Below are 70794 nucleotides of genomic sequence, written 5' to 3' on the forward strand. Positions count from 1 at the left end.
ACCGCTACTAGTTACAGTGGGAGAGAGAGAAGAGAGAGAGAGAGACCCGCCGTGGAAGTATTCGTGGCTGAACACCAACTCGAACACCGAGTCCTTAGTCATGTTTTGATCTATGAAGCCTTGACCCTGTCCAAAAACCCATGCATTTCAATATATAATTATACAAGCATGGAGAGAGAGAGAGAGAGAGAGAGAGAGAGAGAGAGAGAGAGAGAGAGAGAGAGAGAGAGAGAGAGAGAGAGAGATTCAACAAAGTGGTGCAACCTTCGTGACCATGCATATATGCATGCATGAATTCAAGCATTGATACGTACAAACATGCATGTAACTAACACATCTCACATTGCTGATAGGTCAGGTTTGGGCCTAACACCAGTGCAGTATCCGGTATATCCAGACCCAACTAAAGAAATCTGTTTGGTCCATGCTCTCTCAATTGGATATATATCGACCTCCAAAAACATCTTAAATCGATTTTGAGACATGACAACTAATATGTCATTCTATACTATTTTTAATTTTTCCAATTAAAATATTACCTTCTATCCTTTCTTCAATATTCCATCCTCTTTTATCTCTCCCTCACATAGATTATTTTATTTTATTTTTTATTTTTTTCTATATCTCCTCTTTTATCACTCCTTTCTCTTCCCATCTTTTGACTTTTGTACATTTGTTTCCTTTGTTGGGAGGCAATGCAGATTTATATGTGGGCCCATGTTTGTGGACATTACTTCCATCCAACCCTTCATCAGGTGCACCTCACTAAGATGAAGGCCCTCTCATTCTCTTCACATTTATTTTCTCTTATCTAACTCATAACAATTCATCAAGTGTGTGGCCACCATGGGGCCTATCTTCCATCCAACCCATTCATCAGGCCCACCTCACTAGAATGAAGGGATAGTAACTATATAAGCAAATCCAAAACTTAAGTGGGCCACAGTATGTGAAACTTATTTTTTTAGTACTCTTATGTTGTGGCCAACCTGAGTTTGGGATGGATTTTGGTTTTTATTTTTATTTTTCCAGTGGCGAACATGATTGATGGAGTGGATTTTGGACCCACATCATTGTGGACCCCACAAATAAAGAATGGGAGTGGTACGAAAGGACTTGTGCATGCATGGATCACACGGTTCCCCTACTTGTTTACTAGTTTGCTAGCGATCTTGAATGTCCATCAGATAGGCCCTAGTATATGGTGGCCCCCCCATCCGTCGTTCTCCCTCTCCCTTTCAAATGAAGACCATTTCTCTATAAAGGAAATGCACCATCATTAAGGGACCACATTATATATATATATATATATATATATATATATATATATATATATATATATATATATATATATATATATATAAACTCATAGATAAATGACAAGTGAACTCTAGCTAGGGCGCAATTTGTAAGTGTACTCGCCTCATACGTATAAATGAGGCATACGTGTGTGAGATCAGAGCTGCTTATCCAGATGCCATCACTGAAAAGTTAGATGGATATCCGATCTCCATTTGGAGCCAAATGTTCAAAGAAGATTATAAAAAAAAAAATGAAATAAGAGAAACTAACCAAGGGTCCATATTCTATTTCAGCGTTTGGCCCGACTGATGACCGCATCAGCTTGATGGTTGAGAGATTGCATTTAGATATCAAGAATCGGCTGAGGAACGGTTCAAATCCCAAACATGCGTACGCCGCTTCACGTATTAGAGAGTACACTTACAAAGTGCACTCGAGGTGTTCCAGACTCCTTAGAGCAAAGTGGTACTTTCCGAAATTTCTGTGGCCACACGAATGTTTCAACGGGGAGATCCACATTGTTTCCGGTTGTGTGGTCCACTTGAGCTTTGGATCTATCTCATTTTTCATTTAACAGCCTAACATGATCTGAAAAAATGGATGGACGGAGTGGATTTCTCACAAAGATCAAGGTGGGCTCCATCTAGCTTCGCAGCCAATCCTCGTCCATCCAATCGTGAAACTCCTTCTAAGACTAAACTTAAAATGTGCGTTTACCACAACTAACCAAATCGAGGCAACTAATCTCCGATGTCCGTGAAGTACATGCACGCCAATCCAAACTGCTCAGATCGTGGGCCCATTTGTAGATGAGCATCTTCCAGGATTCAATTGATTTGACGATCCCAACAAATTCAATTGGTGGCCAGTGAATGGGCAGTTAATAAAATGTCAGTGGTCCAAATTCAATAGATAAAATCAGGCGGCTAAATCGACTGATTGGTGTGATTTTCTGGAAATGTCCCATCAATAACAAGGCCCACAATTTGAGTGGTTCGGATCGGCATGCATCTTATACCAGGTATGTTGAGTGGCCACTTGCTACAATTTACAGAGTTGTGGCAAAAACGAATTGTAATGCGACTCCGAATCCAGACGACCAAAGAGCCACGTGGAAAGCTAGACGGTTGATCGGGACCGTCAATCCAATGGCCTCTGTCTTCGGTGGCACACAGTTAAAAAAGATCACTCTAAAGAGACAATCCTAGCCATCCCTCTCTCACCACACGAACTAACCGTCCATTTGAGGGCAACAATTGAATCTCTAGGACCATCCATTTTGGCTGACTTTTTAACTCTGGCCGTCCATGTAGGGCCACTAAAGGTATTGCCTTGTCCCGTTGAAAGTGTAACCTGCCACGTGGACGATGAAAAGGATGGCCATTTGATATCATCTGTCCTATTTTTCTAATCCAAGCTTCCTATTCAAGAAAGATCCTAATGATTTTTCTTAAATAGAAGGTTTCTTTTGTAATTTTTAAAATCCATGAATTTCCACGATGTCCACGTGAACATGCTCATCATGGGAAAGTGTCATGATGGGATTTTTGCTTGAAAAGTCCTCTGAATTCAGAAGTTTTACAAAAAAGACCCCGATTATATGTATTTTCTAATTCAAACTTTAACTATAGGACATGAACTCCGTTCATCATTCACGCCAGCTAATGTTAATACATGAACCACACAATCAACTAAATTGAAAACTCAAGTGAACTGCATTCAGGAGACCAACCGAATTGAAACTCTCTGGTTAGAACCTTTTTGACTATTGGATGTTTATATGTCATTCATCCTGTCCATGAGGCAAGTCAATGTCAAATACTAGCCCTTTTTTATTCTTTTTTCTTTTTCTTTTTAATTTTAAAAAAGAAACTGAAATACATAAATTCAATTATTCAAGTGGCTACCTAAAGACTTATATAAATTCTAAATGGCTACCCAAAGACTTATACAAATTCTAAATATTAGCCATCTGAAACTTCGATGAGCCACATTTCAATGGGGCGTGGCCTGCTTGAGTTATGAATTGGGATTATTTTTGGGTCATGTCCTAACATGAAGAGGCACAAATGATGGGCCACATTTGTATGGTGTATCCCACTTGAGTTATGGATTGAGATTATTTTTTTTTGGGATAATATCCTAACATGAACCGACATAAATGACTAACAGACTGGATGCTACGTCTACCGTACCTCCATAAAGCTTTCTCTTGTATAGACTCTCCCAACTTTTTGTATCACATGGACAAGGAGACAAATGATCATTTCACCGTGCCCTAAGAATCAAGGGAGCAGATTAGGTGTTACCAGTAACACATCTTATTGTGTTTTACTCTTAGCATGTGGGGCCTACCTTGATTAATCTTTTATATATTCAACCTTCGGAATTAGATTTAGGCTCAACAATGGAACGAAGACAAAATGGCATGAATTATAAGAAGAGTAAAATCTCAAAACTTCAATCATAAAATAAAGTAGACTTAAACCATGTTAAAAATCCAGAGAATGAAGAAAATGATCAATGCATTCATTCAATACAAATCTTTTGATCTAGAGTATTTAGCATAGGACTTTTTGCTTACTCGTTTAGCTGCGAGTCGATTAGTCACCACCATTAGCAACATAGGTGAATAAACATTAAAAGCCTATTGTGGGCCAAAAAAGTTATTTTATCAAGCTTATGTTTTTAATTTCCCTTCATCCAAGTCTAGGTTACCATATCAATAGGTTGGCTTGAAAAGAAACGTTACGATGGCATTATTACGGGTCCTTGAAAGTTTTTAATGGTAGTCATTTAATTGCCACTCTCTTGCAGTATGGTTCACCTGGGATTCAGATCTGCTTAATTTTTGGAACCACATCCTAAAATGGGCTGAAAAAAAATGGATAGATGGCATGGATACACAACACATCATTAAGGTCCCAATAATCAAAAAATAAATAAATAAATAAAAATAAATATAAAAATAATCATAAAATTGAAAGATTCTCCCAGTTAAAAACCCTTCTATGAACTCTCAAATAGACCATGCATTGATGACTCAATGACTCGGATGCAACTTGTCCGGGTTGACTCAGACTCGGTTGGAACCGATCTGGTTCACCACCACAACTCACCCATTCATTCTCCACCAACTCAGCCGAGTCGGGTCGATTCTACCACACCCAACTCAGTCGAGTCACGACTCAACTTGAATAAAATAAAATAAATCAACTTCATTGCAAGCAAAAGAGAGAGAAATACCGTGATAGACATATGGTTGCCGAGTAGAATCTGAGTCGGAAACGTCCGGTCCATGCTCGTAGCACCCACACAAGTACCCCATGGTGATACATTTTCCACTAGAGATGGCTCCGGACCGGAATTCCCTGCAGAAAACACAACAGAAACTCCCAACTGCGACGCATGGAACGAACCGATATCCGTTGCCGACGAGAAGAACGACGGCAAAGGGGCCGTCAGCCCAAGTGAGGATGAGATCACATTGACCCCATCATGCAATGCAGCGTCATAAGCCGCCAGTATATCAGCCTCAGTACACCTCCCTTCAAAGTTCAAGTTCCAGCATATCTTGTACACTGCCAACCTTGCCCTAGGTGCACCACCTCTAGCTGTGCCACATCCAAACCCAGAGAAACATGCATTTTCCACTACTGATCCAACGGCTGTCGATGCAATGTGGGTCCCATGGCCCAGTGGATCTCGAGGGGAGCGATAATCCATGTTGGCTGTTTTGTTTAGTGGGCCATTAAGCGCTTCGAAGCCTTTCACGTAGTAACGTGCACCGATCAGCTTACGGTTGCACACCTTTCTCTTGAAATCCTCGCCTTTGACACACTTACCCTTCCATGATCGAGGGATGGGTCCCGTATTTAAATCCTCCTTGAAACTTTTAGATTCTGGCCAGATACCTTCATCATAAATAAGTAAATATTAGTGGCATTGTGCAGTATGCAGAGCTTATGGATGAATTTCTAACAACATATTATCTAGGTGAAATGGATAACCAGTTATAATTCAAGTGGTCGCCAGAAGCTAAAATACTCGCTAGACCATTGGATTGAACTTTTTGGCCTTTGTTTTTCTAATCCCAGCCGTGCATGTTAATTATATTGAAGAATGGACGACAGTAGGAACATAAATTGAAGAGATACATACCCTATGGCAAATTAATGTACCGACGTAAAATACATGTGGTATTAGAGAGAATCCCATATAGCTTTCTTTGATTCTCTTTAGAATTTCAAACTAGTTGTTACAACGGTAAATCTATTTATCGTGATAGTATCATAAAAGGAACTTCTCATTCTAATTAAGGAGAGAATTACCACTATATAACTCCTTTTATACGCTAATAATCCAACATGATTCTCTTTGGTTCTCTTTTGAATTTCAAATGCAATTATTATAGCTGTAAATCCACTTGTTGCAGCTGTGTAAAGACTCCACAGAGATTTATAAAAGAAAGGGACACACACAAAAAAAAAAAAAAACTACAAATTACATTTGATACCTTTTCAAAAAGATTTTAAAAAAGCTATAGTTTGTTATAATTACCATTTCAGGCCATGCAAGTAAATGGGTAGATGGCTCACATGGGCCCATCATGATGTTTGTGTAAAATTCAATCTAATCACTATGTGAGCCATCTCATGTTCCATTAAAAATCTAAAAATCAGCCTCATTTGTGAGTTAGGTAGTGTTAGGCTAAAGGCCCAAAAATCACCTTAACCTTAGAGCGCGAGAGTTGGTGGGGGTGATTTTTGGGCCCTTTGCCTAATCTAAGGTGATGCACCTTATGGTCTTTGTGAATTTTCATAAACATCACAGTGGTCCAACCCAAGCAGCTGACTCAGCTAGCCATTAAACAAATGTAATGGAATGGTAATTATACGAATGAATGAGGTATCATTTTGGAATTTTAAAAAAGTACAGGAACGTAAATTCCATATTTAATCAAGTAGTTTTTTTATTATAATATAAAATTCCCTAAAAGGAAAGCAACTCTATCTCTTATTCTGATGAGAGATTTACCACACCAAAACTCTTATTATGGCAGGATTTCAGTACGTCGTTGTCAATGGAGTTGCATGAACGAAAGCCTCCTTAAGCTGAACAGTGTGCTGCAGGAGCACAAATTGTAGAGGTGATCTTGTGGCACATGTGCTGACATAGCACACATGCGAGGGATCTGAGCCCGTGATAGTCAAAGGTGCTTAAAATATCAACATGCTTTCTCTTGAATCAAGGCCATGTAACGTTGGGTTACATCTGCTGCTGTAGACAGCATTTAACAAGGCAGGCTGCGCCTGTATTGGATGTGAAATGATACCGTACAACCAGACGAACCGAAATATAGTAGAGCCATGTTGTGTGGGATTACACGTGTCAGGGTTATCTTTCCATCAGGATTGTTTATCTAGTGGGGCCCGATCTGGATGGAAATTAATTCAAGATACGCATGGATCTGATGATCCTAGCCATATAAAAATTGTCCTTCAAATTGAAGGTGGGAGAAAAAAAGTTAATGGACAACATTAAGAGCTGGAAAGTAAGAGTGATGGATATGGTCTTCTGATAACTATAGTTCTTGAAAAATCCTCCATCCATAACGAGGCCCACTAATTGGACGGTTCAGATTGATGGGATAACTAGGCCACGTGTAATACAATGGCTCCTGGTTATTCTGGTTTTAATGTATCATCTGCAATGTTGGGTAGCTGAAACCAATTAATGGACGGCTGTGGATCTAACCCAACATACAGGTTTGGCCCCACATGATAAGTGGACCGTCCTGATTGTCAGACCCCTTATATAGAGCAACTTTGCTCACATGCAAAGATCCGTGCAGTTAGGACCATGGCTTGATGATCTAAACCACCGAGATGAGGGACCCACCGTGGATGGATTGTCCTAAAAAATGAGCCTAAATATGGGCAGTTAAAAGGAGAAAAGGCACCAATGGCTCACATTCAAAAGAAAAAAATCAATTGATCAAAGGTTCTGATCTCGTAATTTATCAACGTTGAGGCACATCAGATTAACGGTTTGGATCATCAAACCATCGTCACAAACCTACGGAATCCAGCCTCAGTAAAAACTGTATGGTTCCTGGAGAGCAGGACCCTCCGGCAGAAGGTTGAGCTTTGTTGTAAGAAACACTACGTGGATGTCCTGATAGTCATAATATGAAAACGGAAGGTCATTTTTGTAATTATGAAGCTGACCGTTGGAAAGACGTTGACGGCCGCGGGAACGGCTGCTTGACAAAACTGATTTTAATTTTTCTATGTCGCGACATAGGATCGTCAACATGTGTCGCCAATATGAGTCCATATAAATAGATAGTCCCGTAAATAGAACCGTCTATTTTATTTTTTCTTATAAGATAGATAATATAAAATAAAATATTCCTTCAAGGATAATGAATACCATTGATTTCAGTAATTGAGTGTGGGCGATTGAAAAAACTCTGGATGATAAATACCATGTCAGAAACTTACATTCATCCTCCTCTTACGCTGACACATAAGTCATACCAGAAAATGGAAATCATAAGAATGTCATAGAATGTGGGCCCAACTGGGGCAACAGATGGTTGTGACAGTGTGTCGCGATACATGTTCAACAATTCTTACCAATGTCCACGTGCATGATTTGTTTTCATGCAACTTCACAGCGTGCTGGATCAGTACGACGGTTTTATCATCCGGTACCAGATATGTGATAGGTGGGGTGGCGGATCCAGAACGTCCATCTATTCACCTTATCTAAAGATGGACGGAATAACACCAACTGAACAATCCCAAACAAAAGAATGGTGGATAAAAAATGGACGGTTGAAGTGAAAATAATTGTGGGCCAATATTTAATATGAAAAACTACTGGCTTGAAATGACCCCCTGATATGATCTTCAAGTGTGAATCATCCACAGAAAGGGAAGACAAGATGGACGGTCTGGATCCATTACGTCACCTACCACATGCCTGATGTCAGGTGACAAAAGATCACTCCGATCCAGCAGCCTAATCAGTTGAACTTATCAATCAGACAGAAGGTACGTTGTTTTGAGGACGTGCTTGGTTCCGTCGATTCAACACGCATGATATGGAGTTCGTTTTGCTGCTGTCGCGACATAGGTTTATTCGTACGTAGCCAACCACTGGGGCCCACATGCCGATCTTTTTCCCTGATCTGAACCGTCCAAATGATTTCAATAACATAAATAATCTAATTCCTTATGATCACACTTTAAATATGATCATAACCTTTGATTTTTAGAGCTGAATGCAAGCCATTGAAAATCTTCTTTCCATTAGATTCATCTATATATAGTGATGGTCACAGTCATTCATTTTAGCATGAGTTTTTGATGGCGTATCTTATAGAATATAGTCCACAATATGGATGGTTCCGATCACCAGACCACTCAGCATGTGTGGGTCCCTGTAGGCAGCAACACACCCTAGATACGAAGTGGCGATGAAGGCAAAATGATCTCCTTAATATGATAGATCCCACCTCCATCATATTCTTGGCAAGGATTCTACGGTGGATGGCCCCCAGTGGCCAACCATATGAATGGGTTGATCATTCCCTACTCATGCAATTTGCTGGAATTGCAAATAGTTAGATCGGACATTGTATATTATATCTCAAGTCATTTTACAAAGCTCAACTCAAAACTATTTACATTATACCGTTTGCAAGGGTTTGAACTTCTACAAATTGGGGCCCATGATTCAGTGGTTCACATTGTCGATATGATTGGATTCTTCTGCGCCATAGATCTCTGGATCCTTGAATCAATGGTCATTTTTAATTGAACATGGGATGTTAATAGTGTATTTTACAACTATAATGATTTTCTCATCTAGGAGATTTTCGGTGCATGGACAATGATCCAAGATGAGACTTTCATATCAACAATCTGGATCATTGAACAATGGGCCACCCCTTCACAAACTGAAAACCTGAGTTGAGCATTGTATAATACCTCCCAAGTGTCACATAGGCCAAAATACTAGTTCTTCATTCACTGATAATGGATTCTTCATTCCATTTATAGGAAGGTTAGTCTACTGTCATAAAAAAGTTGTATTTTGAGCATGCGGTGTAGGAGTTAGAACCACAAACTAAATAGAAATTCATACATTTAAGAGATGGTTTTTATTAAGCTATTTAAAAAAAAATGTGTTTATGAGAGAGAGAGAGAGAGAGAGAGAGAGTAGGGAAGGTCTCAAGCCCGACTGGTTGGATTCGCCATGCACCCATCTAGTCAATAACCTACATTATATCATGTGCATACCACATCCACTCGTCAGGTGGGGCATACAATTTTAAACAATTTCTAGCCATTGATAAATAACAAAATGCAAATGTGATCCACTCGATGAGTGGACATGGCTGATTTCTTAGTGTAAGGCGATCCTCATGATGGGGAAAAACTGTTGGACGGTTCGATGTTGCACACATGAAAGATTGGAAGTTATTCACCAGGGTGACGGTTACTTATGGTCCAACTGGTTGGACTTGAGACCTCCTTATTAGGGTAAGTGAACTAAATAACAAGAGGGTTAAGATAGTACACCTGTATCAAAGACGCCGACGACTATATCATCACCATAAGCGAGCTGCAACGGTGTGGATTTACCATGGTTCAAGGTGAGGCCCATGAAGTCCCAGCTTCTTGTAGTGTGCAGCTGCAAGGTTTTGCTCTCGAAAACTGATATCACCCCTTCCATGCCTGCAAATTTTTTGTTTTTGTTTTTCATCTCACTAGGGAAAGAACTTGATTTTAAGCAAAAAATGTAAGTAATAAGCTCTAAAAATTCATGGGCAGTTGGAATTAGGTTTAGCTTTTCTCACTAGCTAAGGTGGTAGCTTGCGTGGAGTTGAGCCTAGCTGCAAAGCCAGAGAAGCTATGCTTGTAGCTATATAGCATGGCTTCTTTGGCATCATCTTCACTGTGAGAAAACAAAGAAATATAGTATTATTGAGATATGAAGAAACTAATGCAAGGCTTCAATGAACGAGAAGAAAGGGAGATGAATACCTAGCAAAGACATTAGAGAGGAGTTGGACATGTGATTTTGTAGTGAGGATGGGATCATGGGCATGGGAGAGCCCTAGATAGACTATGTGGACCTGAAAGAAAAGAAAAGAAAAGAAAAGAATATCAAAGGAAAGAATGATGTGAGACTGCGAATAGAGGGGAAAAAAGGTGAAGGACTTGGTAAAATAAAGTTACATGGGATGTGGATGCTGAGTGAATATAATAAAGAGAAAGTGAGAGGGAGAGGCCCCAAAACCATTGGAAAAAAGTAGACATTGTCTCCTGTGGGAATACCACAGATGAATGTGGGGTTTATATAGGAACCAATGGGGTGGAATTTATGATTTCATGGGGTAGAGCATGGGTAGCAAGGGGTATTGATGCGTGCACTAGAAGGCTTGCAAAGCTGCACAAATCCCTGACAAGGCCCATTGTACCATATGATGATTTTCTCTTTTTATCTTTGCCTGCCCTCTCTCTCTCTCTCTATGTATTTTAGACCATAATAAAAAATAAAAAAAAGTAATCCTCTCTCTCTCTCTCTGGATTTTAGATCATAGGAAAAAGTAATCTACTCTCTCTCTATGAATTTTAGATCATAAGAAAAAGTAATAGACTGTTTCTATTACTTAGAGTATGTACTGTTTATAGCTATCTACCTATATAGGTAGAATTAAACCCTAAATGTATGTTCATGATGGTTGTCAGAATCCTTAAAAGGATGTATTTGAGGTTCAGAATTTCATTGGTAATAATTCCATTGGCAAATATTGTAAAGAAACACACAAGAAATTATCAGTGCACTCCGTCATTCTTAATAATCAAATGTTTATAAAGAAAACTGCAATTTGTGTAATAGGATACTTATGTAGTTTCTTTTAAACTAGAGTAGCTTTTAATTTGTTGAAAGTACCTTCAAATACTTCTCTAATTCTAGGGTTCTTTGTTTCCTAAACACAGTCAATAGCCTCACTCTTAAAATAGAATCATTTCTTTATTGTCATCACTATAGATAAAGTCATGAAATTAGAAATAGAACAATCTTAACTTGTATGATTTCTTAACAACAAACCTTTTTCTAAATCGAAGTAAATGTATATAAGCTCTATCATGAATTCAATCATTTTGACCGCCCAAAAATAAGTATGAATTATGAATGTAATAATAGTCTTCTTATTGTATAAACTTAAGAGTAGATGGCCCATCTCGCAAGATTGATAAAAAGAGAAAAATCTCAGATATTTCGAGCTTAATCCTAGAAACACATAACAATGAAATGATAGTCTTTCTTACACTCTCATTGATAAATAAATACAATACCTCCGCACGTCCTCTAGACCTTTACAACCTCTTTTGCACTTATGAATATATTGAACATAATTAAGCTTAAATAGAAAATTATTGTTGATAAGTAATGAACCATATTTATTCTATAATATACTTCATGCTAGCTAAATTTGTTAGATTTTTGTGGACAAATAATAAAAGAGTTACTAAAAACAATATTTGCTTTTGTGAAGAATTTGTTTATCTTATTTTTTTTAATAACTTCTTTTATAAATAATTCTTCCATTTAATGTTGATTTCTTTAGAAGTGAATTTATGTAAGAGGGACAATCCTTAATCTCAAGGAGCTAAATTAGTTGGGTACAAGAGAACTTTTAAATAAGATACTTATTAAAGTTACAAGAATTTACTAAAATATGTATGATGCAAAGTTTTATCAAACCATATGTAAATAAAAGATGTGATTTAAGTTTAAATATGTCGCGTAAACACAAATTGATAATCAAGGGCCTATGAGACTTAAGAAACACTCGTTGCCATCCAAGCATCACTTTCACATCATTATATTTTTCTCCTCTATGTACACCACCCACATGCTTTGGCGTCGGGCATCCGATTTGGTCATGGAAATCAATTACATCTAAATTCATCATAAAACCATTGAGTAAAGTATTTGGTTGCTTGAATTACAAACTTTTCAAGTGCCATTGTTATTTTTATATAAATCATAATCATCTTAGCTCAATTGAGCAATATTTGTCATCTTTTTGTATAATTGTTAAAATTTATATTGTCTCATACTTCTAAGATTCATAATTAACATCATCTATTCATCATTAGCCAAAGACCAATTATCATTTATGTATACAATTATAGTAGTTAACATTTATTTTGTCCAATACTTCTATGTCTCATAATTAACATCATCTATTCATCATTAACTAAAGACCAATTATCATATATGTATACAATTATAGTATTTAGCCTTTACTTTGTCCCATACTTACATGTCTCATAATTATCATCATCTATATATTCATCATTAGCTAAAGATTGATTATCATATATGTATATAATTATATAGTATTTAACATTTATTTTGTCTCATACTTCTATGTCCCATAATTAACATCATCTATTCACCATTAGCTAAAGACCAAATACCATTTGCTAATAGAATTATAGTAGTTAAATTTTATTTTGTCCCATACTTCTATAAATGTCTCATAATTAACATCACATCTATTCATCATTAGCTAAAGATCAATTACCATTTACGTATAGAATTATAGTAGTCAAAATTTATTTTGCCCATACTTCTGTGTCTCATAATTAACATCATCTATTCATCATTAGCTAAAGACCAATTACCATTTACGTATAGAATTATAGTAGTTAAAATTTATTTTGTCTCATGCTTCTATTTTTCATAATTAACATCATCTATTCATCATTATAAGCTAAAGATAAATATCATTTATGTATATGATTAGTAAATTGATCCCAATCTCAAACCAACTCTTTCATTACAATGTAACTAATTTAAATATGTTTTATTGAGTGAAAAAATATACAAATGAATTTGCTTCAAAGAAAACGGAAGGAAAGTTTAAATCACTAGTGTAAAATTAAACAAACTATTAGATTTCTATGACACAATAATAAAAATATTATTAAAAAAATCTCTAAGTTTAAATTATAAGAAAAGAATAAATTATATTTAAACCAAGAATTAAATATGCATAAGAAAAGGAGAACCATCACAAGGTATGAAATAGGGAAAAGAAGATGTGAAAATTTTATTTAAAAAAAAAAAAAAAAACAAAAACAAAAAATGGCCGAAAAAAGTAATCAACAAAATTATATATGCACGCAAGATCTAGCCATCTTATGTAAGAACTTCAATTGATCTATTTCTTTATGGATTATTTATTCCTTGTTGTAGTTATCTTATGAAACTATCGTAGATATATCCAATCGTTTTGTGCCACAATATTCTTTACTTGTGATAGCTAAATTATTAGGAATGACTATTGAATGATTCTAGCATTCAATCATACCATATGGAACTTAAATTTTGGGCCAGATGGTGATTTTATGTTGTTGTTCAAGTCATATTTTGCCTGATTTTAAGGGATGATCTTATGCATGTTGCCTCCTTTCATAAATTTATGGTTTATTGGTTTATGAAGGAAAAAAAAAAAAGAATCAATCATATATAACATTACTAATATCATGTTAAATTGCTTTTTCGCAATCAGTACGTAAACAATATAAAACAAAATGTTTTATTACATCTCTAAAAAAAAAAAAAAAGCTACATAGTATTTTCAAAATGTATATTATGTACTTAGTTTCAAGGATCTTAAAAATAAAAGAACATATTTAATGAATTTTATGGTACAAAATACTTTAGAATAAATAAATATTCATTTAGGGAAGTTACTATAAAAACAATATTGAGCAGTGGGTAATATAACTTTATTCAAGTGATATACGTGAATAAAACAAAAATATTTGTGAAGAGATTAAGTTAATGAAGCCTTTTATAAATAAGATTTTTTTAAAAGAAAAAAAAATACTGTAGTAGAGTTGATGAATTAAAAGTCATTGTTTACTATAGAAATAACATAAGATGTTTCAATTCCATCCTCTCTAGAATTTATTTTTATGCATCTTATCTTTTACACAAGTATTCAAGAATCAAGTAAGCATTACTATTTACAAGTTATAGTGCTCTTAGTTGCATTGGGACACAAAGTGCAATCCAATATTGATCTAGACTATTCAATCGTTCCAACACATATTTCATGGACTACCATGCAAACTTCACACTGATATAGCAAATATTAACCATTTTATCAATGGCATTTAATGTGGACGGATGATACCGTTTACACAAAGATAGGTCTAATCAACAATATGATCCATCTATTTGTTCAGAACCATCATGCATTGCTCAGGATTCTAAACAATACTTTTGTTGGGCAATCATGACCATCCCATCCATGGCATGGAAAAAGGATACCAATGAAAAAATAAAGCCATATTGAGGATGTATTGGGTCATCTGATTAGTACAAGCTTCATATGGTAGCCCATAAAATATGTTCTGGACTTAATGGACAGTTCAGATCGATTGATTGGACTGTCCAAGTGAACAGATTCAACTAAGAGAACCATAACTTATAGAGCTCTAGCACTTTTATAAACAAAATTTCTTATAATATTGTTCAACCTTCTCAAAGGCTTGTGAGAAAGTAAAATGTACATGTGGAGATGGTAAGTAAAAGATGAGAAATTAAACTCATTCAATTAATACACACACACACACACACACTCTCTCTCTCTCTCTCTCTCTCTCTCTCTCTCTCTCTCTCAATAGTAACAGTGCAAAAAAGAAACTAAGTACCAAATCCCTAGAGTTGATCACGTTATATATTGAAGAGATACAAGAATGCAAGATCGATTGATGAGATATACTAGCTGTAGTAGGTCACACCAAATTAACTAATGCTTGCTAAGAAAGAACTTCAAAAGAAAGCATGTACGCGTAAGTATCACTTTTAAACTTTCTAGCATTTTGATTTGGACTTATGATTTTTTTTTTTATTTTTATTTTTTTTAGTTTCTTTCGTGTCACTACATTCCATGGGGATGCTTTGCATATGAAGGGGAAGTTATTGGTCACCTTTTGTTTGGAAAAAAGATACACTCTTATACTTCAGCAGAGACGTTCCAGTGTACTCAGAGCACTATAAGTGCTCCTAGTTGCATCCGTTAACTTGGACTCCAATGAATCGCTATGGACTGTCCATTAATCCCAGAACACACTTCATGGGCCACCATGCAAAAATAGCACTGATCTTATGATCCAATCCATCATTGATTTGCCCTTATTTTCTACAACCATCCTTTTCCAAGCTATGGATGGGATGGCTGTGATTGCCTGACAAAAGTGATTCTTTTGAATTATGAGTCATCCATGATAGACCTTAACGAATAGATGGATCAAATTGTTGATTGGACATATTTTTGTGTGAATATATAATCTTGAACGTCCATATTAAAGGACATGGATGGCTTGGATATTTCACCTGTGTGCCCTGTTCATGACATATGTGGTGGTGTGTGCTACTTTTTTTTTTTTTTAAACACACGCACACACACCCCACACACTCACGCTAGTGGAATTTCACCACTTATGGGTACTTGAACCCTTGACCGGGTGTTGAAACTCCTAAGAGTCTACCACCCGAGCAAGAGTAAGGACCCGTGGTGTTTGCTACTTGTGCACCATGGCAAGTTCATATAGATATATAAATTGGCAAAAATGATCATATTGGTGAAAGAGGAACTTTTATTTCAATTCCAGGATAGTTATTGTCTAGGTTTTCAATATTATAATGGCCTACTTATCAAAAAGGGAAAAAAAAGAAGAAGAAGAAGAAGAAGATATATATATATATATAGTACATGCTTAAACTGATACGAAAATGAAATGTAGTTCAGAAAGGGTGGTGCCTCTCATTAAGGAACCTAAAGCAAAATCTGCATAGATTATAACTTCTTCTTTGTCTCTAAAAGTCCATAGTGGCTAGTAGTATTAAACGCATTAACAAAACCTAAAGTTAATAAGTAAGGAGGATTATCTATTTATAAACGGCAACTAAAAAAAAAATCTATACTTCGTGATTCTTGATTTTGGTGTATAAATAAACAAAATAACAAAATGCTCAAATTAAGTTTTAATGGGTTAGGTTTAATCCTTGTTATATTTAAAAATGGGATTACAATAATCCCCTTTGTTGTTTTTACATATGGCCACTTAGCTTGGATTTGTATAAATTAGATCACAAGCAGTCAACATGCGCGCTCTCTTCACTAGTCCCAAGCTCGGGTAAAGGAGGAGAGTGATTGCAGCGTTGGGTCCCCATGAAGTACATAAATGCTTAAATTAGGTCTTAATTAGTCATGTTGGGTCCTTAGTTATATTTAGAAACATGTGACCATATATGGCCACAACTTAGCTTGGATATATATATTAATTAGATAACATACATTTAATGTAACCCATTAAAAGAGTTATGCGCTCTCATTGCCAGTCCGAAGCTTGGGTAAAAGGGTAGTTGTAGCCCTATTATATTTAGAAGTAATAAAGGGGATTATATTAATCCACATTATTGTTATATTAATCACTACTTAGTTACATTTAGAAGCATGTGACTATATACACCACAACTGGGCTTGGATATATATAAATTAGATAGCATGCATTTAATGTAACCCATTTAAAAAGTCATGCATTCTTATTGCTAGGCCCAAGCCTGCATAAAAGAGGAGGGTAATTGTATAAGTCGGCTATCATGTACCAAAATGCTTAAATTAGAAGTTGATGAGTTATGTTGAATCCCTGCTATATTTAGAAAAATAATGAAGGGGATTATATTAAACCACATTATATTTATATTAATCCTTGTTAAATTAATCCCCTTTATCATTTCTACATATGGCCATGACTTAGCTTGGACTTGTATAAATTAGATAACAAGCATTCAATAACTCATCAAGGAAGTTTTGCATTTTCATTACTGGTCTCAAACCCAAATACAGGAGGGTAGTTGTGTTAGGTTGGCAGCCAACATCAAGCTATGGCAACAAATATTTCTATGAGTTCCAATACCCAAATTGGCTAGGATAAAGGTTAAATGATGACGATGACGGTGAAAAAGGTTTATTTCTTCCATCATAAGGTGTAATGGAGCCAATAAGTTAGAATTTCTTCCTTGAGTCCCTGTCCGCGAGGTTCTTGAGGGGTTTTTTTTTTTCATATGGAAACCACTAGCACACCATCTTTTCATTTAGTTATCTTATGGGACATCAAAAAACTTTCCTAATCTATACAAAATGGAAAAAAAATTAAAATTAAAATTAAAAAAAAAAAAAAAAAAAAAAAAAAACTAGACTTCAGTGCATCAGATAGGGGAGTTTTTCATAGCACGTTTAACATTTCTTCTATTTATAAAAGGGCATAACAAACCTAAAGGTAAACTAATAGAGTTCTAATCCTCAGTAAATACACCAATAAGAAAATAAATTTCAATGCTTCAAAGTTGGGTAATCCCAATTACTGTTTGGAGGTATTATATGTATGTACATAGCTGTATTTTGGGTTCCTTTGTGCCTAAGAGATAGGTGGTGGGCTGATGGAGTTGCAAGAATATCTCATTCACATGACAGGAAGTTGCCTATGTGTTATGTACCTGTACACATAGGGGAATTGGTAGATATTTTGAGATAATACATTCTATATTCCATATAATTACATTCGTGCGATTGGTTTTAATTTTTGTATGTTACACATCTTGCATGTGTGATATGGGTTTTGTGAACAAATCGGTTATCATTAGGGTGACTACATAAAATTATTATTGAAGTGGGACCCTGTGTACTTTGGTTGGTCTTACGAACTACCGTATATATTTTTTTTATTAATTTATTAATATAAATAAGAGAGAGGAGTGTAATGGAAACCTCATCTCAATTAACTCTAATTACCAAAATTAAGCTTATATATCAGAAATTTTTTATATCTGTTTTCCCAAACAATAACCAGGGTTTTCCATGTTTGGTGAAAAACCACCCTGCTGTTAATTTTTTTGGATGAAAAACTAACCATGGTAAGGTTAGTAAAATCATATTTTAAAAATGACAGTATTATCCAAAACCCTAAACCTACTCCTAAGTTCTTTCCTCTCTCTTCTCCCAAACTCTGCCAAACCAGGTGTTAAAAGGTCTTTTTCTATGGTCAACTGTCCACATTTAAGCTTGTTAGAGTTGGGAATGGTAGGGTCCTGCACATCAGATGCCCGGTTTGCCCATGCCCATGATTCACTCGACATGTTTGAATATTGATTAAAGCCGTTTATAAGATGGGCCTTTTGATAAACTCCTCAACGTGAAATCTCCCACGTTGGAATATTTCAACCCAAGAGTACTTGAATGTAGACCATTTTCTTGTATTATCTTTTTTGGACCACCAATGGAAAGGTCAGGATCTTCCAATCTTGACGTTTTTCAAGGCAACCTTCCATCAGCTGTCTACCTCAGCAGATCAACGGTTTGGGCCATATAACCATGGTCCATGTGTGCAGAATCATGCGTCTCACCAAATTATATCTTTGTGATGAGTGGAACCCTGACACACACTCTCTCACAATACTCTCTTTCACAGGCAGCCCAAGTACCTACAGCTCAGATGTGTGGCTGCCTGATGAATGGACGGGCTCGATTGTTTTGTGTGGTACAGTGAATGGACGTCCATGCATTCCCGATAGGATATGTTACAATACAATATTTCTTAAACTGGTCTCGACACGTTCATGCCACAGAGACACCTTGATACTCTAGCAGATCGTGATGGATCATGATACACAGGCACTTTGAAGATATTACTTAGAAATTATATAAATAAAATTTCCAAGTGTGATCGCCCTAAGACTTAGGGGGCGCGCGTTTGGATCATGAGTTGCTTAAGATAACCTACTTATTCCACAAGTAGCTTATCCTGGTTTCTACTTATTAAGAAGCTTACCTTAGTTTCTATTTATTAAGAAGTTTTTATGTTTAGCAAACAACATACTTATCGGTTTATCCTCTCTTTTGTCTCTCTTAAGCAACTTATGAAAAATAGAAAAGCTAAGAAAATTAAAAGAAGTGATTAAGTACTTTTAAGTAAAAAAGTTACTTATAACTAATTATAAACCAAACTTACGTATGTGAAATAAGTCACTTATCTACTACTGTAAGTAGAAAAAGTAACTTATTTGGTCGTATACAAACGGGCCCTTAGTGACGTGACTCGTACTCAGCTGCATCAACTTGACTCAAACAAGATTTCAAGCCGAGTCCGGGTTATTATTATTTTAAGGTGGGAGAAGGATTTGATCTCTCAGTTCTATCAAGCCAGCTAAGCAATGTCCTAACCAATGAGGTACACATCTTGTTGTTGGTCTTAATTACATTTTAGATTACTTATAACTATAGTAAATATCTATTAACATTCTTAATATTTCCGATTAATTTACGATAATTAGATGTTGAGTCAAGCTGGGTTGAGTCTTTGAGTCAGCCTGACCCAACTGAACGTCAAGTCGAGTCGAGTTTTCGGGTTTTAATTTGAACTACTAGGGTTTAGGTGGACCATGGTGTCTTTTCAACAATGGTTGTGTCTTTTCAAAAATGGCATCCCCTTACCATTTCAAATTCAAATGATGTTCCTTTTACCAAGAAGCACCACCATTCACAAATAAATGGTCACCAACATTCACCAAAAGCCAACTCTTTCTCTAAATTCTCTTTATAAAATAAAATTATTTTGAATAAACCTAACATGAACTCTAACCTTAAACATCTTTGAACTTATTAAATATGAATCGAATCAAATAAAACCTTGGTCATCTTTGAGACCTGACCCAGCTGAATTTAGACCCAGCACGCCCTTATTTGAAGACATTATTACAACCTACATGTACAAACCATCTATCAATAATACATATCATTGATCAAATGGTTCATATTTAAAACTAATTGATGACTATCAATGGAACTGATTAGCATGTCCTTTTAAAATTAATTGAGTTACGATTACCTTCACCAACCGTTAGATAGTCTGGTCAAGGAAAAAATTTCGTGGGCAAACAATCATTGGCCGGACCCATGGGATGATATATCCTACAACAAACATTTGTGCGGTGTGTAGGTTGCATGATATGGATGTTAGCATTGTGCTCAAGGTGGGCCACATGTATCACTCGTGTCTGGGTGGTGGATTTGAGCGGTTTGGATCAGCATGATGAGCAGCCAGTCGGTATAATTTTCTATGGCCCCACTCATGTGAAAGATGAGTAAAAATGGGCATAAGTTGTCTCCGGCGTATAGCAGGTGTGGAGAGTTCCATGTTTGATTATAAGTAGAGCACAGAAACTATACAATGTAAGTCATGGGTTGATGCTTAAGGAATTTCCAAAATGTAGTATAAGGGTGAGAAGTAGGAGGATGATCCAGTCTTTTTCTTTTACAGGCTTTTATTAAACTTTGGGTGGCCCGTCGTACTGTTATTTGCTCGTGTACATCCTTATTCATTGGATTGTTTTGAGATTTATCAATTTTTTAGTTTTTATATATATATATAAGGATAGGATAATGTATGAACATAAATATTCAAATTTGAATGCTATTAATTTCACTTTTATATGTTCCGACATGTCCATGTAATGAAAATATCGCTCTACCTTAACTAACCAATCGAGGAAGTCTTATATGCACAATAAAACATTAAAATTGGGAAGTTCGGTCTTACGTCGATAGCCTCTTTCATCACGATCTAGTCAATCATTTCTATGGACCAGTCATCGGGCAACGACGTCACTGATGTCATCGTTGCTGAAGCTCGACTCACCTGAGGTAGCCTTACGATTCACATTCAGGAGTGCTCTACATAAATCGAGGTTGTACCGTACAGTGACCACGAGCGGCTAAGCATCATACTGGGCTTGGGGTGAAATTAGCGCATGCTCAATACGGTTGAGGGTTGCCTGCAGCCTTTACATAGTCAACTGACTCTCCCGGTGGAAAGCTTCTATTCTTCCTAATAGATAACAAATCTCTAAATCATTGTTCACAAGATTCTTCCATTCTTCCCAATAGATAACAAATCCCTAGATCATCGTTCATAAGATTTTAGTCCATTCTATCTATAGTTGCCATCAGTCCAAGGAGAGTCCTTGCTTTGATACTAATTGATGCCTGGAATAATGTAATAAGGTTGATCACCATCTTCCTCAGGGTTCTACTCTGAATCTATAGAGTTCTCTAGGTTCCTCAAAGAGTTTTCTTGAATCCACAAGAGATAAAATAGAAATGATTTCTAATAAATTCAAAAATAAATTAATGGATGATAATAAATAAATAAAAATTACAATCCTTTATATAATGAGCTCAAACCTAGGACATAGTTTTAGACTCAAACTCCCTAAAAACGTGACTTACTATTTATAAATAGTCATGATTTATACTAGACTTCATGATTTCCAGCCAAAAACAATAAGTGTCCAATTTGACCTAACCATGTTATTCTCCTAATTTTTCTAAGCCCTTTTTTCATGTTGGGCACGACTCCTACAACTCAAAGGTTGAATTAAAACTTATTATTTATAGTAAAAATGAAAATAAAATGGACTTCCAATTGTCGATCTGATGGAATCTCACAAATCCAGCGTGGGCAACCCAACATCATGGGATTGGTTGGCTAAAGTAGCTTCTCCTATCCCAAAATCATATATGATATGTCGAAAAACTCATTTCAATTTGTGAGATATGACTGTTTTAAGTTTCTAACAAGTGCGTGATCATTTCCGCCTCCAATTGGAACTTCTCTAATCCATCTTTTCCATGAGAGTGTCCACGACCCGCTCTACATCATAAAGCATCTCAAAGGTCTGAAATAATAGTCATAGATAGCCTGAACAGAATCATCATGAATATCTAGAGGAAAAATCTTTTGAGCAATCTCTATCCATGCTATGGACAATCTTACCGTCTGGATCACTAAAAACTGGACCCACTTTTACAGAATGGACTAGACTCAGAGAGATCTTATGATAGTTCATTACTATTTTAAAAATGGGCTTGACTCTTCCACATCACACATGGCAGAGTTGTAGGACAACCCATTATACCCGAAAATATAATGAGTAGATGATGGTCCAGATTGGATTAATCACTGTTTTCTTTTTAACCATTGATTTCATGATTATCAATTAGTATCACTAGGATTGCTTGATTAGTGTCCATATCAAGATATGCTCCATCCAATGTATGCCCCACAATTTGGATGGTCTGGGTACACCTTCATGAGGGACACGGATTGCGTACTGAGTAAACTCCGTGGGGTCCACCATGATTTACATATTTTATCCACTCTGTACATCCATTTTAACAAATAATTTGAGGGCTTTAACCCAAAAACGAAGTATATCCAAATCACAACAGGATAATCAAGCTCTTTTAACCACGGACAGCTACAACAACAAATGAAGTTGCGAGTTTTAACTACCTGAAGGAAGTTGAGGAAGAGGATTTCAAGGAAAATTAGGTTAAATGCCAGATGGGGAGCAACAGATGTCTCCCCGCACGGCGATCATGACGGATCTGGCGCAAGAGAAAGACCTGGCGAGGAATCGAGATCGGGAGCGGAAGATAGATCTGGAGCGGGACAATGATCTGGCTCGGAATCTAGATCGGGAGGAACAGTGGGTGAGAGTTGCATCGCGGAAATCTCACTTGTCAACCTCCTATTTCTCCCTCTTTGCAGCTAACCTAACATTTGATACTACGGAAGAAGATCTCCTTCGGATTTTCGGCAGATTCGGTAAAATAAGGGATGTTTTCATTCCGTGGAACCGTTGGCTTAATCGATCTAGGGGCTTCGCCTTCATCCATTTCTGCTATGAACAGGACGCTCTCAACACCATCCATTGTCTCCATGAAAGACGGATTGATGGTAGGGTTGCTCATATTGCTTGGGTGAAATCGCATTCTGGCGCCCAGGTTGCTAAGCCGATGGTTCCTAGATCTGGATACCCGATACAAAAACAGGCCAGAAATTGAGCTTTCCTTGATGCAGCTATTAGGGGTAACCAGGGATCCAATATTCGGTGAGAAGTGGGTCCTGATATCAATTCTGTTGCTGACCCAAGGGCAGTGGAAAACAGGATGCATAAATTAAAGCTTGCATTGGTGGGGACGGCGGTGGATCAGCAGGTTCACATTGATCGGCTATCAGGACCGTTGAAGAATCCAACTTCGAAGCTCGCTGATGTGGAGATAGTGAGGATTTCGACATCAAAATTCTTGATGATGTTCCAATCAGAGGAGAAGATGAATGCTTTCAGGAAGAATGTTTCCCTTCATAAAGAAATGGGCCTCTAAGCAATTGAAATGTGGTCTCCCGAAGAGGTTATTGGGGCCGACGGGGTCTGGGTCAGACTGTTCGGGATTCCTGCGCACGCTTGGATTGAGTCTATGCTTCTCGATTTGGTGACCTATTTCAGTAAGATCATTCAAATTGACTCAAACTCGCATTTCGGGTACTTTCTGGCATTTGCGAGGATTAAAATCATTCCCCGGCCGGGAGTTTGCTTCAACAAGGTCTTGAGTTTACAAGTTTTGGGGAAGGCATACCTAATTATTGCAGAGATGGAACCTTTGTTCCTATCTGGAAGCTCGTCGTCCATCAAACATATCGCAAGGGAGAGCACCAGGGATTGGGTTATCAGGAGGTTTCACGGCAGTCTAGGGGCCCCATCTGGTGTTAATTTGTGGAAATGAGACAGAGAAAATAGATGTCACAAGTAATGGTATAGTTGGTGCAAAGTCTAATGATTACAATGTTGTCCATAGGGAGGAGGAGCCTTTAGCGATTATGGATGCTAGGGGAGCTGTGAATACAGAGTTTGTTGCAAAGGAAAGGCAAAAGGTGAATGGCAATGCATCCCTTGAAATTGGTGATAGAAATGACATTAATTGTCATACTGAAACAGCAAGAGGATATGCTCATGCAAGAGGTACGGGTGCTATGGGGGTTGGGACTAAAGTAGCTATGGGAGGTAAGGAAGTAAGAGTGGTTTCAGATCATGATCCTTTGATCTGCCATGCTGAGGATATTCTCCCACTAGCAACATCGGTTGGCAGGATTTGGAGGACGGAGGAGCACCAGGAACATCATTAGGGATTCAGTTAACAAAATGAATCAGACCTTGCCAGCCAAGACGAAGCTGATTTGCTGTGCAGTCTGCAGCCATATGTCCAGCCCCAACCCTGCATTCTCCCTTCGGTAAGTCAGTTGGTTATGATTCATTCTGATGATTTTGTGGCAAGAAATGCAGGCACAGTATCAACAGGGTCTCCTCCAAGGATTCGGTCTGCAGATTTTGTAGAAAAGAATGTGGAATTAGAACCAACATGGTTATCACCAATGGTAATCAGGGATCAGTCCAAGCATCATGATTTACTGCAAGTACATGCATTTCACTGTGGAAAGGAGAATGTTCCTACACAGTCTACCATTAATTCAACTCGACAGTGGACTGAGGAGGAGGAGTTCAGTAACCGCAGATCTGCAGCTAGTATAATAGAGGAATGTAGGACAAATATAGGAGGGGGCCATCATTCAACTCCAATCAAGTTATATGAAGGCAGGAACACTCTGTTTGAGAGAGCATCCCTTGAGGTTGACCTCTCGCCATATTTTTCCTTAGTTATTAGGCCTCTCAGCGATACAATTGGAAATTGGAATGGAAATTTTGATGGCCATGTTGACAATCAGAGTGAGGTGCAGGATTAATAGCAGGATACAAACAGGGGGTATGTTTTTGGCTGGAATTCAAGGAATAATGATCTCATAGAAGAAAGCTTCCCAAATGGACACAATTTGCTGGCAGTGGATAAATTAGTGAAGCAGTCAAGAAGGCATCAAATTATGTACGCAAAAGGAGATTGGAGTTCCAGGCTTCGCCGGTTGAAGAGAAGGGCCGTAAATTCTGGATGTGTGACGGATGGATAACATCATAGTGTGGAATGTTCGTGGAATTGGCAACCAAAGGACGGTTAGGACTGTTAAAAGGATTATCAGGAAACATGATCCTAGGATCTTGGTACTTCTTGAGCCTATGCTTGGTGATGAGAAAAGAGTGCAAATTGGTCTTTCTTTAGGTTTTCACTCATCCAATTCTAACGGGGATGTAGGTGGCAAGATTTGGCTATTTCACAAGTCCTTTCTCTCTGTTTCTCTTCTCTTCAAATCTGACCAATGTTTGTCGATAGTGGCTTCAGATCAGAACGGCGCTGGCCCATTATATTTCACCTTTGTCTATACAAGGTGTGCTCGGGTTCCTAGGAGATCTCTCTGGGCAGACTTGGCTTCCCTTGCATCTTCGATCCAAGGCCCATGGGCGGTGTGTGGGGACTTTAATGCGGTTGTAGAAGACTCGAAAAGACGTAGTCGCAGAGCTGCAGATAGAGCCTCCTCTATTGAATTTGCTGATACTATTAATTGTGCGGGTCTCCTAGATGCGGGTTTTTCAGGCAATAGGTTCACTTAGTGCAATAACCAATCGGGTTCCTCTCGTGTTTGGGCGAGGTTGGACTGTGTGCTCATCGATGTTAGATGGTCCATTCAGTTCCCGCAATTTCAGGTCACCCACTTATCACGCACTCAGTCCGATCATGCGCCGCTTCTCCTATCGTTACCTCAGCAACCAAAAGGTGGCCCAAAGCCATTCCGCTTTCAGCGAATGTGGACGACTCACGAGAATTATTCTAATGTGGTTAGAACAGCATGGAAAAAGGTCGATTCAAATCATCCAATTTACAACATTCTCTCCCGGCTCAAGCAAGTTAAAAAAGATCTTAAAACTTGGAATAAGGAGGAATTTAGGAACATCTTTGATCAGATCCTGTCTACGGATCGTCGCGTGGATGAGCTAGAGGCTAAGATGCAGGGTTTTTCAAGCCCGTTAGATCAGCTTCTCAGCCTGCAGCAGGAGCTTAACAATAACTCAGCCAGGTTAGAATCTTTGGAGCTTAGGCAGGAAATTTTTTGGAAACAAAAATCTAGAGTGGATTGGCTAAAGGAGGGAGATAAAAACACAGTTTTTTCATGCTTCAGCCATGGATAAACAGAGGCGCGCTTACATTAGGCAGGTGGAGCTGGATTCAGGTCAGATTGCCGATAACCAGGAAGACATTAAAGCAGCAGCGATAGCTCATTTTCAATAGATTTTCTCTGCGGAGCCGGCTCGAGTAGATCAGAATCTTCTTCAATGCAGCCCACATAAGTTCACGCAGGCCCATAATGAAATGTTGATGGCAATTCCTTCGATTTCAGAGGTACACTCTGCAGTCCAATCCATCCCGACTGATAGTGCGGCGGGGCCAGACGGTTTTTCAGCTACTTTCTTTCAGTCTTCATGGGAAGTGGTTGGTTAAGACAGTCATAGGGCTGTTTCTTTCTTCTTTCAAGGAGGGAAATTACCTAGAGTTGTGACTTCCTCGATCATCTGCCTTATTCCGAAATCAGGTTCTCCAAAAAAATCCGATGATTTTCGACCTATTAGCTTGTGTAACTGTTTGTATAAAATTTTCGCTAAGGTGGTTGCTTATAGGCTGAGTCAGATTCTTCCATTGATTATTTCTCCAGAACAAGGGGCTTTTGTGCAAGGCCGATCGATAGCTGAGAATGTTGCGTTAGCACAAGAACTATTTCGGGAATTAAACAGGCCAGTCCGCGGGGGAAATATTGTGCTAAATCTAGATATGGACAAAGCCTATGACAGGGTAAACTGGAAATTTCTTATACAGGTTTTACACCGCTTTGGGTTCATCCAGGCTTGGATTGAGATGGTCGAGAAATGTTGGGCGAATAGATGGTTTTCAGTTCTAATTAACGGAGATAAGGCCGGTTTTTTTTAAATCCTCAAGGAGATTGAGGCAGGGGGACCCTCTCTCTCCTAGTTTGTTCATTATTGTTGCCGAGGTGCTTAGCAGGGGTGTTAAAAACTTGGTATCTCTTCAGATTACTCGGCCGTTTGCTCTTAGTAGGGGGTGCCCTATGATATCTCATTTACTCTATGCTGATGATACATTGATATTCACAAACGGGAGTAAGTCCTCTCTACAAGAGTTCAAAAGGTTCCTGGATTCCTATCAAGTTTCCTCGGGCCAAAGAATTAATCAGCGAAAATGCTCCTTCTATTGTCCCAAAAAGATGTCGCCCAATCGTCTCAGGAGCATTGAAGGAATTCTCGGCTTTGAAAAATCTGCCTCAGCTCTACTCTATCTGGGGGTTCCTATAGGGGAAGGGTGCCTTACAGCTAGTGCGTTTAAACCTTTGGTGGATAAAGTGGTGGGCCGAATTAATGGGTGGAAGGCTCGTATTCTATCACAGGCAGGGCTTCTGGTCCTCATCAAGAACGTTTTATCTAGTATTCCAATTCATTCTATGGCGGCGGTTCATATTCATGTGCAAGTGCTCAAGTCTATTGAGAGGCATATGGCGAACTTCTTTTGGGGTTGGTCTGAAGGAAAACAGAAGTGTCACTGGAAGGCTTGGAATTTGATGACTACGCCTAAGGAGGAGGGGGGAGTTGGAATTAGAAAGCTTGAAGACATTATGAGGGCTTTCCGTCTTAAAATGGCATGGACAATTAAATTTAGCAAGGAGGATAATGTCTGGAAATCCTTTATGGCAGCAAAGTACCTTCCTCAAGAGTTGCCTAGTGTGCTGGCGGTGTCAAGTCGGCTTTCTTCTCCTATGTGGAAGAGAATTAGGGAGCTTATTCCTACGGTGAAATCTCATGTTCAATGGCAGATAGGTGAAGGCAAGTGCAGTTTTTGGAGGGTGAATTGGACTGGTCTGGGCCCTCTCCTCCATCTTACTGACACTGAAATGCCGGTCGGGCTACAGGACGTCCAAGTTTGTCAGGTGATGGGACCTTTTGGGCCTCTTCCCCCTTCAGCCGCCCTTCTCTTTCTCCCTCAGAATGTCATTGACCATGTGTTTCAGGCGGGTTTTTGTACCTCAGAGGATTTGGATGTTCCCGTTTGGTCGTTAACGCCGTCAGGGGATTTTTCTATTAAATCAGCTTGGTCATTGTCCAGGGCCTCTCAAAATTTCTCTCTTCGTTTGGAAAGTGATTCAAGATGCAGTCCATGTGGATTGTGCGGTGCAATCTCGAGGTGTCCACCTCACGTCCAGGTGTGCTTACTGCAATAGTCGGGTCTCCCCGAATTTCGCCATCGAAACTTCTCTTCATTTGTTTGTTGACAATAATTTGGCGCAATCAATTTGGTCAGCTATTGGTAGTTGGTTGGGAATTAGTGTCATGCCATCAATATCGATTAAGGCAAGGCTTTTTCAATGGTGGGCGATTGTCGAGTCTATGCAACGCAGGCCGGTATTTATGATGTTGATTCCCTGTACTATTATTTGGGAGCTATGGAAAACTCGAAATGCTACAATTTTTGAAGGTCAAAGCGTCTGTTCGGATCGCGTGGTTGCAAAGATCAAATGGTGGGTGAAATGGCTTACTGCTTCTACGAGTGATAATTGTTGGAATAGCCATACAAGAAGTGTTGGAGGCCCAGTTCTGATCAAGTGGGAGAGACCATTGTCCGGATGGGTTAAAATAAATGTTGATGGCTCCGCTAGAGGAAATCCGGGAAGTTCTAGTGGTGGTGGAATTTGTAGAGGGTCGAGAGGTGAATTCATTTTTGCTTTTTCAGTTGGCTACGGTTTTGGAACTAATACTGTGGCCGAACTTTGTGCGGTGTATGATGGGCTTTATATCGATTTTCAGAGGGGCCTTAGCAATATCATTATTGAGTCGGATTCACGTCTGGTAGTAGATCTCATCAATGGTGTGGCTCAGCCAGGTTGGAAATGGCAGGCGTGGCTGCGTAGGATCAACCATCTAAGGAGGAGGGGCAATATCAACGTTGTGCACGTCCTCGGGGAAGGAAACGCACCGGCGGATTTGATGGCTCGTTTAGGTAGTGCTACTCAGTCTCAAGCGTCTTTCATGAATCAATCGGATCTTCCTCGTCAGGTTCGAGGTATGATTTTTCTTGATAAGGTTGGATTAGGCTTGATTAGAGAGGTTCCATATCAGGTGAGGCCTTTGTAAGTATCTAGTGTGATCTCCTATATGATAGGTCAAGCTTGTTTCTTTTTGTTGGGGCCGGCCCGAAAGGATGTACGGTCAGTCTTTTCTTATTAATATTGGTGGGTTGGCCCACCTTCTTTTAAATTTTTTTAAAAAAAGTATATCCAAATCTCAAGTGGACCTCACCACGAGAAACAATGTGAATTGAAATGCTACGGTCGAAAATTTCTTGGGGGCTACAGAAGTTTTGGATCAATCTGTTATTTGTGTTTTCTTTAATTTCATCCATCTCTGTGTGATCTTATGAACAGGTTGATGACAAATAAACATCACTGTGGGCCCTATCAGGGTTTCAAAGGTGGAAGTCATTATTCCCACTGTTTCATGTGGTGTAGTCCACTTGAGCTTTGGGCATGCTTCAATTTCCGGATCAACCACTAAAATGAGCTGGAAAAACGGATGGACTGCGTGGATAAAAGCGTACAGAGTAACTCAGTACGCAATCCGATTTCCTTCGTGAGGGTCAAATGTGAAGAGCCTGAATCATTATTATTTTCCAAATGGTGGTGGATTAAGGTGTTTAGATTGTCAATGGGCCTGGCTCAGATAAACTGAACTAGGCCGACACCCATGATGAGCAAAAGAAATTACAAGACTGAGCCCGAGCCAAGAAACCCATTTTTGTTCAGGATCTGGACCGTTTATTTAGTGTGCCCCACTATGCATGATATATGACCAAAAAAAACCTTAAACCCTAAACGGGATGGGCTGGATTTTTCTTGGGCCAGAAGAAGCCTAAGGCTCTAGTGCTCTCGGATATCTAGGGCTGTCAACAAGCCGGGCCTGTGGTTGACTTCTGCCCAGCCCTATTCTCTCAGAGATCTTAGGTCTAATAGATTGATCTGAACTGTCTATTTAGTTTAGAACACATTTCAGGAACTACCACACAAAACGTGCACTGATAGAATGATCAGATCCATCTTTAATCTGGCCTTATTTCCTATGGCTATCCTTTTTACAAGCCTTGGATGAGATGAATATGATTGACCAACGATAAGCGAACCTTAGAATTGTAAGTAATCCATGATGGGCCTAACAAATAAATGGATCAGATAGTTGATTGGAATTACTTTTGTTTAAACAATCCTGATCGTCAATATTAAAGGTCATTTGTGAAATTGTTAACATCCATCATTTTCACGTGATGTTTGCATGGCAGCCCATAAAATGTGTCTTGTGTTTACACCCGATTTTGGCACATCCAAGGACTAATGAGATTGCCGCCACGTGTTGGCACTATGCATCTAATGATTAACGATATCCTACCAGCATATCAATGGCATTATTTTTATATTTTTATTTTTTTTATTTAAAAAAAATTCATATACATTCAAAATACACGAGTGGTTGCACAAATGGCTTTTACAAACAAATGTTTCGAACAAATATGGGAATGAACAATTTAATACATGAAACCAAATAAAATGCAACTAATCCTGAGCCGCAAGATCACGTAGGTTCTCTTGGCAAATACAATCATGCATCCTTGAAATTGTACCCTGCTCCTCGTCAATCTGAACATAGATATCATTTGAGCTACATGCACTACCTGATGAACCAAATCACCTACTAGTGTCGCTAGGTGTGTGTGCCCTTAGAGCTGAATCCTAAGTTGACTAGTTCACAGGACTCACTCACATCCTGTGAAAAGGCCTAGACTGTCACAGCGTGCTAGACCAAACCAACCCTAACTCGGTCCCGACTCAGCTCCTTGACTCGGCCGAGTCAAGCTACTACAGCAAACGACCACCACACGTTGCCTTTTCTTCCTTTTTTTCTCTCTTCTTCTCTAGTCCCTACACAGCTTGGATGTGGCCAGACCCACATCCAACTTGGGCCGATCTCAGCCCAGCAGGTCGACCCCACTCGACTCGGCAACCACCTCTCTCTCCCTCTCTCTTCTTCTTCTCCTCTCCTTTCTTGGCATTGTTTACACTTGATTTAATGCACTCAGATCAAACAGTCCAGAATACGCCACATGGCAGCCTTAAATGCTAAAGTTCTATCAAATGTATTCTCTGCAAAAGCAAAAGTCTCATTCAAGCAAGTCTCGCTGCAAGCATTAAATGCCAAAAATTCCATCAAATCATATTTCTATGTAGTATTGAATGTTAGAGCATTGCCACAAGCAATTCTCTACGGATACTAAAGCCAAGTAACGTGGGACACCAGCAAGTTTCTTATGCAGGAATCCAATGACGTGAGGTCTCCAGCCGAGGCAGGATCTGAATAAGCAAGAGTATCTCTCTTGTACACATAATCGTATGTGATGGGCTACGCTTACATGGAGAATCAAGGAAATTTGCACAGCCAATCATTCAAATCTCTCACGATACATAAACTTTTATATGGTCATTGCCTTCTAAAAGCCTATAAAAGCAGCATGTGAGGAAGAGCTCCAAGCCCTACGCCAAATACAATCTATCTACACAGCATAAAGCTACTTTTATCTTAATTTCTAGCTCCTCCACTTCTGTCCAAACACGTTACAGAGCATTTAGAATTTAGGCTAGCATTATATAGCTATTGTCCAGTGCCAACTTAGAAGTAGTATAAGTATCTGCAACCTACCCTCATTGGATCCCAATCAACCGAGTCCTTGGAAGATTAAACCATCAGGCACATCCTTCTGACCAATTCACCTTTCTTGTTTGTCCACACAAGTGATCGCATGTATTTATCTTTCATTTATTTCTCTACTTAGTTGTTTATCTACTGATTGTACTGATCTTTATATCTAGATCAATAAAATTGGCATTTTTAACCTTTAGTTTTTCAAATTTTTTATTTACTGGTGAAAGAAAAATCCTTAAATGCAAGGCAAAAAGAATTATTTCAGAAGGACTAACTGTTTGCCTTCTAAAATCACCTTATTGTTATAACCGTCGGGGGATGATGATCACAGATAGATTTAGATTAGGATAATAGTGGCTTTTATGTGTTATTTTTGTTTTTATTAGTGGGGTATGAATAGTGGGAGTTTGTGAAAGGGAGGAAGGTGTGGTGGTTCCCTTTATAATTATTTTTTTTATCAGTATGAATAGTGGGAGTTTATGAAATGGATGAATTTTGTAATGGAAGAATGTTATAATCGATCAATTTTATAATGAAATAATGTTACAATTGATGAATTTTGTAATGAAAGAATGTTATATGAATGAATTTTGAAATGGAATAATGTTGTAATGGATGAATGTGATGAATGATGAAAGGGATGAATGTTGTAATGGATAAATGTTGTACATGAAGAATGTTGAAATGGATGAACATTTATAACTAGATACGGGTCGCAAATCCCACGAAAACGGTCATAATTCTCTTGTTACACATCCGATTTGGGTGACTTTATACTCGTTAAAAAGATAATTTAATGAAATTTAAAATGAATTTAGGAGTTGTTTGACACCATGGATTTGGAGGGATTTGATGGGATTTCAAATCTCCTAATTATTTGGCGCCATAAAGTAACTGGGGGTTTCAAATCTAGGGGGTTTCAAATCCACGATGAGAGCTTGGATTACATCTAAAATCCTTCCAAGAGTTACATGTGTAACATGTATGTCATTGGACTATTATTCTATTGGGCACATGGCCCACTTATGATGTCCCAAAACAATTAGATCATCAATTGCATCACTATAATTACTTTAATATGATTATCAACATTGTCCAAACATTGTCCATGTAAATTAGCAGTTAAAAATCATTGGTTAGTCACTCAGACATGATTTTGTGCTTGTGGCTCATCCGAGACTTGGAATTTTATCATTTTCAGGTAAAGCATATATTTCGGCGGGCCTATTTCAACCATTGCATTAAACATTACATACGTTCACTAATTAGAGATATTAAAGTTGATTTAGCAATTAAATTCGAGCCCCTATAAATATACCATGCATAGCTACTTTTGGATTAAAGTTAATTCCCGATCCAGGGCGCCAAACACAATAAGAAGATTTCAAATCTAGGGGGTTTCAAATCCAGTGGGTTCTAAATTCACGCTCCCAAACGGGCCCTTAGAATCACCTTATTTAGATACCATTTGGTTGCTCAAAAATAGGTCCAAAATTCATCACCAAATAAGATATCCAAATAAATGAACTTTGGGACCACTTTTCGAAAATTTTCAAATGAGGTGATTCCAAAGCTATTTAAAATTTCATCAAAATTCATTTCTAACAAGCATAAAATCATCCAAATATGACATGTAACGAGAGAGTTATGATCATTTTCATGTGACCGATGATCCACAGTGAGTATTGGCGACTTATATTAACTTTGGGCTCACTTTTGGAAAATCAAATGGTATCTGAATGAGGTAATTTTAAATTTATTAGAAATTTCATTAAATTACCTTTTCCAACGAGCATAATATTGCCCAAATCGAACATGTAACGAGGGAGTTATGCTTGTTTTCGTCGAATCGACGATCCATAGTGTATACTAGTGATCCATAATCCTAAATGACCTTTGGGCCCACTTTCAGGACATCAAATGGTTTCAAAATGAATTAATTCTAAATCCATTTAAAATTTCATCAAATTACCTTTCCAACGAGTATAAGATCGTCTAAATCAAACATGTAATGAGGGAGTTATGACCATTTTCGTCGAATCGGTGATCCACGATGAGGACCGATATTAACTGTGGATCGCCGATATTCATTGTGGATCACCGATATTAATTGTGGATCACTGATACTCATAGTGGATTACCAATACTCATTGTGAATTGCTGATACATACCATCGATCGTCATCTAACAAAAATGTTCATAACTCTCTCGTTACATGTCTGATTTGGGCGATCTTATATGCGTTGGAAATGTAATTTGATGAAATTTCAAAGGACTTTGGAATCGCCTTATTTGGACATTATTTGATTGCTCAAAAGTGGGCCTAACGTTATTATGAGTCGCCGATACTCACTATGGATTGACGGTCCCATGAAAATGGTCACAACTCCGCCGTTACATGTTTGATTTGGATGATCTTGTACTTGTTGGAAAGTTAATTTGATGAACTTAATTTCAAGTAGTCTTCGAATCACCTCATTTGGACACCATTTTCCATTACAATATTCATCAATTCCAACGTTTATCATATTCATCCATTACAACATTCTTCAATTGTAAAAATTCATCCATTATAATATTCTTCCACACCATCCTACATTTCATTAGCTCTCACCATTCATACTCAATTAAATAAATAAAAAACAACTACGAAGGGAACCACCACACCCTCCTCTCTTTCACAAACTCTCAGCATTGATACCCGCCAATAAAAACAAACACAATACATAAAATAACTTACATTTGGCCGTCATAGGTTCTACGTCGAAGATGGTGGCCGAATACAATGTCAAAAGGCCTTTCCATGCAAGGGCCTCACCTTTTGAACCCACTTGAGACCCTAATAAGGCTCACTTGATTATCTTCAAGAAAATCCAAGTCATCCACATGAAAGGGATTTTAATTTCATGCTATCTGTTGAAACTTGAAGGAAAAACTTATTATAAATGGACCACACCTAAGGAAATAGTTCAGAATTAACCCACAACATTAATGTCGTTGTGGGTCAGAAACAGCTCCAAAAGCTATTTTGGAATGACCCTATTATAGGTTCACGACTATCCGATAAAAGTGAACCAATGAGATTGGATTGAGGGTAGCCTCAATTATTAATTTAGTGGGACCTACGCTCCCATTTTCAAAGTATATTTTGACTTCAACAAAAAGCTATTGTGATATGAGAGAACGGCTGACAGATGAGCATTTACATCCCGGAAAAAGCCAAATAATGTCCAGAAGACTAAAATAATAATAACTTTAGATGTTGAGATCACCACCTTTATAATATCATAATAGAGGATTATTTTAATTAATAACCCTTCTGCTTAAGAGGGACTCCAATTATGGCACTCAACACCATTGTAAGTACTGTGTGCCACTGGGAAAGCTCTTCAATCTCTATCCTATGTATGTGTGATATTTTATCTAGCAGTCCAACTTCATTGATTCACACTTTTTGCAACCTTGAGGCAATTTATCTATCTCATTAAATCTCATAATTTTAGAACTTGAGCTAAAAAAATGAAGTGGAGTGAAATATCAAGTTTACCATATCATAAGAAACAATGGTGATGGAACACTCACAGTTAAAACTTCTTGGAGGCTACAACATCAAGCTGATTTGTGTTTCCCTTAGTAGCTATCTTTGTGACCTAATCAATTGGTTGTATCACAAACAGACATTACCGTGGACCCTTGAAGTTTTCAATAATAGTCATTTAATCATTACTGTTTCCCATGGTGTGGTCCACCTAAGATTTAAATCTACCTCATTTTTAAGATTGTATACTAAAATGAGGTGTTAAAATAAATGAACGGTGTGGATTAGAGCTGGACATTTCTGGTCCGATCCGGTGGATCCAACCCGATCCTACCCGATCTGAACCGAAGGCTTGGATCGGTGCGGTTCGACTTGGATTAGTCAGATCCGATCGTCCATCAGATCGAGGTCGGATCATAGTGAATTCGGACCGATCCAAACCGAAATCCGAACCGAATGGATCCGATCCGGACCGATCCGATTCGATCCGGAGTGATTCAATGGTGGAAATCAATACTTCTACTTTTTCTTGTGGTATGGTCCACTTGAGCTTTGGATATGAATCAATTTTGGGTTCAACCACTAAAATGATTTGAAAAAATGAATAGACAGCATGGATAAACCACATGCATTCACGGTGGGCCCCAACATAGTTTCCTAAGAGACGTGTTGTGCACGTCAACCACTTGCGTACATAGCATGTCAGTCAAAGGCAGGCTGAGTAGCGAGACTAACTACTGAAGTTACATCAACATGTTCCCTGGGCCCCACCATGATGTATGTTTTGTATCCACACCTTCCATTCATTTGGAGAGATCATTTTGAGGCAATATCCAAAGAACGAGTTAAATCCAAAGCTCCAGTGGACCCAGCACAGAAAACAGTGGGACAATGAAGCCCACCATTGAAATTTTCCAAGGGCCACGAAAGTTTTAGATCAAGCCGATATTTGTGTTTTCCTTATTTCACGTTTTTTTAAAAACTTTTTAACAGGTTGGATTTCAAATAAACATTATGATGGACCTTAGGATAGTTTCAACAGTGGAAATTACTCTCCCCACTGTTTTCTTTAGTGTGGTCTACTATAGACTTTTATTTACCTCATTCTTTGGTTCATACCATGAAATGATATTTAAAAATGGATGAACGGTATGGATATAACACATATATCATAGTGGGGCCCACAGAACTTGGTGACGCCAACTCAACTTCTCAATATCTAATCCGCGTCCTGTGGATTCGTAGCCTGTATCCATTTCATGCCCAAGCATTGAGAGGCCTCGAGCTCTGAGTTGTACGAACGGCTCAAATGAGATCAAAGTTACATGGGCCCCACAGTTATGTATTTATTATATCCACAACGTTCATCCATATTTGGAGATCATTTCGGAGCATTATCAAAAAAAATAAAAAAACATATCCAAAGATCAACTGAACCACACCACAAAGAGCAACGAGAATAATGATTTTCACCGTTAAAAAAAAAATTTAGGGCCCACCATCACGTTTATTTTCTATCTAATCTGTTATTAAGGTTAAAAATACATGGATAAAGAGGAAAAACAAATTTCATATTAATCCAAAACTTCTATGATCTCCAAAAAGATTTCAATGGTAAATGTTCAATCCCCACTGTTTTTTACAGTGTGGGCCAACTGATCTTTACATCTGTCTTATTTTTCGGCACAAGCCTTAAGACGAACTCTACGAATGGATGTATGGTTTGGATATAACACATACCTCATAGTTTGACCCACAAATCTAAGCTGATCCGAATCGTACAAGCCAACCGTGCATCGGATCGGTTTAGGTCAAGTGTCCTGGACTCGGTTCCGGATCGGATCAAGTTGGACCCAATCTGATCTGACTCGGTCCGATGCCCAACTCTAGTATGGATAAAACATAAACATCATGGAGCTTTTCTATTATACACTACAGACATTCGATTGCCTCCAAGGGCATATAGCAGTGTACTGGAAAAGCTCTTTGGGCCACACCATATTGTATGTATTTTCTCCACGCGGTCCATCATTTCCTCAGCTCATCTTAAAGCATGATAAACAAAAATAAGGTAGACCCAAATCTCAAGTGGACCAAAACATAGGTAACAATGGTGATTCAATGCTACTATTGAAAACTTCTCCCACTGTTTGCTATGTTGGGTCCACCTTTTTTATGATCATGCCCTCAAATGAGCTGAAAAAAGGACGGACGGCCTAGATAAAACACATACATCATGCCATGACCACGAAGCTTTTTCAGCAATCACACGGTACCAAGGTCGGTGCTGTGTGTTATACTACGCAATCCAAGTTCCCAAACTGTAGCCCGACAAAATACATACATAGTAGATAAAACACGTACATCGTGAGCCGGAAAAATGGACGGACGGCTTAGATAAAACACATGCATCATGGTGGGGCCAATGGAGCTTTTCCAGCAATCACACAGTACCAATGTCGGTGCTGTGTGCTATACTACGCAATCCCAGTCTTCAAAGTGTAGCCCGACAAAAATACACGCGTCATGAGAAGTATGTATGGTGGGAGAGGGTGTAGGGAAGGCGTCGGTGCACGGTAAGATGGAGAAAACGATAGAAAGGGACGGCTAGGATTAAAATGCGTCACCACCCACTAACAACCAAAGGAAAGTTCAAGGAAAGCGAAGAGCATTTGAATACAGAAAGTCACAACAGCAGAGGCACGCTCACGCGCTAAGAATCTTCTGATGGTTGACTACCTTTTTTTAAATGGTGGTGACTCATCTACCTTGCATGTTGCACTCGTGTACATCGAATCCAGACCTTCCAAATCATGCGGCACACTGGATAAAACATATCTCTAAAATCATGCCCATCAAACAATCTTATTCATACTATCAAATGAATGGATAAAGGTTAAAATAGTGAGTGGTCCATTTCTAAGGTTAAAATCAGAAGGTTACAAGTTGTTGGATTTAGACGGTTTGGGTAGTCCTAAAATAGACGTGTACGGTTAAACATGAGGGAGATTTAAAACTCAAGTGGTCCACACCACAAGAAAAAGTGGGATTGAATGCCCACTACCCAAAACCTTATTGGGACCATGCAACTTTTCTATTTAGGGGATTGATGGCATATAAACATCATGATGGTCCCACGAACGTTTCAACGGTGGTGGTTCATTCCCATTATTCCTTGCTGTGGCCCACTTGAGATTGGGATCTCTCCCATCTTTGGGATTATGTCCTGAAAATGATGTGGACGTGACATAAAACGCGTTTGTGGACCCCAATGAGTGTAGAGAGCGGATTGTATGTGGCCCTTGGCATAGGGATATACCTATGCTGGGGCTGTGTGGGGCCCACAGAGATGTTTGGGTAAATCTACTCCGTCCATCTATTTTTAGGCCACGATAGGATACAAATCTACCAATCAGGCATATTCAAAACTCATGTGGGCCATAACGTAAGAAACAGTGGGGATTAAACGGCTGAGGGTGATAGAAGTTTTGCAGGAGGATGATATTTGTTCCTACAGTTAATCCGAGTGTTAATAGCCATTTAGTGGTTTGGATGGCATATAAATATTATGGTCAGCACCAGGAAGGTTTCGACTGTTGACATTTCCGTTCCATTTTGGTGGCCCACTTGAGTTTTGGATCTGTCTGATTTTTAGTAGTTATCCTATTGTGGTCTTTTAGAAATAGATGGACGGAGTGGATTTGTCACAGACATCTCTGTGGGACCCACACAGCTGTGTGCCCGGGGGCACATGCAATCCGCTGCGCAACCCATGTTACCGCCAATTTTAAAAGTGTGGTGGACTAGGAGAGTTGGTTGGAAATATCAACGGCCATTTTCCAGAGCAGCCAAGATCCCACCACCCCCACGCACAAAGCCCTCCCATCATTGCTACTATGACCACAAAAAACCCAGAAATCTCTCTCTCTCTCTGAAACAAGAACAGAGCACTCCTTTTCTTTGCTTCTTCCACTCTCTCTCTCTGTGTATGAAACAGAAGCAGAAACAGAGCACTCTTTTTCTTTGTTTCTACTCTCTCTCTCTCTCTCCCCCCACCAATCAAATTCTAGCAAGATTTCAAGTGGGTGGGATGATGGGTTTGTCTTGAGTTGGGTTTTGGTATTGGTTTTTTTATGGGGAATTGCTGGTTTAGATGGAAATGGTCTGTGTACAGAGTATCATGCAATGCCAAACCAGGTATTATCTGTTTCTGCTCTTTGGATTATATTTCTGTTTGTGGGTTTTGTTTGTTTTGGGATTTTGAATGTGGGTTTTCATTTTCGTGCTCTTGAGACGAGTATACAGGAAGCAAATTTTCTTGTTTAAAAAAACAAATCTGTTCTTTCTCGTGGTTTTGGTTTTTTTTTTTTTTTTTTTAAGTGGGTTCTCCTTGTTATAGGATTTGAATTCTGTTTTTTATTAAGTTTTATTTTTTTTAAATTTTTTAATTTTTTATTTACAGAGTAAGGAATTATCAGTAAGACCATCCCTGTCTTTGCATCATCTGTGTGGGTTTTCAATTGTGGGGTCCTCAATTTGGTAATCCAGACCTTTGATCTTTGGCTTCAAAGCATAGATGGTCCATGCCCACAATATCTCCCAGTTTGGAAGTTCCTAACTACCAATATTAAGACTTCTGTTTTCAGTTGAATGTGGACTGTTGCTGCATTTCTCTTCTTAACTGCCTATGTTTAGGCCATAAATTGGATGGTTGAGATTATCCTATTGAAAAGTTTTTGGGACATGGTGCATCCACGGCCGAGCACAACAAGCCAGTGGTCTAGATTGCCTCGCCATTAGCCCTACATTTGAGAACTGAAAACCCTCATGATTTACTGTGCAAAGATCCAGGTGGCATATCATGTAATTCCTCTCATAGAGTAACCCCCACATGCAGAGTAAGGCTGGATAATTAACCCAGAATTCAGTTATTTTGTTTGGATTGGTTGTCTGTGAGTTGGTGTGGTTGTTGTGGGATTTTAGACATGAATTTATTTTTGTATGATTTGTCACATCGAAAATGTTAGGGGTGTGTTTGGTTGCTCTAGCTGTTGCATTGCATGCACACATCTTGCATTCTGTTTTAACAATTTTATAGGTGTATCATACATCTGGCTGTCAAGGTATTCAAAAATGGTTACGGTAATAGTAGGAACTGTTATGCATTATGGAACCGTAACGACTGTTATGGAAGAAACAGCCTGTTACAGGGTTGATACTTTTTTTTAAAGACTGTAACCATCTTTATGGCCCGCAACGTAACGGTATTGGCGGTTGCCATTATGGCTATCATTACCGTTATTGAATGCCTTCGGTTGTAATTGGTGGCCCTCTAGGAGGAGATTTGGAGGCGACACTGTCAATCCAACATTTTAAAGGGGTAGTTTTCACATGAAAATATGCAATCTGGTTTGAATAGGATTACAGTTAAGTGGATATAAGACCTTGTTCAAAGTTGGCTCTCCATTTTACTGCAAAATGCTTGCTTATATGTTTGGATAGAAAGAATCACAGGGAAAAGGAAAAGGAAAGGTTTTCCCTTGATTTGACATGTGGGCATGTTTGGATGTGGATGAAAACCATGGATTCCAAGATAAAGTTTTCATCATTATCCGGATACACATTTTTCAAAAAATGAATGTAGCCATTATTTATACTTGCAAAACAAACATGACCCATGAAAATGGAATCCATTTTGAGCAGTGGCCATGGAAATAAATCATTAATTTTTCCATTTCCACACCCTGGATTCCATATTCTCTCGTGGATACTTTCATTCATCATAACGAACCACAAAAATCTGTGGTTTCTTGTGTGTTTGGGACCCGATTCTTCATTCTTCTAATTCAATTGGACTGAATTGGGATTTGTTCAATTTCTTTTGGAGTAATTTACCAGGGCTCGCAATGGGCCACTCTGGCTCATATGACTTCTAGGCCTAGTCTGCCTCTTCCATGAACATGCTTGAGCTTGATTCAAGGCCTGAAGATTGGTCCTAGACTTTAAGGCATGATTATTTAATGAAGATGGGCCAGTGCCCAAATTAGGTGATATTTTCAATTGAAGTCAGGCCCTAGCGCAGCCCATTTTAATTCATAATGGTAACCAAATTCAGAATTTCAGTCGTGTGTTAGACTTAGGCTGTTATCACCACTCAATTCGATTGAAAATCTGAATGCATCCTAAAGGAACTGGATTCTCTATTCCTTTTATGTTCTCTGGCGAAAACTGGTGTTTGTGGGATCTGATTGCTATGAGACTTGATATGGCTCGAGATCTTTAAAACATTGATCAGGGTGCTGCTCTATTTTTCTCAATTTTGAGTTAACCGTCAAGTTGCAGCTGTGAGCAGATAGCCACCATAAGTCTGGCTGCTGTTATTTTAGGGCTATGACCCACCTACATGATGGCCCAGCTAATCTATGATCTGGCCACCGTGGAAAATTGCCACGTGTGGTGAAGATGTTTTGATTGGTTTTCTGAAGTGCAACCACACAAACCCTTATTTTCCTTCTTTGGGTTTTGATTTGAAACTGTCTTTTATAAGAGAGTTCTAGTTGTTATAGGAGTTTGATGTTTGAGTCTTAGTTTCTTTATTCTTTTTTTCTTAATGTTTCTGACATTGATTTCGTTTTGTCTTCTTTAAATATCTTGAATTGTGCTTGTTGTGTTGAATATGAATTTTTGTTGATATTTTCTATGATAAAATTCTGTGTGAAACTTGAATTTCTTCCTTCTTTTATATTAATGTTTTGTCCTATCTCTCTTTGAAATTGAGTTATGCTTAGTTTATTATCGGATTTTGAACTTGGTTTGTGCTTTAAAATTTCAACATAAAAACAAGTCAGAAACTTGGTAGTTGGGTTTTTTTTTTGAAGTTTTGCTCATTTTTATCATTTATGCATGTTAGAATCTCCAAAGAATGAAAGCCAAACACCAAAAGAAGTCGCGAAGGATGATAGTACTAAATTTCCGTCAAATCCCGAAGAAGTTGAGGATTTACGTCGGGATACGGCTGCAAATCCATTGATAGTGTTCACTTACAGTGAGTTGAAGGTAATTACAGGGAACTTCAGGAAAGATAATGTTTTGGGTGGAGGTGGATTTGGAAGTGTCTACAAAGGGTTCATTTCCGAAGGTCTGAGAGAGGGCCTTCAGCGTCTTCAAGTAGCTGTTAAGGTTCACGATGGCAATAACAGTCATCAGGGCCATAGAGAATGGCTGGTATGGTTTTGTAGCACTTTTAGTTTACAGGAAATCTACAATGCTTGATCGAGATTCTGTTCAACCAGCAGGCTGTAATGTGGGCCCCACCAATCCCCCTGCTAGCAGAATTCCATTTTAAATGCCATATTTTTGAAAAAAGAACTTGTGTGATTCATTAAACATATAAAACGCAGTATATTTTGGAAGATAAGAAGAAGAAGAAGAAGAAACTCCTTTTTTTTTTTGTGGGGGGGGGGGGGGGGGGGTGTGGTGCAAACTGAATTAAACACATTTATTTCAGTAAAACACATTTTATTCAAAGAAACTTTTGGGCGAAATTTGGAAAATAGAGATTGGTGGTTGTCACCCACTGATAAAATTCGGTAGAAGTTGAAAGTTTTTTGTAGAGACAGACTGATTTGCTTGTAAATTACTTGAAAAGGAAGGATTTGAGAGACAACAAACACCATTCAACAATCTATAAAACACATTTATTTCAGTAAAACACATTTTATTCAAAGAAACTTTTGGGGGCAATTTGGAAAATAGAGATTGGTGGTTGTCACCCACTGATAAAATTCAGTAGAAGTTGAAAGTTTTTTGTAGAGACAGACTGATTTGCTTGTAAATTACTTGAAAAGGAAGGATTTGAGAGACAAGAAACACCATTCAACAATCTATAAACATTACTCCTCCTACATATTAAAATTCTAATTATTTTAATTAAGGCTTTTTAAACCTTATTTATATATAATATAGAGACACGCATATGCATATATGTAGCTGTTTTTTCACTGTCTTTATTTTTCTTTTTCTTTTTTTAATTGCATTAAGCCCGAATCATATTAAACCCGAACTTTTCTTTCTCTGAATTTTTGGTGTTTCTGTTTTTAAGAACTGAAATTTTGATTGCATTTTTAACAATCGGCAGAAAATTAAACACGAACATTTTCCGTTCTTTTTTTTTCTGTTTTTTTCTTTTTTTTTGCCATGCCGTTTTGCTAGCTATTAGCGACCTCAGTCATTCATATTGTGGGTCCTGGGGTGGATGCTAGTAGACCACAAAATCTCTCTCATCAGGTGATCATAGCAGTTCAACTTGGAGGAGCATCAGATCGAATTGACCATTTTCTTCGAATGGCTTGGATCGTTTGATAGGAGAGGCCCACCAGATCAACGGCATTGGTTAACTGGGAGGTGGGTCACACCTATAAAATTGGTTAACTGTGTCTCTCAATCAAACATTGCATATTACCTTTTTATTTATGCCGGTTTTCTAGTACCTGGTTGTATTTGGAGATGACTCTTCTCTGTGAATTTTATCGAGATGTCTGTGGCTTTGTAGGCTGAGGTTATATTTCTGGGGCAGCTTTCACATCCGAATCTGGTGAAACTGATTGGTTACTGTTGTGAAGACGAACATCGGGTACTCATTTATGAGTTTATGGCTCGGGGTAGTGTGGAAAACAATCTGTTTTCAAGTAATTCCTCCCTTCTTCTCACGTGCTTTGGTGCCAATGAGTTTAGGCATCATTCTCAGCATACATAGTTATTTTATTTTTATGTAAGTTTGTGAATGAAATTGCACAGCCCGGACAGCAATTGTTCAGGAAACTTATTTGAAGCAAATGTGTTACACTAGCTAGTTTTACTTGGTCTTGTGCTCAACATTGCTAGTTGGAGGACTGCTGTGGAACACCATGCTTTTGTCACCTATAAGTGTGATATTTTAAACTTTTCTAAGAAAATAGATGTTGCCATGTGAATATAGTTTGTTCCATGTTCAAAAGGTTGCTCGTTACACTAACCTGACACAAAGAAGTCTGCTTGCTACAGTGAGTGATCAAACACATACACATACACAAGGAAAGAGACAAGGCTTCTCACAAATGGGAGTCTGAAACATCTCACAACATATCCTCAAAAGTGTTCACAATAACCATGAAATAACTTATTCTCAAAAAAAAATGAATATCGACTCCTAAAATTGCTTTGACATAGCCTTTTAACCATTCCCATACATTGGTCCCACTAATCATGTGCACATAGATCATCATGCATTAAACAGTTAAGGACTTCATCCGAATTTCTTACCTCAAACATTACATGATACATTTATAGATTGGGTTAAACTCTACCATCACTTATAGGCTTTCTATAGATAAAACAAATACCCATTAAAAAAATATATATGATCAGATCTATACGAGAACACAAATGAGTCCAAAAGCCCTGGTCTGATTCTTAATGTGTAGGTGATGTGAAGCAACTAAAAGGAATATGAAGAGAAGAACAAATAATCAAAGTACTTGTTCTAATGTGTAAAGGTAACTAGTTAAGCCATAGTAAACTGTCTCAACAAAAGGACAGGTTCTCTCCACCCAGGGAAATTGATGCAAGGGTATTTTTGAAGCAAAGGTGAATGTGCTGAAAAAAGGTCAAGGTGTCAGTTTGCAGTACCCTGATTCTTGTCAATCATACTGTAGGCCATTTTTCATGTGCAACGGAGACCAAGAAGATGGTTTGGCCATGTGCAACAGAGACCAAGAACCATGCTAGTTAGGAGTTGGTGCAAGTTGAAGGCTCTAAAAGGGCATGGGGAAGACCCAATGTGGATGGAGGTGTAAGAAAGACTTGATGACCTGTGGTCGAATTGAAGGTTTGGTGGCAAAGCAAGATTTGTAGCCGACCCCAATTAATTGGGATGAGGCTTAGATTATGATGATGATGATGATGATATTGTAGGCCAATTTTTTAGTGTCAAACGATGTTGGAATGACATGAAATGGGTCCCATTTGAAAAGCCAATTTAGTCACCTCTGAAACTAGCCCATGGTCACACAATACCAACATGCTATTTGGTTTTGTGAAACGAAACTCTACTATCATTTACCCATGAGACACAGTTAACCATAATAGGTTATTTTTCTTTAGTGGCCATCATAGGCTTTTCGGATGAAATAAATACCTAAGAAGACGATAAATGTGACCAATGTATATGACAAACCTGGGGATTTTCTATGTAAAGGTATTGTGAAGCAACTTGAAGGAATGTGAAGAGTGAAGAAGCAAGAGAAAACCTCAAAGTACCTATTCTAATGTGTGAAAGGAGGACATAGTACAGGCTCTCCAAGTAAAGGATGAGTCCTCTCCAAGTAAAGGGTCCAGATTTGGGTTATTAGTTCAATGTCAAGTTTAAATAAGATTATATATGATGTCAACATAATGCAATGGTCCCCAAGTTTATATTTTTTTTAATCATAAAAGCAAAGGAATTTAATTTATGTTTGGGTCACTAATTTTAAAGACAACCCTAGGTCCACAATTTTTAATCAAACTTGGTTTTGATACCAACTTGTCACACCCCGAAATTCGGGTACCCGAATAAGGTCTTCGGAACCCGAATCCCAAGGTTCGTGAGTTATAATATAATGACATTTATTACAATCCAGTTGATTCAATCAAATTCAATAAATATTCAACATCATCTAAAAGAAAATACAGCTGAAATGTTTATTAAATTCAACTCTCTTGATAGTTTTCCCTTTCTACATTGAAATTTGAACATAAACTAAACCTAAATAACAAAAAACTGAATTGAATTAAAACTAAACCTAATTTTCTAGAAAATAAAACTATATGATGTCAATGTGAGGGCATCTGAGAAGCATGGGAGAATGTGCAAAGAAGGCCAAGGTGGATCTTATCACCCATTTTACAAAACATTTTCAAGTGTCATGCAATGTTGGAATGACATGAAATTTGTCCCATTGAAAGCCTATTTAGTCACCTTTCAGACTAGCCAAGTCACAAAATTCTGACATGAGTTGTGCAAGTTATGACCAAAGTACTGGTAGGGTCCAATAATGTTTGGACTTATAAGTTTTGGGTTTATTTTAGTAGTGTAGTTTATTTATTTACAAGTCTTTAGTTGTATGCTTTGTAGAAGGGAATATATAAGTTGCCTTGGTACTATATTCAGTGCTTTTTGTATGTGTGCGTGCGTGCATGCACTACAATTAAATTGCATGAATGGTAACAATTAGATTAGGGTTTTCTATAATAACCTCACAGATTGGCGAAAATAAAAAAGAAGGAAAAAACTTCACATATTAACCAATAGGGCTAAAGAAACTACAAAATATCCAAAAGAGCAACTAGTCAAGACAAGTAATCATCTTACTAGCATGATCTTTCAGGAATTTCCCACCATGTCCTTTGATCATGGTATCCATTAAATCTTCCTCAAACTGATACACATAAACTCAATATCGCAATCATATGCCCTTCTCTATCCGAATTTCACTATAGCTTAATGTGCTTGGCTTTGGAGTGACTAAGAGCATCTTTTATCGAAGTGACAATGATATCAATATCACATATAATCTTTATCGGTTCTTCAGTCCAATAACAAAGCTTTCAAATTTAAAAAGAAATACCTCGACCACATCTTTTGGTCCCTTCTGGATGGTGGGAGGCTTGCAACATTGGGGCCATGGCTCAAAGCTTTGAGATTTTTTATTTTTTATTTTAAAGTAAATTCATGGGTGTGGTTATTGTTCAAGGTGACTCTATGAATGTAACATCACAGGGAACCTTCCCAAGTTCCAAGCCTTGGAAATTGAAGTTTGTTTTAATGAGATCCTTCACCTTGCCTCTAGGTTAAACATTTTTATTCCCCATGTTGGAAGAGAGGCGCATTGCCGATGTTCCCTCAAAAGAGGGTGTTTTTCTTGAGGCTATCTGTATTCGGTAATTGTTCTGGCTTTGTTTCTCTAATAGAATTTCAGTTTACTACCAAAGGAAAAAAAAAAAACTCTCAACTACATCACATGCTTTGCAGCCTTTCATCATGCATTGTTTTGCTTCCATGATAGAAATGACTGAACTAACCAAGGACCTCTAAAGAATTGACAATTTCTGTACTTCCTTGATAGATCAGACGTTGTTACTTTCTGGTAGGATTTCTTCCACACATGACATCATAGTTTGCACTTTGTTTCCAAAACCCTCAAGATGCACTGAATTGTTAGTGGTATGTCTTGCAAATCTGCAACTAATAATCAATTTGTGGAATTTTAGATACCAAAGCCTCTAAATTTTCTTTAGACCATAAATCAATTTGTGTGTGAGTGAGAGAGAGAAAAATTGTGGGGGGGGGGGTAAGTTCGCAGGCTGGGGTAAGAGAGTGAGACAGAAAAATTGTGTGTGTGGGAGAGAGTGTGAGTGAGTAAGTTTGCAGGCTGGGGTATTGATCTATAATAAGTACACACCACATTTCATCATATAATCTACCTAATAAAATGAACAATCAGCTTCTAGTCCTTCCATGATAAACTAGATTCAAGCCAATATTGTACTGATATTTGGCTCGGCCTGTTTGACCCTCACATCGAGTATTGGTACAGCCAATACAAATCCATTCACATGTATCGATTAATACAGTACCAATATTTCTAGCCTTGTCTCACATGCTCCATGTTCCGTGGATTTATCTACAATATCCATATGGCCATTGGAATAAAAGATAACTCTGCGAGAGTTTTCAAATACCCTAGGATCCGATACACAACATCTAAATGACCTGTTCGAGGGGCAAGCTCATGACAACACCGACAAAACATAAGATATCAAGACATGTGGTCAAGTATATAAGTCTGCGAACCAGTCTTTTCTAGTGGCATGGATTAGGTGGAAGACCACCCTTGTCAGTAGACAACTCATGATTTTATTCATTGGGGTGTCAACTGGTTTTTCACCAAGCTTGCTGGTGTTCGTAAGAAAATCAAGTACATATTTCTTCTACAAAATTACTATACCTCGTCGAGATCAAGAATTGTCAAGTCCTAAGAAATACTTCAACAGGTTGAGGTCCTGAAGTTTCATACTCTTTGCTCAGAAATGGTTTCAGACTCTATATAGCAATTGGAGTCTCTAATTACCACAATGTCATCAACATAGAAAATAAGGATTGTAGTACTAGAATCATTTTTCGCATAGAGTGTGGTTAGCATGACTCATATGATTGCCTAATATCATATTGCTGCAATGAACCTGTGAAACACAGTTGGGGAGATTGCTTGATACCATGAATTGCCTTCTTGGTCCGGACACTTTTCCTTTCTCCACCTGAGCATTAAATCCAAGAAAGCCATATAAAACTCTTCCTATGAATCACCAAGAAGAAATACATTCTTCACATCAACTAATAGAGAGGCCAAGAACAATTAGTTTCCAATAATAGAACAATCCTTTATTAAATTCAGCTTAGCAACTAGTGCGAGGTATCCTGATAATCCACACCATATGCCTGAGTAAATCCCTTATCTGCCACTTGGGTCTTGTTCATTCAATTCAGCCGTGGGGTCCAGAATCCAGACTTTAATGTGGCCTACAAGTCTTTTTCCATTGGAAAAATAGTTAATTCCCAGGTGTTGTTCTTTCCAAGAGTTCTCATCACCTCAATCACAGCCTCTTTCCACTTTGGATGGGATAAGGTGTTTGAAACTCTAGAAGGAATACTAATGGAAGGATGTGTTAAAAGAAAGGAATTGTGTGATGGAGAGGGAGACTATATTAGACAAATTTCTGAAGGACATGTGAACTGTGTTTTCTTCGACCTAGCAATGGTACAGGTGGGGCTCAGATTGTGTTGATCTATGATGCTCGTCTAGTGCGCCCTATCTGGAATGAGTTTTGCGTATCAGATGAGTTTGTAGCTTGCAATTGGACAATTATGGCAACATTTCCCAAATTGGAAATTTAGATGGGGGAAAAATAGACTTAGATGGTTTGGTGTCATGTACAACATAGACAAAAGGAGTGAGTTGGTACAAGTTGAAGACTCCAAAAGGGCGAGGGGAAGACCCAAAAGGATGTGGGTGGAGATAGGAAGAAAAGATTTGATGACCTATGGTCTAACCGAAGTTATGGCCCTTGATAGAGTGGAATGGCAGAACATGATTCATCCAACCCCAATTAGTTGGGATAAGGCTTAGATGATGATGATTTAATGTGAAATTTATTAGACTTTTTAGGCCATCTGGTAGGGATGATTTTAGGTATCTCTTCTTATCCATAATGTGGCTGACCATATGAATGTTTGGATCACCACAATGTGGGTCCTTCCATGTACAATTTTTTTCATGCCAAATAAATTACTTGATTGAACATTTTATGCTTACTCCTCTTTTTTTCCTGATCCTACAGTCCTCATTCAGTAAACCCAATTCTCTAAAAGCGTAGCTGCAGACTATGGTAGTCTTCACTCCCATTGGCTAATGAAGTAGGGATCCCACACAATACAAAGGTGGGTCTGTAATATCAGTCAATGGGAGACATAGAACACCTTGTTCCCCTTCTGTAAACAATCGTTCTTCTCTATGGATTTTCTTTTTTCTGTATCTCTTTGTATTAAAATATCCAGCATCATTTAATGTGTTCTTTTGGGCCCATTTGGTGTTGCTTCTAGGAATTAAGAAATTGATTGACAACAAACAATTCTCTGGAACAAGTTCTGAATTGTTTTTGCAGTGAAAAACATGTTTGGTTTAACAATTAGGAAAACAATTTTTAAATTAGGCCAACAGATTAAAAAATTGTCTTTATTGGTGACTAGTGGGCCCCACAAAGTACATATGGGTACCCATAAAGGTGATAAGTCAGTCTCACAAAGGTGATTAGAGGGTTACACAGGAGATCAGCAGATCCCATAGAGGTGATTAGTTATCCCACAAAGGTTACTAGCGGGTCCCATAGAATGGTTTGGATTGAGGAAGATGTGCCACGTTTATTGTGGCTATGTGCATGCATAGTCATACCCTACCAGGGAGTGCATTGTTTCTCTTTTAGAACAAGAATCTTTCAAGGGTCTAGAATCCTATGATAGTTCCACCACCATTTTGAATATGGCAGTGAGCCATCACTCTCACACTGTTAGACAGGCCACATGGCCACATGCCTTGTATAGCCGCATGCCTTGTATAGCCACATTCCTTGTATATCTAATTTTCATAGATAGATGATTCTGTCTTTATCATTTACCTTGTAGATTTCTATATATTCAACCCCATTGGGTTGTCTCAAATATAACAAAAACCAAAAGGAGAATTGTTTCTCTTTGCTCTCAGTTTCTCTTTGTTTTCATGGTATCAGAGCCATACCGATCCAGCACCTCCTTCGACACCGGCACCACCTCCTGACAGATCCGGCCTTCTCTGCGTTAGCAAACCCTTGCGGCACCACCTCCTGACAGATCCGGCTCCTGCTGCGTTCCCCTACCCTATCCTACCACCCCCAGCCCTATCCGACAAAACCCAGCCCTGTCCGACGACCCCCCAGCCCTGTCCAACCACCCCCAGCCCTGTTCGATGAAACCCAGCCTTGTCTGATGAAACCCAGCCCTGTCTGATCACCCTGCGTACGTCCGATCTGCCACTGCGCACCTCCGATCACCACTGCGTACGTCTGATCACCACTGCATACGCCCTTGTAGCCTCCACTGCACACTACTGCCTCCGATCACCACTGCGCACGTCCGGTCACGCCTGTTGCTGTTGTTGTTCTATTGCTTGTCATTGTGAGCAGCCTTCCTACTGCACGGTACCTCCTTCCTTGGTGTGGTTTATATTACTTCCTATCTATGAACAAAGACTCCCGTACAAAGGCCCCACATGTAGTTTCGATGGTACCAACTACAATCTATGGGCCATCCACTTTCAAAGTTTTCTCAAGGGTCGTGATTTGTGGGGACTAATTGATGGATCTGTTCCTGTCCCCACTTCCACAGATGCCGACAAAGTGGCCGAATGGGAAATGAAAAATGGACGGATTATTACCTGGATTCTCAATTCGGTTGATCGGTCAATTGGTGTTGGTCTCATGCCACATCGCACTGCTAAAGCAATGTGGGAGCATCTCCAGACAATTTATAAACAGAGTAATGCAGCTCGGTTATACCGCCTGGAACAAGATCTGGTTCACCTTACTCAGGGTGACAACAGTATTCAAACCTTTTACTCTTCCATTGTTACAATTTAAACAGAGATGGCTATGATGGATCCAGAATTTCCTAATGACTTTAAGATCTTCCAATCAATGCGCAATAGTGTGCACGTTCGACAGTTTGTTATGAAGCTACATCCGGAATTTGAGCATTGTAGGGCTGCTCTCCTGATCCGTAGCCCAACTTCTTCATTGAATTCGGTTATTAATGATTTATTGGCTGGGGAACAACGTCTGAAAGCTCTCTCCCACGTCCCCAACTCAGGGACCATCTGATCTGGTACTCACTACATCCAACTCTGCACCAAACCATAGTTCCACTCATTTAACTTGTCGCGACTACAACAAAGTAGGACATGTCGTCGCTCAGTGCAAAGATTGGTGCGCTTATTGTCGACGGACTGGTCATGGTATTCAGGACTGCCGTACACGTGCCTATGCATCCTCTTTCGGCCGTGAACGTGGTGGTCGAGGTCGTGGCCGTGGTCGTAATCTTTCTGCTATGTCTGCGACTATTTCTTCAGAGCCTTCTGTTAGTGATACTACGTCTAATATTTCTGTTGAAGGACCTTCCTCATCTTTGACTCTTGCGATGCTACAGCAAATCGTGACGGCTCTTTCTGTGGCAGGAATGTCAGGTATATCCGCATCTTATACATGGTTCTTCGATTCGGGTGCTTCCATTCATATGACTGGTTACATATCTCATCTTCATGACATTCGTCCCTATACTAGAAATCAGGCTATTTCTACTGCGGATGGCACTTGACTACCCATTCAGTCCCTTGGATCATTGACTTTTTCTCCTTCTGCCAATCGCCAGTTCACCCTTAGTGATGTGTTTCATGTCCCCAACCTTTCCTCCAATTTAATTTCTGTTGGTCAACTTACATCCAATAAATGCTTAATCATATTTCTTTCTAACTGTTGTTTTGTGCAGGATCTGGCAACGGGGAGGGTAATTGGGAAGGGTAGGAAGCATGGTCGTCTGTACGTGCTGGACTTTGACCCATCTGTCACTCTGGCTCATTGTTTTTTTCTCCATCTTCATCAGATATTTGTTCAGCAAATAAAATGTGGAAACTCTGACACTTTCGCCTGAGTCATCCACATTCAGATCGGTTAATTCAGTTATTTTCTTCTGGCATGTTAGGGAATATTTCTCTTAATAAAAGTGATTTGGATTATTCTTGTTCTTCCTGTTGTCTTTTCAAAAGTAAGTATATTCCCTTTCCTCTAAGTACTACAAAATCATCATCTATGTTTGAACTAGTGCATACGGATGTCTGGGGTCCTTCACCAATTATGTCACTCTCTGGGTTACGATACTATGTCATATTCATTGATGATTTCACACGTTACACCTGGATTTATTTTCTACACTCTAAGTCACAGGTTTTTGAGAAATTCAAATTATTTCACTCCATGGTGGACACTCAATTTCGGGTAAAAGTTCAAACTCTCCGCTCTGACTCAGGGGGAGAATATCTCTCAACAGATTTTCGAACATATCTTCAGGGTCATGGGATTATTCATCAGACCACCTGTTCTGATACTCCACAACAGAATGGGGTGGCTGAACGAAAAAATCGCCATATTGTTGAAACTGCCAACACCCTGATGACAGCTATGAGTGTTCCTCGTTCTTTCTGGGCCGAAGCAATGTTACATTCAGTCTACTTGATTAACCGAATGCCAACCAAAGTTCTGACCAGTAAATCTCCCTACTTTGTTCTCACCGGCTTACCTCCTACATATTCCACATTTCGTGTTTTTGGTTGTGTATGTTATGTTTACCTGGCATCACGTGAACGTAACAAACTATCTCTAAAATCAATCAAATGTATGTACTTGGGCTTTGGAGAAACTCAGAAGGGTTTTCGATGTTGTGATCCCGTCTCACATCATGTTCGGGTTTCACGAAATGTTGTTTTTCTGGAGCATATTGCCTTTCATTCCTCTGTTCCTCCTCCGCACGCACCAAACTCTCCTAATCTTGCCACCTTTCCTGATATTCCTTTTGCCTCGAGTACTCTCCCTCAACTGTTACAAGTTTATTCACGACGGCCATGTACAGATCCTCCACCTACTACTCTCCCTACTGTACCTGTTGCTAATCCAGAACCCACCTTGATACGTTGATCCTCCCGTGTACATCGACAACCTGATCACTTGATATACTCTGTCTGCCATGAACGCTACTTTGGATACTGTATCTATTCCTACTTCATACACTTAGGCAACCACTCATGATTGTTGGAAGAAGGCTATGGCAGAGGAACTTGTAGCATTGATTGATAATCATATGTGGGACATTGTCACTCGACCCACTGACCAACAATTAATTGGTAGTAAATGGATTTATTCTATAAAGCTTAAGTCTGACGGATCATTGGATCGATACAAGGCTCGGCTTGTAGCTCAGGGATACAAACAGGAATACAGAATTGATTATGATGAAACATTTGCTCCCGTGGCCAAGATGAAAACTGTTCATACTCTTCTGGCAATATCATTTGTTCGTTCTTGGCCACTCACTCAAATGGATGTGAAAAATGCTTTTCTTCATGGAGACCTCCACGAAACAGTATATTTGAAACCTCCTCCTAGCTCTTTAATTCCTGCCAATAAGGTATGTTACCTAAAGAAAGTTCTGTACGGCCTCAAACAGGCACCTCGGGCATGGTTCCAATGCTTTCACGATGTTGTTACGGGTGCTGGCTTTACTCAAAGTGGTCATGACCCATCCTTATTTTTATGCAACACTGATCGCGGTATTGTCATTGTTCTCGTATATGTTGACGACCTACTCCTGACTGGTAGCGATGTTACTGGCATCTCGGCATTAAAGGAAGTTTTGAAATCATCCTTCGAGATGAAGGACCTTGGCCATCTAACATACTTTCTTAGGCTTGAATTTTCACGTTCTTAATGTGGGATCCTGGTCAGCCAGTGTAAATATATCAAAGATCTTCTTGCTTTGGCCTCATTGACGGATCAGAAGACAGTTCACACTCCCTTAGAACTTAACGTTCAATATAGCCGTGACGATGGTCATCTTCTTGCGCAACCCACATTATATCGCCGTTTGGTTGAGAGTCTAGTTTACTTAACAATGACTTGCCCTGATATTGCATACGTTGTCCAAGTTATCAGCCAATTTGTTTCTGCTCTTCGGACTCTTCATATGACTGCGGTTTTGCGCATCCTTCGGTACCTACATGGAACTCTAGATCGATCACTGTTCTTCTCCTCCACGGCAACTCTGGACCTTCATGCTTATTCGGATGCTGACTGGGCTGGTTGCGCTCTCACATGAAGATCTACCACTGGCTACTATGTTTTTCTCGGCACTTCTCTCATCTCTTGGAAGTGTAAGAAGCAGGCCACTATTTCCAAATTAAGCACGGAGGCGGAGTATCGAGCGATGTCAACTACGTGTAGTGAACTTATCTGGTTACGTGGACTTCTTTCTAACTTGGGTGTTCATCTACAGAATCCTACTCCACTACATGTAGATAATCTAAGTGTCATTCTGATTGCCTCTAACCTTGTTTTTCATGAATGGACAAAGCATATTGAAGTTGACTGTCGTTTTATCCAAAAGAAGTTTCAGTCTGGGCTCATTTTTCCTCCACATGTCGCATCCCATGATCAGATTGCAGACATTCTCACGAAGTCCCTCACTTCTGCACGTTACTCATTTCTAGTTGGCAAACTATTACTTGTCGATGACCAGCATTAGTTTGAGGAGGGATGTTAGATAGGCTACATGGCCACATGCCTTGTATAGCCGCATGCCTTGTAGAGTCACATGCCTTGTATATCTAATTTTCATAGATAGATGATTTTGCCTTTATCATTTACCTTGTAGATCTCTATATATTCAACCCCTTTGAGTTGTCTCAAATACAACAAAAACCAAAAGAAGAATTGTTTCTCTTTGCTCTCAGTTTCTCTTTATTTTCACACACATCTATAGAAACCATCCAAATTGTGGGGCACATTGTGGATGGAGAATATCTTTATAATCAAACTGATCAAGCAATCCTTGCAACACAAGTTATGGCCATCAAATGAATGGTTTAAAGTAAAACAGGGAGTCATCCAAGTTCCAAGAATAAAATCATATTATTGTATCATATTCTAAGTGTAATTTTTGGGTTATGTCCCTTCCTGAATGTACCCCACAATTTGGTCCATACAAACCATCTAAATTGGGACATATCTCTAAGATCAGACTGATCAAGCAATCCTAACCATGTTGCTACCTAATGAATGGTTAAAAGGGTGATGTCCAAGTTCCTAGAACAAAATCAGATGGTTAATATCATTGTCTAAGTGTAATTTTTGGGTTATGCCCCATCTACAATTGGCTCAGTGATTTGCATGGTCTAGATTGCCATAAAACTTTGCCAAATGTATGGTTGAATAGTAGCAAGACTCACGGCCATTCTTAAAATGGTGGGCAACTATCATAGCAGTCTAGCCACTCTTTAGGCTGGCAAGGCTATCTGCTAGTTATCCACCATTTTTCAATGGTGTTGACTCATCCAATGTACACATGCCATATTTCCCTTTCAATCCAGATGTCTCCTTGGGCATGGATGGAGTGTATCTTGATAATCATATTTATCGACCATTCCATATCATCTAAATGTTGGCCATCAAATGTATTGTTATAATAAAAAAGTGGTAAACTGCATAAATTTAATAATAAAAAATCAGATGGTTAAGATCGTCTTATCGGTTGGATTTCTAGGATATCGCCAATCCACAAGTAGGCCACAATTCTGACGAACTGGAAATTCATACACTTAAGTCACCATCATTTTGAAAAAAAAAAAAGGTTGGAAAAGTATCACCATACTCTTTGTTGATAACAGACTCTTGGGAAATGCCCTCCTGACAGTTTAGGAAGGAAACATTACTATCAACTCCTAACCAAACTTTCTAACACTTAAATAAGTGCTTTTGAGAATTTTGATTGTCCAAAAATGCTTGTTTTAGCAATGCTAAACTAGCCTTTCATGTCAAGAAATAAAAAGAGGTGGCTGGTCTAATGCTGTAGCTTCAATGGTCTCCCATGAAACTGTATCCTTTCTTCTTCTTCTTTTTTCCTGTTGGATGATGATTGTCATGATTGTATTAGGAATATTGCTCCCGCTTCCTTGGACTATCAGAATGAAGATTGCGTTTGGAGCTGCGAAAGGTCTCGCTTTCCTCCATGAAGCTGAAAAACCAGTCATCTATCGTGATTTCAAGACATCCAATATTCTGCTGGACATGGTTAGTATGCTAAAATCTCGACTGTGTATGCAAGTACTATGTTGTAACAGGACGACGCTATTTTGTAGGGCTGTCACCGAGTTGGGTTCTATAGTTCCCATACCTAGGCTAACCGAGTTCAGGTCTTGCTGGGTCTGGGTCCACTTCTTGAAGACCATGACCCAAATCAAATTGGGCTTGGGTACCAATCGGGCCTTTGGATCTAGGTTTAGAGTTGAGTTTGGCACAAATAAGAGCATTTGCATGGTTGGGCCCGCCTGATGGATGGATCAGATCACACATACATGTGCCACTTTGACATGTGCATAGTGTGGAAACAGGCTCTTTTATATTTGTGTGGCTCCCAACACCTCATTTTTTGCTAGAATAGTCAATATATATTTAATATATAAAAGTTTACTATTAAAATTAACTATATCTGACCGGAACCGACTCTATCCCATCACATAGACCCAACAAGACACAATTTTTAACCGAGTCTAAAAGGTGAGACCCAAACCTGACCCGGTTTCCTAATGGGTACAATAAACGGGACACAGACCTAATAAAAACCGGGTATGGTCCATTGAGTACCCGTGGGTCCAGGCACCCATTGACAACCCTACTATTTTTGCAAAACTCATGAAAGTAGTTCAATTCACCAAAGCAATTGAATAAGATGGTGATTTTCTTGTTGTATTTTATCGAATGGCTTACCCATGTATGCTCCTCCACTAAATACTTTTAGAGCTAGACTAGATCCAAATGAGAAAAACTTTGATATTCTGGCAAGTTATCATCAACATGCATGCATACAGCCACTGGAGATTTGCTTAAATGTACTTCAGTCCTAAACATCCATATCAGGGGACTTACATGGGGCAGTATCCAGATGAGTGGATTATCTGATTGACTAATGAACAGCTAAAATGAAAAATATTCAGTGGTCCAAGTCAACAAATATAAGTCCATTGATCAAAGGTGAGGATTGTCCAATTGATCTGATTTCAGAGATATGCCTCTTCTACAATAGGGCCCACTAGTTTGTTCTGTATTTTAAGTGCATGTATGCCATAGGAAAGGTGGGTGATTGCAGGTGTTTGGCCAACGTATCAAATCACTCTTCGATTCAAAGCAAACCTCTTACTTAGGTGTTATTCACAGAGTCCCACTTGGAATCGCTCTTTAGACTGGCAATGCCACTCCTGCATCCTGGCTGTTTGCACTTGCTAATACTCTGAAGCAGACACTTCCCTACTCATGCACCCAAACTTACTGCTGCTTCACTTCACACTCCATACAACTACAGTAAATATAGTCATGATAGTGTCTTTCATGTTCTTAAGAAGAATATTTCAGGACACTAATTTTTCAAGGCCTAAAAGGTTTCATACAACATTAGTATAAACCATTTTGCCTCTCCAAAGAAGAAAACAGAAAAAGAAAGAATAATATGTGCCGTTTTCCGTCGTTGACCATTTTTCTGATATTTTTGTATATTTTTAAGTCATACATGCTATCATGCTGGATATTTCTCTCCTTTCCGTAGTGCTAAAGCTCAGTAAGTTGACTCGAATCTCAGATTTTAAGTTGAGTCTTCGTAAAACTCGGTTCTAAGCATGACTTCGATTGACTTGTCGAGTCATCGACTTGACCTGACTCGAAGTGAGTCACTCGCTTTCAAATTGTTATTAACAAAAAACATAATAATTGGGTTTTGAACCCAAGACATGAAGCAGGAGCACCGCCTGCCAACCATCATGTGCTTGCAAGTCATTCCATTATATACATGCATACATACATAGATACATACATACATATATGTGTGCATGCATATGTAAAGATATATACATGCGCATGCACGCTCACACACGAGCTATGTGTCCTCGTTGCATTTTTCACTGGCTGTTTGATTGATCAAAATTATCATATGTTCTATTCAGGACTATAATGCAAAGCTTTCTGACTTTGGACTTGCAAAAGATGGACCAGTTGGTGACAAATCTCATGTCTCTACTCGCGTTATGGGCACTTATGGGTATGCAGCGCCAGAATATATTATGACAGGTAAAATTACTTTTCATCTAAAAATAGTGTTTTCGAACTAAAATTATTTTGGAAGAACCACTAGAGTTAGCCAGATGCTGGTTAGCAATTTCCAAGCTTTAGGTGTCCATGTACATTGTTATCACTTTCTAAATGTTATCAACCATACATGCTGTTATTTGGTGCATGGCACAACTGATCTCAACCAGATCAAGATCACCGACCGTTGTACCAAAAGATCATTCATATTGGAGGTTCAATGCAGCGCGTCAGTTTACTGGATTGCCACACTCACATTAGAAATGTGGTGCAATGATCAATGATTTTGACTTTCGATCACTTGGGCCCCAAAGTGGATGGATCATGGTCTGCAAATCGTACAGGTTGAGTGATCCTACCTGTCCAATTGGTGGAAATCTCCACAGTCTGTGTGGACTGTTGTCAATGTTCTTTCCCACCATCTATTTGTAAGCTACATTTGTTGGATGGTTAAGATGATATGATCAATGAGATTTTTCTACAGAAGTCATCAATTCATGGTGTGACCCACCCTGGTGGGCCCTCTTTGTATGCTCTGTGCTGTGAGAATGAGGTCATCTGATCATCAGCTGGGTCACATGTCAGTTTGGAAAGTAGGCAATTTTTTATAACTGCCCGTTCCTTCACATGCCTGATGACTGAACTGACCTGATTCTGCACTATGGCATATACACAGCAGCGCCCATCCAATGAACGGCCCTGATCATATCTGAATCTGACAAATCCAATTTTTCCAATGTTTCAATCCATATTAATTTGTTAAACCATGCATACAGGCCATTTGACAGCCAGGAGCGACGTCTACAGCTTTGGTGTTGTTCTTCTAGAACTACTCACTGGCCGGAAATCATTAGACAAGTCTCGTCCGGCTCGGGAGCAGAACCTCACCGATTGGGCCTTACCATTGCTCAGCGAGAAGAAAAAACTGCTAAACATTGTCGACCCGAGATTGGAAGGTGACTATCCAATCAAAGGCGTCCATAAGGCGGCCATGTTAGCATATCACTGTCTGAACCGTAACCCAAAGGCAAGGCCGCTGATGAGAGACATTGTCGACTCTTTGGAGCCTCTTCAGGTGCCTGTGGAAAACCCAAGTGCTGCTGCTTCTGTTTTCTACTGCCAGCAGTGAAGTTGTATTAAAGGCAAGATGCTTTCTGTAAGTGATATACAGATACTGCTCTAGAAATCTTTCCTCCCATAGCTAACATAGAGAATTTTTTTCCTACCATTCATTTGCTGTTTATCTCTTGACAGAGCATGCATGGTTGCACCTTGTTATTTTTTCTTACTTTTTAGCAGTGATTACTGATTAGAGTTCGCCGCCGTTTACTAAATTTTCAGAACTTGTTGATTGTGATTGTGGGATGCATGTACCTGAATCCAGATCAATCAAATTGTGGATGTGTTGTGGATTGATCATGCATTGAAAGTCACACAGGCTAGATGAATTTAACAGTCAAAATGGTGATGATCGATTCGAACAATTAAAAGGAAATGGTAAGTGGTCCTTTCAATGGGTTGTTTGGTCAGTGTGATTTTTGGGGATATAATAGTTAGAAAATGTGGCCCACAATTTAGATGGTCTGAATTGATGTACTTGAAATAGTGGAAGTCCTATGGAAATGTTTCATCATGGGAAATATTAGTGCACAGCCCTTAGTGGGGCCTGCTGAAATGGACCATGCCATCCCTTATTCAATGGGATGGCCAGCCATACTGTCGGTGTTTTGCGACAGCTGCTTGTCATGCAAGGGCTATCGCTCACAAAAATGCTCTTGCACCCTGGCCACGGGCCATCTGCCATTTGATGTTGCACCCATGCCATGCCACGCTGTCATGTTCTACCCCAAGCTACTGTGTCGTCTGTTGCGTCCCACCAGCCGCATGTTGTCTGTAGGTGTTGTTTGAAAGCAGAAGCATAAAACCTTTCAATATAAGAATAATCACAAGCCCATCCTAAAACCTGCTAGGAGTTGAATGTACATAACCCTATTCCAGTCTGGTCCGGTATGGAATGAACTTACAATCTGATGATCCAGTCAATTCCATTATTATAAGTTCATAACCCCAGCCCATTCCCATTTTGGCAGAACAGATCTACTAATTCTTTTATTCTAGTTAGTAAAAGAGATCTTGAACTAAGAAATAGACCCTAGAAGGTAAAAGAGGGTATCTTAAGCAATTGCAATAATTGGGTTCATTGATATTCCTAGTATAGTAGATGTTATCGCATATACAATCATACTCAATTCGATGGAATTGTTTGATCTTAAAGGGGATCTTCTTTAATTTCGCACATGAGGGGTTATTTCTTGCTTTTGTCCCTGCATCATTGCCACCAATAAAACCACCCATCATGGAGTAAGCAGCTACCTAAAATCAATCCGGTTGTGAAAAAGCTATTAGTCACAGATTCCATCCAGACAAGCGTCTTTCATTGGTTCATGCTTTTCAAACACCACTAGCACCAATTGTTTTGGAAATGGAACCAGAGGCAACCGAGAAGCTACCATTTCACTAATTGATCTCACGTTAATTGACTAATAGGGTATTGAGACTCATGAAACACAACTCTCCATTGACCAATAGCCGCTGTGCTCAGACTCAAGTTCCCGAGGACAAAGAGAACAATCTCCTTCAACCCATAAATAAATAAACAATTAAAGTCAATTCATGTATTAATTATAGCATTAATAACAGGTCAACATGGCTTATTAGTCATCATGATCAATGTTCAAGATCAACATTGCCTTTTTAGGGCACATAACATTAACAATTATAACTCTCCATTGGCCATGTTACTTTTTGTGTCCACCTTATTCTTTCTCATTGATCTACAATCTCTTCATGTTTTGTGCCCTAAAAATATTTAGGGCATAGGTTCCAACACACAATTAATAATGAAAAACAAAGTATATTCCATTCGTCGAAGTGTTTATAAATAAGCAAAAGATCTATCAACATGTGTATCATTGATTTTTTTAGGGCATGCATATCTAATACTCTATCCATGTTGTTTTCATGCCGTAACATGTCTTTTGTGCTTCCTCTCGCATTCATGACTATCATACCTTATATTTCGTGTTGCCGCTATCACACCCAGACTACTTTGCCCTATCTGTTGTGCAATGTGTTAGAGATTTTTAAAAGACAGAAGCATAAAATTTTAAAGAATTCCTGATTTTGAAAAAAAATTAGGATTCCCATGTAGACAATCAAATCCCTAAAAACACAAATCAATGATGGAGATGTTATGTTAAATTTATGTCCTAATGATATCATGATGATTGTGGATGTCACTTCTCCAAAGTAGAGGATCTCTCCCCAATCCATTGCAACAAAGAGATGGGAGTGGATTCAGTGGAAGTCAAGGTCTCATGTGGATCCACATATCATGGTGCTTACCCTTATAAACTTCGATATTTTTCTATGTCAAAAGTATGTAATCCTGTCCAATCCATGTACACAAATTGATGAAATTCCTCAATTGCCAGCGGCATCCACTTTGAACCATAATCCCATGCCAGCATAAGGGATGATGTCACGACCCTAAATCTAGTGTTGGTAATCCATGATTACTATACACCACATTTTGGTTGACAGCCTCTATAGAACTCCGATTTTTGGACTTCCAATTATCACATACTAAGTCCCATAAGTGGGGCTCCATAAGGAGGATTTCTGAAAGTCAAAACGATAAACACGTAGCATTTCTCAAATTTTCATCATATATTACTATGTACAACTGAGCACATCAAGGCAAAACCAAAACATAAACCATGTCATATTTACTATACCTGATGTAAATATTCAGGGTATTACAAAGAAATATATACACTAATATGTACAAAACAAAAAGGACAACTGGAGTCTGTAGCCTCTACTCTTACAGCTCCCTACTCTCATCTGTAAAAACAAAGAAAGGAAAGCTTGAGCTACTAAGCCCAGTGAGTGCGTGTGCAGTGAAAATGCATATTTTATGTCATGCTTATATAATGCACAAGAATGCACAGGCTTTCTGGATCGATAACAATAAAATAAAGATACAGTGCGTTATGCCACTTTTTATGTTCTAAATCATTTTTATATACAAAGGTGGGACTTCTACCCACTTGTAACATACATACTCTTTCAACGTTTCCACAACTTTTCACATTTCCCAATTGGATCACCAAAGTTTGAAACAGAGGTGGGACTCGCATATGATCGCTACCCACTTGCATAGACTTTTCTACCGTAGTCAACTACAGAGGTGGGACTACATAGTTCACGAGTCAAACTAGTCTAACCCACTTGTGTTGAAGCTCACTATCTGCCTAATAGCAAGAAGTCATAAGTCGCCTGGCAAAACGATAGCGGACAATTTACGAGCTCGTCACACACAACCTATCTTTGCTTGCCCATAAGCAGGTCAGGTCAAACCTCTCAACCAATCGACACGTGTCAGTGGGAGTCGTTGCCTACTTTGGTATTTCGGCATTTCAGCGCTCTGTTCTTCCACCCAGTCTAGGCATTGGTTGCTCCCAATGGTACCAATCGGGGTTTACGGACTTTCACCCACGGACCCTCTAATTATGTCCTGTTGAATTACACATTTTCACTGTGGTGTCCAACTCGTGTCATAACAAAGTATGTTTCATCACATTTACAATCACCGTATGCATGTATGCATGAGTCCACACACAAGCACAATAGATCATGTTTTTCAAGACAAGCAAAGGATGACCTTCCTCATGTGGTCTCCTCATAAATTTTAAGTTTCTCATAGGGGTCTCATGTAATACATCCTGTATCTAGACGGTTCACATACTATTCATAGACACATTGTCTGTCGCAACACAACCCACTATGATCACCATACCATGATATGAATCATTTACTCTCAATCATACAATGATACATCAACTATGAACCATGCATATGATATGCACGTGACTTAGCCAATCTAACTCCAATCCGGAATTCATTCCGCTATCAGACTTCATGCCACAAGCATGCTTTTTCTCAAGAATTAACTATATCAAAAGGAGGAAGGATAATTCTTTTAAACGTTTTGTCAAACAGGTAGTGGGCGGACTTTGTAAGGGACAACGAGAAACCGATGGCAATTCGTATGAATTTAAACAAAACTAACTCATCTCTATTACCCAACCTTCCATTAATAATCTCAGTAACTAAATCAGAAAAAATCCAGCAATAACCTTCAGAAAATCCGGCAATAACCTAACCCTAGATTAGTAAACTCAGCAATTACCTAACCCTAAATGAAAATCCAGCGAGAACCTAACCCATACAGAAAATCCAGCAATATTCCAACCTTAAAACAGAAATTCCAGCAATAATCTAGCCTTAAATGAAAATTCAGCGATAACCTAACCCTAAAATAGTAAATCCAGCAATAATCTAACCTTAAAACAGAAATTCCAACACTCACCTAACCCTAAATGAAAATCCAGCATGAACCTAACCCTAAAACAGAAAATCCAGTAACAATCTAACCTTAAAACAGAAATTCCAGCAATAATCTAACCCTAAATGAAAATCCAGCGATAACCTAACCCTAAAACAGAAAATCCAGCAATAATCTAACCTTAAAAAAGAAATTCCAGCAATCACCTAACCCTAAATGAAAATTCAGCGATAGGGTTTTCAAGGAAACCCCAACGTACACATATGCATGCTCCTAATCTATGCACCCACCTATAACTAGCAGAGGATTGGCTCTCAACCTCAACTTCTATTTCCTTTTCTTCTTCTTCTTCTTCTTCTTCTCAACTAGAGTGCTGGAAATGGAATGTTGATAGAGGTTTTTCATATTTATGGACTTAAAAATGGTTTTTAATGGGCTTTTAAAAAGGAGGGTTATGGGATGTTTTGTGATGATTTTGAGAAACTTATGGTAGCAATAAAAAAAAATGTTATTTAAGTGATTTGAAAGAAAGCATTCTAAGGATTTTAAAAAAATCGAGGTCATTTGAGTTATTTTAGTAAAATATACATGTACATATCTATGCATAACTTACAATTCGGGTGTCCTATTGACATGTCGTTTTCGCCAGTAACTCCGTAACTTGACTACGGCCACAACGGTTAGGCTCTTGAACCTAACGGATTTTGAAAACTCGATGGTGGGGCTCCGCCAAAGAAAATAAGGACATAGTTGTCATTTCTCAGATTGTTTCATTTTAAGTTCGTATCTTTAAAATTCGGCCATCGGGTTGAAATACGGCTTGCGGCTCGATAACAGAACAATATTATGATCAAGTCAAAACATTCTCGAGGCCAATGAACCTACAGTCAATGGTTATCTAGTGTACAAACAAGATTTCGGGGCCTCGGGTCTTACAGATGAATTATAGAATTTTAACCATTAGGCATCCATCAAGTCTAATAAAATTATTTTTCATGCTTAAACAAAAGATTGATAGTTAAAAGCTTTTAATAAAACATTTAAAATTTTTTACTATCAGGCTAGATAAAAGATCACTCGATGTATGATTGGATCACTAAGATCAAAGTCACAAAAGAGTTCTCGAGTGAACTGGTGGATCTCAATGTGGAGTATACGGGCATAGTTACATCCTAATGTATGAACCCAACCACATGTATGTCATGTTAGGATTTTCGAAATATAATGGTGTTGTACTCTAATTCTAACAATTTTTGGAAAACCCAATTGAAAAGGACACGTGTTATAACAAGGAAAAAATATATTATGCTAAAGATCTTCAAGGATGCTTAGAGTGTATTGTATGGAATCACGGCTGGCATGATGAGAAGACATGGAGCAATTGAGAGGTATTCAACAGAAAACCAAGTGCCTGAGAGTCATCCAAGAGGTGCAGTCAAGAGGTGTCTAAAAGCATACTGAGCGGCCGAGAGAAGCTAGGAAACATAATGCAGCTAAGAAGCTCAGTCAAGCGGTCAAAACAAAAAGATGCAGAGAGCAATCAAGTGGAGCGCGAATGAGCAACCAACAAAAGAGATGCGTCTGATGTGTGGTCAAAGGGTGAGTGACGACCGAAATAAATAGAGCTTGGTCGAGCGGAAGAAGAACATACATAAAAGAGGGATCTAGATAAGAGAATGATCTAGAAAGACTTTTCGACTACCGTAACCATTGCAGTAATGGAAAAAATGATATAAAAGAACAAGCTATAGCAGAAATCTATAAATAGCAGAGGAATGTGACAGAGAAAGATCATCATCGAAAAAAAAACAACCAACCAACAACAATCAATCAAAGTTATCAATTTATCTTTTATATTAACTTATCCTACAAGTAGCGGTAATTCTTAGCCACAATCTTTAATTATAATCCAAGTCTACACACATACATTGGATTTGTTCTTTATCCAATATCAAGCAGTTCTTTCAAGAGACGCATTCTTGCATTTGCTCCTAGTGATCGATTGTGAGTTTTTTTTTTTTTTTCATTTTGTTTTATTTGCATCGGTATTCTGAAAGTCCTTTCTTGTGAAAGGCACTAAGTAACCCATCTTCGGAGGAAGAACCCTACCATTTGATTATTGCCTGGTTGTTATAAACTTTTGCAAGTGGCTAAGTAAGCGACTGATCTTCTCATAATCTGGTCATATACATTCATGTTGGACGCGTCTGCTTATTTTGGCACTTGGGGTGAAAGTCAATCAGTTTGGACCAAGCCGCTATATCGATTCTAGTAAGCCTACACAATAGAAAACAAACCAAGCAACCAACATTTCTTGGCATGCTCGATGAGACTCTGATTACAAGCATACTTACCGGTGCATTAATTTTGAGAAATCACGAGCCAAAGATAGGTTCATTAGGCACCTGAGCAGTTAAGTTTCCTACCCAATCCAGTACCCTTTCCATTAAACTCGGATATGGCATCATCATCTCAGGTTGAGCGTCTTGAGATTTTGTCAATCGAAATGCTCGATATGCAAAGAGGAATTCAGCATATCGCTGAACAAACTTTAGGCAGATGGATGGCCAGTAATACCGAAAACATGAATCAAATGATGTCTCTCTTTGCCGAAAGAACACTTGTGGCGCCTCAACAACTGGATATTAATTCTGTCGAAAATCTGGCACTGGCACCACCGGTACAACCCGTGGCGCTAACACTACGGGTACCTCTTCCACAACGGAATATGCCTCTTCCAGTACATGAAATGCAGGAATCTTCTGTCACTTGTTAAGTTTAGGGGACTGGAACGGAAAGTCAGGAATGTTGTTCCTGAGGGAAGAAATCAGGGTATACATAGGAGGCAGCTCTTCCTTGGGAATCCACCGTATCATGGAAGACAGAACTAGGTAGGCCATGAACCACATCCAATGGCCAAATCTCGCCACTTGAATTGTGACCAAATTATTCAAATAATCCAGAAAGAAGAGGGCCAAGTTCTCAACCATATTACTACCTCGGTCAACCATAAGCCCTATTCGGAATGGATTGACCGACAATCTCCATTGACAGAGAAAGATCATCATCTAAAAAAAAAAAAAAACCAACTAACAACATCAATCAAATCTATCAATTTATCTTTTATATCAACTTATCCTGGGAGTTGTGGTAATTCTTAGCCATAATCTTTAGTTGTAATCCAAGTATACACTCGTACCTTAGATTTGTTCTTTATCCAATATCAATCAATTCTTTTAAGAGATGCATTCTTGTAGTTACTCCTAGTGACCAATTGTGATTTTTATTTTTTTTCATTTTGTTTGATTTGCACTAGTATTCTGAAAGTTATTTCTTGTGAAAGGCACAAAGTAACCCATCTTCGGAGGAAGAACCCTACCCTCCGATTATTGCCTGATCGTTATAAACTTCTGCAAGTGGCCAAGTAAGTGATCGATCTTCTTAGAATTTGGTCATATACGTTCATATTATATGAACATATTTGCTTATTTTAATGCTTGGGGTCAAAGTTGATTGGTTTGAATCGAGCCGCTATATCGATTCTGACATGCCTGCAGATAGAAAACAAACTAAACGACCAACTAGTGGAATATAGAAGTTTTGAAAAATCCATATCTAATTTAATTAACCTAAGAATATACGTTATATATAATCAAGTTTATAAAAGCATTAATACGAATTATACATTTAGGATTAACTTGATAAATGACACTAATAACCGAAGAAAGTTGATGTTAATCAAGTCAAAAGATATCTCTGTAATCTATTCCAACTAAAGAAGGATAAGAGACACACACCAGCCCTGAAATAGAGTCGGGGAGACACACAAGACCCATCCCATGTAAACTTGGATGTAAAACATGTGGATAGAAGGCATGAAGGAGAGAGAAGAGAATTTCTTTCTCTCTCTACTTATGTTTTGTTGTTGTTAGATGTCTTAAATTTGATATCTGGGCTCGATGACATCGAAGCCAGTCGATGCTATCGAGTATTTTTCAGATTTTCACCTCTGGTCGCTAGATAGATTTGGTCATTCTTTGATGACATCGAAGGGTGCTCAATGTCATCAAAGGTTTTGCACAGAAATTTTGCGAAATTTCCTTCTGATTTTGTTTAGGATTCTTTCTAAAACTATATATACATATATATATATATATAGGTGTAAACGGGATTGAGAGGTATTCTAAGGTTTCCTAAACTATTCCAAAGGGTTTCCAAATAGTTCTAGGGTTTCAAAGGGTATAGCAAGGGTGAGATTTGAGGATTGCTCAAATTGGGTAAGTCTTTTCTCTTTGTAATCTCTGCTTTCATAGTAGATTTTTGTCGCTTTGTGCCATGGTTTTTTCCCGAAAGGGTTTTCCACGTTAAATTGTCACGTTCTCTTTGTATTTGCTTGGTGCTCTTGGATTCCAATCCTAGATTCAGCTCGATGTGATTCCGCCGTTTTTTCCCAACAAGTGGCATTAGAGCAATCATTGGGGCGCATGCTTGAATCTGCAAGATTAGCAATAATGGGAAGCACTAGGTATGATATTAAGAAGTACTCAGGTAAAAATAACTTTGAGTTATGGAAGATCAAGTTGATCAGTTCCTTAACCAAACAAGGTGAAGATGGTGCTCTTTATGAGAGAAAGTCGACTATGAGTGATGATGATTGGAATACGCTTGATAAAAAGGCCTTATCCTTGATCTGTTTGTCTCACAGATGAGGTTCTGTATAATATTTTGAAGGAGAAAACTGCAGCTAGCTTATAGACGAAGTTAGAGGATATTTATGCGAAAAAATCCACTGAAAATCGCCTACACTTTTTCTTTTTTTTTTGCAGTTAGCTTGTTAGTACACACCCATGTTAGTACACACACTCCATGTTAGCAACCCTCGCTAGGGATCGATACCAAGACCTCAAGTGTTGAAACGAGGTATCTCCACTCAATCTACCAGTTGAGCTATGGATCTGGGTGTGCCTACACTTGAAGCTACGGTTGTTCACCTTCAAGATGATAGAAGGTGGAGATGTGGAGGCCCACATTAGTACTTTGATAAATTGATTTGCAAGTTGCTGAATATGGAGGAAGTGGTCAGAGATAAAGATCAGGCATGCATGTTGTTGAATTCTCTTCCGACATCAAATGAGTCATTCAGGGACTCATTGTGCACAACAAATAAATCCCTAAGTGTGGACACCGTTATCTCAGCCCTTTAAGGGAAGGCCATGAGAAAGATAAACGTTGGCGTAGGGACATATTCTAATGCACTATTTACGAGAGGCATGAATACTGAGCGAGGTACAGGATCTTCAAGACCTAGATCCAAATTAAAGGGTAAGGGCAAAAGAAAATTAAAGTGCTGGAATTGTGGAATGACTGGACACATGAAGAATGATTGTACAAATCCTAAAGCAAAGAAAGAAAACTCAGAGGCTTCTTCCAGGGAGGCTAATGTTGTCGCATCTGATGAAGAAACAAGTGGAGGTGATGTTCTGTCTGCGTCCATGATCGGACACTTGCACGATAATCATAGAGACGAGTGGATCCTTGACACGTGAGCGTCATATTACATGACTTCTCATTGAAGTTGGTTCGCAAGTTACAGAAAATGCGATGGTGGACAGGTCTTTATGGGCAATGACAATGCCTGTAATGTCGTGACTATTGGTACGGTGAGCATCAAGATGTTTGATGGGATGGAGTGTACCTTGACTGATGTCAGGCACATTCCTGATATGAAGAAAAGTCTGATTTCTCTCGTTGCACTCAAGGCTATAGAGTGTAAGTTCACTGGTCTTAATGGTGTCCTTACAGTTTCAAAAGAGGCACTCCTGGTTATGAGAGCGAAAGGCACGAAAACTTTTATAGGTTGATCGGGAGTACTTCAGCAGGTGGAGCGGCAGCAACTATTGTAGATTCCACGTCTGCACGTATGTGGCATGCTCATCTGGGCCACATGAGCGAGCAGGGAATGAAGGTATTATCTGATCGTTATTTGATTCCAGCTTTTAACAATTCTGATTTAGATATATGCGAGCATTATATATATGGTAAACAATCTAGATTGTTTTTTAAATATGGAAAACATGTATGTAAGGGAGTGCTTGATTATGTGCAGTCTAACGTATGGGGGTCATCGCCAGAGTTTCCAGAAGGGGGTCATCATGATTTGTTTCATTCATTGACAACTACTCCCAGACAGTTTGGGTTTACTTCATGAAACATAAATCCAAAGTTTTTACCATATTTAAACAATGGAAGGCAATGGTGGAAAAACAATCGGGGCAAAAAA

The 70794-nt window shown here is 38.7% G+C and overlaps 2 protein-coding genes across 3 annotated transcripts in view; one reads left to right on the forward strand and one right to left on the reverse strand.

Annotated features, from left to right (window-relative positions):
• Positions 1 to 10637, reverse strand: part of LOC131249285 (subtilisin-like protease SBT3.18) — a 15181-nt gene extending 4544 nt beyond the window's left edge. The window contains exons 1-6 of the mRNA XM_058249938.1: positions 10557 to 10637; positions 10362 to 10453; positions 10175 to 10272; positions 9897 to 10052; positions 4549 to 5216; positions 47 to 126 (exon numbers count right to left, since the gene is read on the reverse strand). Coding sequence (XP_058105921.1) covers positions 47 to 126; positions 4549 to 5216; positions 9897 to 10052; positions 10175 to 10272; positions 10362 to 10453; positions 10557 to 10637 — 1175 coding nt within the window. The remainder of the gene's footprint in view (positions 1 to 46; positions 127 to 4548; positions 5217 to 9896; positions 10053 to 10174; positions 10273 to 10361; positions 10454 to 10556) is intronic.
• Positions 10638 to 39562: 28925 nt separating this feature from the next.
• Positions 39563 to 60428, forward strand: LOC131249286 (probable serine/threonine-protein kinase PBL16). Of its 2 annotated transcripts, none has more exons than XM_058249940.1 (6): positions 39563 to 39739; positions 42453 to 42598; positions 44094 to 44229; positions 56904 to 57040; positions 58963 to 59086; positions 59881 to 60428. In XM_058249940.1, exons 1-6 carry the CDS (start codon positions 39676 to 39678, stop codon positions 60231 to 60233), a joined length of 960 nt encoding a protein of 319 aa, XP_058105923.1. In that variant the 5' UTR covers positions 39563 to 39675; the 3' UTR covers positions 60234 to 60428. The 2 variants fall into 2 exon arrangements, with proteins under 2 accessions (XP_058105923.1, XP_058105922.1); XM_058249939.1 differs by having other exon boundaries at positions 39564 to 39739; positions 42453 to 42766.
• Positions 60429 to 70794: the final 10366 nt, after the last annotated feature.

Source organism: Magnolia sinica, chromosome 6 (assembly GCF_029962835.1).
Source record: "Magnolia sinica isolate HGM2019 chromosome 6, MsV1, whole genome shotgun sequence".
Lineage (NCBI taxonomy): Eukaryota > Viridiplantae > Streptophyta > Magnoliopsida > Magnoliales > Magnoliaceae > Magnolia > Magnolia sinica.

Excerpts from the sequence above, each read along its gene's own strand:
- LOC131249286 (XM_058249939.1), top strand. The coding sequence starts at position 39,676 with ATGGGGAATTGCTGGTTTAGATGGAAATGGTCTGTGTACAGAGTATCA. Across the intron at positions 57,041-58,962 it reads CCAATATTCTGCTGGACATG|GACTATAATGCAAAGCTTTC; the intron begins GTTAGTATGCTA and ends TGTTCTATTCAG. Across the intron at positions 59,087-59,880 it reads GCCAGAATATATTATGACAG|GCCATTTGACAGCCAGGAGC; the intron begins GTAAAATTACTT and ends CCATGCATACAG.